The sequence below is a fragment of the Mangifera indica genome, chromosome 4, assembly GCF_011075055.1.
Source record: "Mangifera indica cultivar Alphonso chromosome 4, CATAS_Mindica_2.1, whole genome shotgun sequence".
Classification (NCBI taxonomy): Eukaryota; Viridiplantae; Streptophyta; class Magnoliopsida; order Sapindales; family Anacardiaceae; genus Mangifera; species Mangifera indica.
The window spans coordinates 7,218,778-7,290,866 of NC_058140.1; the positions used below are offsets into that span (position 1 = coordinate 7,218,778).

At 33.6% G+C, this 72,089-nt stretch overlaps 1 protein-coding gene across 1 annotated transcript; it reads right to left on the reverse strand.

The window, feature by feature from the left end:
- Nucleotides 1–11,074: 11,074 nt before the first annotated feature.
- Nucleotides 11,075–60,137, reverse strand: LOC123212819 (phosphatidylserine decarboxylase proenzyme 3-like). Its single transcript, XM_044632025.1, has 21 exons — nt 59,877–60,137; nt 59,712–59,791; nt 59,595–59,619; nt 58,480–58,539; nt 57,799–57,867; nt 56,574–56,666; nt 56,455–56,505; nt 54,906–54,989; nt 54,449–54,540; nt 47,547–47,702; nt 46,769–46,853; nt 39,404–39,515; nt 33,819–33,919; nt 33,506–33,553; nt 24,714–24,860; nt 13,957–14,052; nt 13,781–13,855; nt 13,408–13,500; nt 11,855–11,941; nt 11,725–11,775; nt 11,075–11,372 (listed from the first exon to the last, which is right to left on the reverse strand). Exons 1-21 carry the CDS (start codon nt 60,051–60,053, stop codon nt 11,229–11,231), a joined length of 1,926 nt encoding a protein of 641 aa, XP_044487960.1. The 5' UTR covers nt 60,054–60,137; the 3' UTR covers nt 11,075–11,228.
- Between the last annotated feature and the right edge of the window lie 11,952 nt (nt 60,138–72,089).

Consider the following 72,089-nt stretch of genomic DNA (forward strand, 5'->3'; position numbering starts at 1 on the left):
CAGAATATCCAGCTATCTGTGTATGACCCTTATTCTCATAGAGTAGACCTTTTCCTAGTACTCCTTTGATATACTGTAGAATCTGAACAACAACATCCCAATGATGGGTACATGGTGACTGAAGAAACTGACTAATAACACTCACTAAAAATGAAATGTCAGGTCGTGTTATAGTGAGATAATTGAGCTTACCAACCAATCTACGATACCTCCCAGGATCATTAAGAGGTTCCCCCTGTCTAGGTAAAAGTTTAGTATTAGGATCCATGGGAGTCTATGGGTTTATAGTCTAACATCCCTGTTTCTTCCAGAATATCCAAAACGTACTTTCTTTATGAGATAACAATTTCAGATTTAGATTGTGCCACTTCTATGTCGAGAAAATACTTGAGTGGCCCCAAATCTTTAGTCTGAAAATGTCTAAACAGATGTTACTTTAATTGCATAATGTCATCTTGATCATTTCCTATTATAACAATATCATCCACATAAACAACCAAATAAATACTTTGTCCTTGTGAGGTATGTCTATAGAACACCGAATGATCAGACTCGCTTCTACTCATCCCAAATTCCTAAATTACTATACTAAAATGCCCAAACCAAGCACGAGGAGATTATTTTAAACCATATAAAGAGCGTCGAAGTTTACAAACCAATCTAGACTCCCCCTGAGCAACAAAACCAGATGGTTGCTCCATATAAATCTCCTCTTGAAGTTTACCATGAAGAAAAGCATTCTTGATATCCAACTGATGTAGAGGCCAATGCCTAATGGCAGCCATAGAAAGAAACAGACGAACAGATGACATTTTAGCCAGTGAAGAGAATGTTTCATAATAGTCTAGGCCATATGTTTGGGTGTACCCTTTTATAACCAACCGAGCTTTCAATCTATCAACCTTGCCATCCGGACCAACCTTAACAGTATAGATCCACCGACAACCAACAGTGGTGTGTCTAGAAGATAATGGAACTAAATCCCAAGTACCATTGGCATGTAAAGCAGACATCTCATCCAGCATTGTTTGTCATCATCCAAGGTCAGAAAGGGCCTCATGAATATTGTTAGGAATAGAAATAGAGGACAAAGTAGACATAAATGCATAATATGGTGATGATAAGCGATGATAACTAAGGAAATTATAAATAGGATAAGAATAACAATGGGAAACTGATCAGCAGGAGACAAGACCTCAGTATTAGAGGAGATTGGTGTAGTAAGTGGAGGCACAGGAATCTCAAGAGTTACCTCATGAACATCTTCACCTGTAGGACCAATACTTGGCTGAAGAGACTCTTTAATGAGAGGAGCAGACTCAGACAGAGAATTAGGAAAAGAGATAATAAAAGATAATGGAAGAGTTTCTATGATAGGTAGACCATTGGGAAAAGAAAAATAAGGAGAAGACTCAAAAAAGGTAACATCCGCAGAAATATAATATCGACGTGTTTCAGGAGAATAACACCGATATCCTTTCTGAAGATAAGAGTACCCAAGAAAGACACATTTGAAAGCACGAGCGGTTAACTTATCCTGACCAAGAGATAGGTTATGAATAAAACAAGTGCACCCAAAAATACGAGGAGAAAGGGAATACAAAGGTTGTTCAGGATGCAAAATAGAGTGAGGTACCTGATGCTGTAAAACTGAAGATGGCATTCGATTTATTAGAAAGCAAGCAGTAAAGACTGCATCAGCCCAAAATTGAGAGGAGACATTATTGTGTATAAGAAGAGTACGAGCAGTTTCAAGAAGGTGTCGATTTTTACGTTCAATAACCTTATTTTGCTGAAGGGTATAAACACAAGACGACTTATGTAAAATACCTTGAGAAGACATAAACTTGGTAAAAGGAGCAGAAAAATATTCAGTAGCATTATCACTACGAAGGATACGTATAGTAGTAGAAAATTGTGTTTTTATTTCAGTACAAAAAGTCTCAAAAATAGAGAATAACTCAGATCAATTTTTTATCAAAAACAACCAAGTGCAACGAGAATAATCGTCAATAAAAGTAACAAAGTATTTAAAACCTAAAACAGATGCGACTCTACTGGGACCCCAAACATCTGAATGAACTAACTCAAAAGGGGATGCAGCCCGATTATTGACTCGCTTAGAAAATATTTTTCTAGTATGTTTGCCAAGCTGACACGCCTCACATTAAAGAAACTATAAAGAAGACAAACTAGGTATCATCTTCTATAGTTTAGAGATACTAGGATGTCCGAGGAAGTTGTGAAAAACTGTCGGAGACTTAGTAACTGGGCAGGCTATAGACTCAGATGGTAGATGTAAGCGGTAAAGACCCTATGACTCACGTCTTGTGCCAATCATCTGTATCGTACTGCGGTCCTGTATAACAAAAGAATCTTTAGTAAAAGTAATGACACAGTCTAAAGAATGAGTGAGTTTACTCACAGAGATGAGATTAAAAGGGCATTCAGGTATATGAAGTACAGAGTTTAAAGATAAAGAAGGAAGAGGAAGTGCACGACCTAAGGTCGTTGCTTGAGCTACAGAACCATTGGCCAACGTGACAGCAGGTAGAGACTGAGATTTAGTATAATGAGAAAGTAAATTAAGGTTACCAGAGATGTGGTCAGAAGCACTAGAATCGAGAACCCAAGGTCCAAAAGGAGAGGACTAAGTGAAGCATACGGCTAGGTGACCTGGATGTGTACTAGAAGTAATATTGGATGAGGACTGCTTTGATGTCTGATACTCGAGGTATTCGTCGTAATCAGCACCTATGAAAGTTAATGATGGTTGAGACTGATTATTAGAAGAGTGTAGACCATCCATCTGAATAACATTGGCAACCCGAGGAGGACGACCATATAGTTTATAACATTTGTCTCTAGTATGACCTAATTTATGGCAATAATTGCATCGTGGTCGATTCCCCCCAACCAATACGTTCTCTTTGTTGAGTCTGGGAGGCAAGTGTAGATGAGTTTAGGTTAGAACCTGTTATAATACTTGGAGAGGACACACGGAATAATCGAGCAAAAACCTCATCAAGTGATGGGATAACTGCATTTGCCAAAATTTGATCTCAAACATTATCAAGGTCCGGGCCAAGAGCAGCTAAAGTTAATACCATAAAGAATCTATCTCGTTGTGCCAAGTCTTCTGCAATAGGTTTATGTAATACCCTCAGGTATGTTCCAGGGGTATTTATGTCTTTTGATTCTATTTAGAGATATTTCCCATTTTAAGTACATATATTTGTTTTTGTAATTCAATGTAGGTTGAATTTGTATTTGTAAAGGTTGCTCCATTCAAGCATTTGATGAGATTCGGAAAGAAGAGAAAGCTAGCTCCCAGATTTATTGGTCCATATGAGATACTTGAGAGAGTTGGTAAAGTGGCTTACAGATTAGCCTTACCAGCGAGTATGGACCGGATTTATGATGTATTTCATGTCTCATCGTTAAGAAAATGTCTTGGTGATCATTCCCAGGTTGTGAATATAGAAGATATTAAGTTATCAGAAGACCTTAGTTATGAAGAAAAACCGATTCAGATACTTGACAGAAGAATTAAACAACTAAGGAACTGACAGATTCCTCTAGTAAAAGTCTTGTGGAGAAGCCAGAAGTTAGAGGAGGCTACCTGGGAAATGGAGCAAACCATGAAGGATAAGTATCCAGAGTTGTTTTTGTGAATTCCGAGGACGAAATTCTTGTGAGGGGGAAAGAGTTGTAATACCCTCAGGTATGTTCCAGGGGTATTTATGTCTTTTGATTCTATTTAGAGATATTTCCCATTTTAAGTACATATATTTGTTTTACATGTATATGAGTGTTTATATATATATATATATATATATATATATATATATATATATATATATATATATATATATATATATACCTAAAGAAAAAGAAAAAAAGAAAAGAAAAGAAAAGGAAAAAGACAAAGAGAAAAAGAGAAAGAGATAAGGCTTATTATATAAAGAGAAAGAGAAGACTTTTCCATCATTTTGCATCTTCTTCCGTAAAAAGCTCCAACAGCCAGCCTCCTTTCATGTTCTTTTCTTTTGTTTTGTGAAGCCAAAGGAAGAAATTGAAGAGATATTGGAAGATAAAATAAAAAGAAAAAAAGAGAAGCACCTTGGAAGCTTTGGTAACCAAAGATCTCCTTCCTTCTCCTTTCATCTATGTTTATATGCATGTTATGTGAATATGTTAGTGTGTTTTAGTATTGATTTAAAGTGATTTTGGTGATAAAGGAAGCAAAACAAAGAGGAGGAAGCCAACTTACAATGATTTGGCTTGAAACAAGGTAAGGGATATCATCCTTGATATGTGACATGTTTTAAGCTTTTGGTTCCTTAGATCTAGGTTATAAATGTTGATTTTGATGTTGAGGAATATTGTTTTGCCATTTGGGATGTCTATGTAAGTGATTTTATTTATGGCAGAAAGTTGCATAATATTTACAGTTTTTGCCACTGCGTTCGTCCCATGTTTTGGCTGCCTTATCTGATGAATTATGAGTGCTATTATATCTTGTTGGAAAGCTCTTTGAATCCTCTTTCCAATGATATATAGCTTGTATGAATTAGAGATCATTTGGATTGTTAAAGATTGTATAAACCGAAAGGACTGTTTTACTAAATAAACAGAGGAGGCAGTTTTGTCACTGCGTTTATCTCACGTTTTGACTGCCTTATCTATGGAATTATGAGTGCTATTATATCTTGTTGGAAAGCTCTTTGAATTATCTTTTCAGTGATATATAGTTTGTATGAATTGGGGATCATTTGAATTGTTAAATATTGCATGAACCACAAGGACTGCTTTATCGAATAAACAGGGGAGGCAGTTTTTGCCACTGAATTTATCTGCTGTTTTGACTGCCTGATTGAATGAATTATGAGTGTTATTATAGCTTGTTAGAACGCTATTTGAATCCTATTTTCAACGATATATAGCTTGTATGAATTAGGAACCGTTTGGACTGTGAAATTGTATGAAAACAAAGGCTGCCCTGTCAAATGAACAGGACTGTGAACAGTATTTCACAGTTTGGAAAGGAAAAAGAAAGAAAAGAAAGGAAAGGAAAAGAAAAGAAAGGAAAGGAAAGGAAAGGAAAAAGAAAGAAAGAAGAGAAAAAGAAAAGAAATAAAAGTAAGAAAAGGTTGGGACTCAAGATTCAAGGGTCGTCCCAAGAGTAATGTCTGGTGAGTTATGAATAAATTTAGATGGAAGCGAAATTAGTAAGATATAAGACTCGCATGCATGCTATAAACTATGAGGGGGCACTTTACACTACACCGCCCGTAGTAGGGCACGTCCGCAGTAGGACACGTCTGTAGTAGGACATAGACCCCTAGTAGGGTCCGCTCGTAGTAGAGCATGCTCGCAGCAGAGCTCAATTCAGATTCAGAAACAGTGTAGTGAAAGAAAAAAAGAGCTTGAGCTTAGAAAAGTGTCAAATCCTTATAGTTAGCTTCTAGAAAGTATTAAATAGACACTATATGGGACAAAGTATGACCCAAATAGTAAAGAGTGAACTAAATTACCCCCTCAATCTCTTATAGAGGTTAGGATGTGAGGTTGAGTCCCAAAAGTGAGTTAGAACAGGAAAAAAAAAAAAGGATAGTTTATTTAATTTTTCCCCTTACTGAGTGTTCTTATCACTCACTCCCTTTTCTTTCCTGATTGCAGGTACAGGTGATCGAGGTAGCTGCGAGGCAGGGTCAGGTCAGCGTAGGTAGATCTGGCTGGAGCAGGTTATCTCTGGTTTATATTACATGCATATAGTAGCATGTTCTTATCGACTTTTGACTTTTTGAGGTTATGGTACAGTTGCATATGATTACTCTCTATTTTCAGATACTTTCAGATGAGTCTTCATATGAGTATATACATCTTTTGTTCGCTTTCAGATTTTCAGTTTTCTTGGAATACTTCCTAAACACTTTTAATGAGATGTTTATTTTAAAGTATTTTTAAAAAAAGAAAAAAAATAGACGCTATGAATATTAATTCGTAACATTTCTCCTTCGATGGGTAGTACTTCTAGGGAGGGATGTTACAGTTTACCGATAAGAAGGAGAGAATTAAAGTCAGTTTTCAGTGAAGCCATCCGTCCAAGAAAATCTGACATGCTCAACCCAGGTTGTTTTAAATTAACCGTAGTAGACACCACTGAATATAGTTGTTGGATGTCATTAGTATAGAGAAGTTTAGCCTAAGCCCATAGGTCAAAACATGTCCGATATGCTTTAAAAATTGGTTGAAGTTGGATATCAATCGTATTCCATAACATACTACACAAAACAGCATCAATTCTAATCCAGTTAGACATATCGGTTTGAACATCCTCAACCTTAATCATTAAATAGGCTTCGATTCCTTGTCCCATACACCATAACTTAATAGAAGTAGCCCATGAAGTATAATTACTGCAACTAGTTAATTTTTCAGTTGTAATTATAGGCAAGAAAGTGAAAAAGAATGATGTACCTACTTTGAAGCTTTCAATAGCCATAATAACCAGAATAAAATTGAAAACTTAATCCACCTAGTAGAAGAAGTGTTGAAAAGCTCCCGAAGATGAGGCCGATAGAAGAAGCATAGTCTGAAGAGAAGAGAAAGGCCGACAGAAACTGATTTTCAGTGATAATAGAGGTGGATAGTCACAGAACAACACGTGGATGGTCGGAGAAGGATCATCAGAGCTTTTTGTAACTGACAGTGCTGATGGTGAGACAGCACGCTCTTCAGAGAAACAGATCAGAGATCACAATCAGAGCAAGAACAACGACTAGCGTATGCGAGGTATTTCGATGTCAGATGGCGGCGGTGTTTCCACGGATGGAATCGTCAATGTCGTCTGAGTTCGATAGAGAGGGCAGTGTCATTCCACGGTCATCAAAACAGGAGATCGATGATGGAGATACCGAGAAGACAAGTCGCGCGTATGGGCTCGTGCAGCTACGAATGGCAACGGGACTTGACGGGTTTGACGATGAGACTATTTCGATCCCTCCAGTGTGAGCACAATCATCGAAAAATGATGAAACCACGATGTTCAGAGAAACAGTCGGAATGGGGGTTTTTATTCACTGGAAACTGAATAAAGGATGTCGAAAAAAAAACTTTAAATTCTTATTCTAGGCTCTAATACCATGTGAAATAGTATAATTTTCTGTGTATTTCATATTCAATAGAATTACAATTATATAAGAGGTTAAGATAGCTAATTTAGGAAAACTATTAACTACTCCTATTTAAGTTTAGGAAGGATATTATAGCATTCCTAATCTATATGATTCTCTATGATTCACTATCAATACAAATATCTTAATTCCTAATCTATATGATTCTCTATGATTCACTATCAATACCAATATCTCAACAATATCTCAACAAATCTCAACACTTCCAAAAGATAATCAAAATCATATAATATGTTATATGGGTGCAAAAATAACATTTTAAAAGTTAAGATGTTAGTAAGATAGAATAAGGGTGGCTAAAGTATATGTTTGATATACTAGCTTGGTCATACTTTAAATTGTGAATTTAATGGGACAAAAAAGAATTTCAAAATTGTTTATTGGCCATTAGTATAAAAATAGGCTTTTCATCTGTTTTAACACATGTTAGTTCATTTAAACTAAAATCTCTCTCACATTAAAAAGAAAATCTTGTCCCCCTCTTTCTTCAAAGGTTTGGCCAAGGGGAAGAAAAGCTTGGTGGTGGACTTTATTGGAGGTTCTTTCAAGTGAGAGGCATCTTCTATCATCTTTCATTAACAAAGAAAGCAAAGGAATAAGTATAATGTCTAACCATCTTTAATAGGTGTTAAATATTTAATATTTGTTTACTCCTTTATATTTAGTTTTGTGGTATGTTTTGTGATTAAATGAGTTGATTAATTTATTTTGTGAATTAGGAGTGGATTAGAGGCATCAGATTGAAAGTGGAACATAATACGCAATTTTCAAACTTTAGTAGATTTAACCTCTAGAGGTTTAGTTAAGGTTTTGATGTCCTTAAGCTCTAGAATAAGAAAGAGGCCTTCTTAGCATTTGAAGTAGAACTCCTAAGCTTTCTGAATTTGGCTTACACTTTAGAGTTAGAAGATCCAATCTCATCATTGTTTGGACATGGTTCAGTAATTGGGCCATAACTTGAGTTGTAAAAGTTTGATTAAGATGATTCAAGATGCATTGAAAAGTTCACATCAAGGCTACTACTTTTGTGAAGAGCCCAAACTCAAATTCAGTTTCTATCAGATCTGAAATTTGCTCATAAATTCCAGCAAAAAATCTGTCACCCTAAAAGAGAATAGATTTGAATGCTACAAATTAGGAAGTTGAGTTATGCACAAGAGGAGAGGTTTTTTTCAGGCTTTCATATTTTGAAAAAGAAAAAGGGAGAGATAGAAAAGAATAGTATTTTTTTCTAAGGGTTAGCATGTCTGGCTAAGTTTTTCTCTTTAGCTCGAGGGGATTTCAAACCCAAAACACAAGTTGATAGTTTAGTCAATTCAGTAAAATTATTTCTTCAATCTTCTTAAGAAATTAATTCATGTTATTATGTTTTAATGATATTTGATGTTTGGTTTGTTTGATTTGAATAAGGCCTATTAAATCTATTATAACAACATCAATTGCTAGGATTAGGAAAATGGTTACGTTATTGGTTTTTTTTCCTAATCATTAGGTGGCAAATAGTGATACAAGGTTGTGGACAAGCTTTCTTTTTATTGTTATGAATAATATGATTTAGGTTAAACATCTAAACTTGTAAGATTGTTGCTTAAATCAATCTAATTTCATAGCTGTTATTGGTGCCATTTTATTAAATCTAAAGATTTTGTTTTAGGTTGTCAAGTGGTTAGATTCTAATGAAAGTTTGTTCATTAAAAAATATATTAAAGGGAATTTTGAGTAATAGAGTTTGTTATTGCCTAGAATTGATAATTTCTGAGAAAAGGGAAATAATGCTACTATTGATTTAATCCATGAGTTGTGAGGGCGAGATTGAACTAAGAGCTGAAATTTAATATATTGATTTCATTTTAATTTATTTTTAGTGTTTAAAATTTTTATTAGATCAATTTGGAATTTAAGCCCCTCCCTATTTCAAGACTCTATTCTTAGTCAATTTAGAAGTTAATAACAAGATTAAAATTAACTGCACTTCTCTATGGAATTGACCTCTATTTGCCCTAACTACTGTCTTGTAGGAAATTGAAATAGAGTAATTAATTTTTGGTGTACCTGACAACCATCAATCTCATGTCTTTCTTTCATCACGCCTAGATTCATGTTTTTCTCTACATGCATGTCCTTTTGTATCATTTATCTTCCCAATTTTCTTTCACATTCATACGCCTTTTTCAAGAGAAAAACATCTCTTTTGAAACTCAATGGATACAAATCTCTATCCAACGGTCATATCAACTTTTTCAACCATCCAAACCTATTAATTGAAGCACCTTTGAGTTAGAAAAAGTAAGAAAACATTAATGTATCACAACTCACATTCTTGAGTGAAATATTGTTCTCATTCTTTGTATCAGTCTTAGTAGAGACATTTACAATTATATTTTCTGTATTCAAACATAGTTGGGCGAAATTCTAAATAAACTATTGTATTGGGCGCAATTTTGAATCAAATAGTGTTTGGGTGAAATTCCGGATCAACTAACATGTTTGGATGAAATCATGAAAAGCCATTGTAAAGAGATGTTATCTTTACAAATCGAACTTCAAGTTGATTGCCTGAAGAAATGGACGTAGAAGACTTAGAAGAGAAAACTTCGAACCACTATAAATCCTGAGTCTTTCTTTCCCCCACTCTTTATTTTATGCATTATAGTTGTGTTGTGTGTTTTTGATAAATTCTTGAGTAAATTTTTAATTTGCTTAAAGTTTTCAATAATCCTATTTAGTCCTCTCTAGGATTATTAGCCATTTAGGCTTTTTCAATACGCATGTGCTCCCAAAATTATGTCATCAAACCTTGGAAGGACTACAATGATGCATTAACCAATATATGGAAGGGAAAGGATCTAGGGCACAATCTTGGGAAATTATGGCTAGGAGGCTACTATCTACATGGTTTGGAGGAAAAGGAACAATAGATTATTCACCAATGAAATCAAGGATAGTTCAACAATACACACTATGATCAAATTGGTGGTAAGATACCAAGCGATGGAACTCACCAAGATTAAGAGTACTTAGGAAAATAAAAGCTTGGTAAACATATATGGTTTGTCAAATTGCATTTTCAAAGATTGTTGATAGGGGTGACAAATTTAGGGGAAGGTGGTGTAGAGTAATGGTGTTTATGCTAACTATTTTGTGTTTCATATATAATCCTTGACAAAACAAAAGGGTTGAGGAAGTCTTGATCCATAAGCCAAGGGTTATAAGAAGCTCCTCTAGGTGATTAAAACTATTGAATAAGGGATGCTACGATACAAGCTTTATGAAAAGATTATCTGAAGCTCAATTCAAAATTACATTGCTAAAGAAGATGTTTAATATGAAGACTTTGGAGAGGTTCCCTTGTAGAAAGATACATACATATATGGACTTCCATGCGGTCGGGTTTGTAACCTAGAGGTTGACAATTTTAGTTATAGATTATTTGAACTATTCTCTTGATGATTATAATGATGCATCTATTCAAGATACTTAATCAAGACGAGACTAAGTGCAGAAACATGTTTGATTTAGTAGGTTTGATTTGTTTTGTCCTCGTAACCAAGGGCTTGTCCTACGGTAGACAGCTTTCCTTTAGTCTTGTACATTCTAGTTTCTTTATATAATTATTGCTTTAAAAAAAGTTGCATTAACCCCTTAGTTTGACTAATTTAAGTTAATTACCATTAATTAAAAATATCAAGTTGAATGAGAAATACATCAACGATTAAAATTTAATTTTTTCCTTGATTTACATATAATATATAATATAAAAAAATGTCCCAATTGGTTATCCCAATACATTGTGATTATGGATAATCCTATCCTCGTCCTTAAAACAAAATCAAACATGGGGAATGAAGGATAGACTAACCCAATTACAAAGTGGATAAAATTAATCACTATTTTTCCATAATAAATTATCACGTCTAACTGATATGAAATAGTAATACTAGAGAATCAAATACATCATTTTTCCACAAAGTTCAATTGTCAAAGATAGTATAAATATAAAACTAACCTCATATGAGTTGTATCAAACTCCTATAACACAATTTTCTCTAAGTTTGGTAAGGCAGGTTCGGCTATTTCCTTGATACAGACGCCCAAACTCATTCCAACACTAACTAATGTCTCAAGTGATCTGCCACTGTTTGCTAGGAGGTCTTCATCTATCTTTATAGCATCCTGAAATGATAACATAACTTATTTTCAATTGCAAATCTCAATAAAAACGTTGACATAAATTACACCAGAAACTGGTTTCCCTCAGTCACAAAACACATCCAAAAATGAATATCATATTTGATGGGAACATAGATTCAAGCATGGAAAGTGAACATGTAAGAAAATGGTGAATTACATTTTTGCATGCTTTTCAAATACCTCACTGGCTCCTGAAGCTGAAGTTTTATTTTAGAATAATAGAGATTATAGAACCGAAAACAGTTTATGAAGTACCCTGTATCTATAATGAGAACAAGAAAAAAAACACCAATATAAGTCGTACTTCTAGACCAACTGTATTTTTAATACCAACCTTTTCAAAGACGCAAATTACTGTACTTCCACCAAAAGAGAAGTATCCAAACTGATAGTTGAATGAATCAAAAACCAGTTAGAAGCAAAGACAAAATAGGACAAGCAACATTAAAATATTAACTTCTGACCTCATCTCCTTTCTTGGCAAAATCACCTTCCTTTTTCAAAAAAGTGACACTACCAACCATTGTTGCTCCAATTGCAATGAAAGCCACCTGCAGTCAAATGCCAAGGGTAAAAAAGATATTGCATGTAAATTGATCATGCATTTCACAAACACCAAAGACTGTAACAAAGGAATACTAAAAAGGTTCAACGTAAGTAATTGATACAAAGCAAAGCAACTTTATTTTCAAATAATAACAAAAAACATGAAATATAGTTATTCCTTCAAATCTAGACAGAATTGTTATCATGTATACACAGCATTACTGGCTGTCCAAGAGAATAGTCTAAGGCTTAGGGGGTTGAGACAAGAGGAGCCTTTATCTCCTTTTATATTTGTTGTAGTTGTTGACAGCTTAAATAGAATGATGGATAGAGCTTTGAAAGTTAATTTGTCTGAGGGTATTTCAGTTGGGAGGGATCAAGTTATGGTGTCACATCTGCAACTTGCAGATGACACCAGACGAAATACTGTTCTAAAAGTTTTGTTATGTTCATATCATTAGGAGTAGAAGAGTCCTAATTAGTCAGATGTCAATACATCTCCCTATTGAAATCTTTTGACTTTACAATCTAGTAATGGTTGTTAATATTGATAGGAGCTGAGAAGGGAAATTATTGAAGTTGGCAGATTATTGATGTAGTCGATGCAATATCACTTGCTGGTTTCTTTAAAGATTGTGGTACAGGCACAGAGAGCTTAATTATTTATTGTATTGCTTGGTTATGCCTTCAAACATATAGTTAAAACTATCTCCTTCAAATCATACTTGTTCAAGTGTCTCACTCCAAGTCAAAGATATTTTTCCGGGTAGTAAGAATTTGATAATAAGGCCAGCATATGTTGACTGAGTTAGAAAAGCAGAAGACAGTGGAATTCTCAAACAGGTAATCTTCAAGATGTTGACATAGGCTGGTTAGTGAACATACCCTGATAAATTATTTGTGTTTGCTTTCTTGCTCCCACAGTCATTTATTTCTATTTGTTTGTTTTGCGATTTCACACTCACTTTACCATAAACTTGATTTAATTTGTAAAAATTAGTAAAATTGGCATTAATAGCATCTTACTCAATACATGTACCTCATAGGTTAGTTTAGAATCTAATATATTATAATTATGAATTTTTTCAATAGATTACGTTCAATTTGTAAGATTGAACAAGTAAATTAACAAAAATAATGCAATAGTATAACAGAAATAATGGTCAATAGCATGAATATCAAGGAAATCATATTTCAAGAGGGCAATAGCTCATGTATTACCTCTTTGACAACAAACTATAATGAATGATATCGAAAACATAAGACTGTACCCACCCAATAACTAGCATTATTGAAAATTTTACATTTGGGTAGAGATTAAAAGGAACAGGCTAAAAAAATTGTTTGCCAATGTGATAGTCTAGCATTAGTATAAACCTTATATCACCAATTATGAGGACAAGCATATACATAATCTAAAACAAGGAAAAAAAATTAAATAAAAAATTGTCAAATGAGGGTAATGACAAACCTTTCCAAAATTTGCAGTAGAAATGATTGATACAACTCGCTTGTTCTCCGTGAAAACATTACAATACTTGCTATTAACAGCAATGGGATTAACCTAGGCAGTACAAGATATTGCAGAGATTAAGACAGAATCTCAATATAAAAAATGAAGCAAATCCAACGTATCTTTTTAATGAAATAAAAAAATATTATTATAGTTATCATTGTTATTTTATTACTACTTAGATATAAGGATAGCTATGGAATATAACCTTTTTATATTCTAATTTCAGTCAAACTTTTAAATGTACTATAACACATGAAGAGAAAAAAGGCTTAAATGTTACAAAGATTTGAGATTAAGGGTAAAGACAAGTATGGCCTTAGTGACGTACCGTGTACAGGCATCCAGGTATATCTACCATTCGCTCAATGACTCCAGAGACTGGAAAATGGAAACGATGATAATCCTACCACAGAAAAGACAGTAAAGTTAGCCTCTGACATTGGATTCAAATCATATTCAGGAACACTATGATGCAAATTACTTAAGTGAACTTATACAGCCTACCTGGGGTGCCAACCGAAATATCACCAAACTTCCATTAATGAAGGCATCAGAACAAATTTCTTTTCCCAAGAGGCCATGAATTGAAAACTTTCGACCCTAAGAAACCAACAAAAATCCCCAAAAAGGAAAACAAATATAATATTATTACATTAGCATCTGAAACATAGAATGGAAAGACAGAAAAAGAGAAAATGTAAATATGTGATTCGGATGAGTTATATGCTCCATTGATCAATGCGGTTCCTCACAATTTAGGATAACTCAGTCAATCACTAACATTGTTGTTCTAGGTCTCTGCCCTTCTTATTTATAAGATAGTAAAGCCAGAACCAAGATCATCTCATGTTAAATTTGAACATAAAGATTTTTTTCCAGAAGCATATAAATATCATTGATTGAAATAATTACGAAAGAGTAAACAAGATGTCCATAAAGTTTAAGATTTATTTGAAAGATCACAAAACTATATACAACAAAAAATGGCCAACAAAAATAACAATGAAAACTCAAAATGCGTACACAAATGCCCTGACTCCTTGAATTGTCCAGAATGGGAGGTTTCAAACTCATCAAATTGTACAGTTTATCTTGTAACTCTTTTATTAATGAAATAATTTTTAGTTTGTTATGTTTTTGTGTTTTAATTTTCTGTTTTAGTTGAATAAGAATTGGATTCCTAACAACACCTCTCCTAAATATGATGAAATTGAAATTCTTGATCTAAATGATTTATATCTTCCTATTGCCACTAGAAGAGGTATTAGAATATGGACCAAACATCATTTACACTTTTTCTTGACCTGCAAATACTTGTTCCCTAACCACAAAGCTCTACTCACTAACCTAAACACAGTTCTCATTCCTTAGACTTTATCTAAAGCACTAGGTGACAACAATTGGAAAACTATCATGAAGGTGGAGATAGAGGCTGTAGATAAAAACATGACCTAACAGTTGGTGAAATTGTTGAGTGGAAAAAAACTTGTAAGGTGCAAATGAGTGTTCACCATGAAATTTAAGTCAAATGGCTCACTAAAACAATACAAGACAAGGCTAGTGGCAAAAAAGTATGCTCAAACATATGGAAAAGATTTCCTTGAAACATTCATTCCAATGGCTAAGATACTATATGAGTGTTATTGTCTTTAGCTGTCAATCTGGATTGGAAACTACAACAATTTGATGTGAAAAATGCATTCTTGCATGGTGATCTAAAGGAGGAAATTTACATGGATTCAAAGTAAATAATAGACAAGAACGTAGTGTGCAAAGAAAAGCCTTGTATAGGCTAAAGTAATCTCTTAGAGTTTGGTTTAGGAGATTTACCAAAGTTATGTTTGGTGTGGAATATAAATAAAGTCAGAGTGATCATACCCTATTTATGAAACACTCACCTTCAAGGGGTGTAACAACATTATTGGCACGTGTGTATAATATTATATTGACAAGGGATGATGTAGATGGAATAGAAGAGTTGAAGAAGTGTTTGGTGAAAGAGTTCAAAATTAAGGAATTAAGGAGATTGAAGTAATTTTTAGGGATTGAAATTGCATATTCTCAGCAAGTGATTTTTATATCCAAACAAAAATATGCTTAGATTTGTTGACCAAATTGGAAAGCTTGGAAGCTAGGTGGTTGATACATTCATAGAGCATAATCTTCGACCTTGAGATGCATTATATGATACTCTAGTAGATAAAAGCTCCTACTAAAGACTTGTTGGAAAACTCATTTATTTATCACATACTAGATCAAATATAACTTACGTAATGAATGTTGTAAGCTAGTTGATGCGTAATTCTAAAGAACCACATCTCAAGGAAATTAACCAAATTCTAAAGTATCTTAAAAGATCACCAAGTAGAGGAATTTTATTCAAGAAGAGAGAGGAATTGTCACTTAAAGCATATACTAATATAGACTATGTAAGATTTGTTATCGATTAGAGATCAATCTCTGTGTATTGTACTTTTTTGGGAGGAAATCTCATAACATGGAGGAGTAAAAGCAAAACGTTGTGGTTTGATCAAGCACAGAAACCAAGTTTAGATCAATGACATTGGAAATATATGTGCTATTATGACTTAAAATAATCTTGGATGCTTCTCTTTGCGGTCTACCAACTTGCATCTTCAAAGAGCTTCGACAAAAGGTTTAAGAACAGAATGGAGTCGGGTGGGGTTTTATCAACTAACAGTTTGCTTTCTTGCAGGTGGTGGCTTACTAAGGTTTCTTCTAACCTAAGTGATTATACAACTTATGGTAAAGGTGGAGAGTGCCTGGGTGTTCCTGTGGAGGTTCCTTGATGAGAGGTCCTTGATGTTTCTTTGAGGCTAGTAGTCAGTGGGACATGGAGTTACCTCATGAGGTCTTTGACAGTTATGCTTTTGATAGGCACCTGAATTACTCTTCTAACAACAAGACTTTGTGGCCATTCAACAATCTCCACTTGCAGAAATATTCACAAAAACGCAACCAAAGCACCACAACTTCCAGCAAAGCAAGTACTCCTACCACAACTCAAGACAATCTCATAACAATCCATCCAATCACAAAACAATAAGAGAATTTAGAAAGTAAACACAGATTCTAGAATTGTAACTTTGTATTGAATCTTTATGTAAGCACACAATATTGATATCAATTAATTGGTTTTATTTCTGGAAATCAAAAGATGTCTCACACTTTGCTACTACATTAACTAAGAAACTCTAAGAAAAATAACCAATATGCAGGGCATTCGAGAGGCCTACACTCTCCCTCAATTTTTCCCATTATCTTTGAAATTTTCTCATCTCCCCTTGTTTCTTGTTCCTTCTTTTTAAAATAATGCTTTTGTGCTCCTTCCTTTGTTGTCTCCCCTGTTGTCTACATGTCACTCCTTGCCACAGATTGCTCCACCTCATCACAAAACTTTAACCTTATACCATTGCCCTTATATTTCTTCTCGTACACCCTAAGTCCTATCATTTCCCGCCCCTTCGAGAGCCACTTTGTCCTCAAGGTGAAAATAAAGAAGTCATATAGTAATTGGTTCAAGAAATAATTTTTAGGTACAATATCAAGTAGAATAATATCACAGTGAAAATTAAGGCTAGGATCAACATCCTTTACCCAAGTTCCTGGAGAATGTACATTAAAGGCTAATAATAGCATTGTTACAAACAATATTCGAATCTTTTTTCTTGATTGCGTCCATGATTGAAAATGAACAAAAGAAAGTAAGTGTTTTAGAGTACCCATCACCAAGAGGCTACATAATTTTCGAATTGAGTTTCCAATGTTGTTGACACAGACCTTAAGTTCATATATGCTCCCAAAAGAACCACAACAGGTGTGTAAAAAGGTTGTATGCCCTTTCATCTCTACTGCATAGTCTACCCACTCTTTTAAGTTTTTGTGATTTCATCAAAATGGGTTGCCCACCTTCTACTTCATCTTCAAAAATCTCTTCATGGCATGTTCTCATTGAAGTACCTTTTAGAATGGTATTAAAATGGTTTAAGTTACAAGGCAGTGTACAATCATCACCAAATGCACCAAAAGTATTTGGACTCACACCTCCATGGTTTGATCGGCAGAATGCAAAGACAAATTGAGGTTTTTGAGCCTATTCCAAAGAATTTTTGGCTTGGCTTGCAACACTCTTATATCTCGTTCTATGCAATTGCTTAAAGGCGGTAGCAAGTTTCATCCACCCAATGCTGCGTTCTCGAGAATTAAAAGAAATTCTTGAAACTCCGCTAAGGATAAGTTCAATTCTAGATCTATGGGAAACACTTTTTCAAACCAATCCTTCATAAATCTTGTTGCAGCCCCTTTGTAGGGAAGTGTATTGGTGATTAAACTCGATAGTTTGTAGGTCTTAATGTGGTAGGCAATGGTTTTGGCATCCTTTATTGTCCCAAAGAAAAAATAATCATAATAAAAAGGCAGGAAAGTGATTGATCAATGGAAGATTGTTTGCTCATGGAAAGAATGTAAAGCTAAGTCACCGAAAGTTTCGCTGGTTGAAATAGAAGGAATCTCTAGAAATGTCTTCATCTGGCTGAAATCAAGTGGCTAACTAGAGATAGTGGCCCAGTTTTGAATGGCTGAATTTTGGGTGCTGTGGAACATATTGGAGGTTGATGAGTCATACTAGTTTAATGAATTTAAGAGAGCTCTACTTAGGTTAAGTGAAGAAAAATGGATTTGGGTTTCTTGGATTACTAGGTCAAAGGTTGAGAGTATGGTGTGTTTAGAAGGGTTGTATGTGAGTTAGGTTGGGTTCAATTGAAATGCAATATTTGGGTTAGGTTAGTGTGATATTTGGGTTTAAGGTTTGGTCTGGTTTTTCAGTCAATCAAATTAGATGGATTTAATTGAAATCAGATTAGACTGATTTGATTTGGGGTGTTTGACTTGTAATTGAGAATTTGGGTCAGATTGTTGGATTGAGTTTCATTTGAATGAGGTGGATTGTATGAAAGAGTTTGGGTTTGCGTGTATATTTTAGATTGTTTGAGATTTTGGTGTGGGTCATATGTTATAATTAGGTTAGTGGGGTAATTAATAGAAAAAGAGAATTGCGTTGGATTTAAGCTAAGTTTTGGGTGTATGTGGGTTGGGTTTATCTTTTGAAAATTTAGGTCGAGAGATATAGTTTTTGAACCGAGTTGGGTTTTGGGTTGAGTGAAAATTATTATCACTAACCTTTTCTTTATTTTTCAACCGCCCTTCATCTTCTTCTTCTACAAAATGAACAACCTCCATCTCCATTTCCAACCATCCTTGAACACCCAAACAATTGGATTTAGACACTGATTCTCTTTGTCGCCGATAAAAAGTTGCCAATTTCTCTTTCCAATCACTTGAATCATTTATTTTATCGTCGAAAATTTCCAACTCACCTAAATCTGGTTTGTTACTCTCTGGTTGTTCACCATCTAAGATTCACATGGCATCTTCATCTAAATCATCCTATTCTACCATAAGAACTGCCCAAGACTTACATTCACATTTATGATTTGGTTTCTCAACTCTTTCATAGCGAAGACACATTCCAATCGCCAACAATATTGGGATTTCCTATTGCATGAATCACTGGAAAAGTTTCCATCTTCCATTTCATCTTGTTTCATATAAGCTCTTCCCTTTTTCAGAATCATAGGGTTCTAATACCATGTTGATAGGTATATGAACTCCTCTTCTTACAACAAGACTCTTCTTGTTGTTCAACAATCTCCACCTGTAGAAATATTCACAACAACACAGCCAAAACACCACAACTTCCAACAAAGCAAATACTCCTACAATAACTCAAGACAATCTCACAACAGTCCATCCAGTCACAAAGCAATAAGAGAATTTAGAAAGTAAACACAGATTCTGGAATTGTAACTTTATATTGAATCTTCATGTAAGCACACAATATTGATATCAATTGGTTGGTTTTGTTTTTGGAAAACAGAAAATATCTCACACTCCTATTACATAAACAAAGAAGATAACCACAAATTCCTATTTCATAAACTAAGAAAATAGCTTATATACAAAGCATTTAAGAGGACTGCACTCTTCCTCAATTTTTCCTGCTATCTCTGAAATTTTCTCATCTCCTTCTGTTGCTTTTTCCTTCCTTTTTATATATTGCTTTTGCACTCCTTCCTTTGTTGTCTCCCCTGTTGTCCACGTGTCCCTCCTTTCTATAGATTGCTCCACCTCATCACAAAACTTTAATCTTATGCCCTTGCCCTTATATTTCTTCTTCTACACCCTAGGACCTATCAGGTGCTTACCTCAACAATTTTAGAATTAGGACCAAATTCAAGCAATTGAACCTGCTCAGATTAAGAAGTTTGGCATCTTTCCCCTTGAATACATTTGTAGTGGATAAGTGATATCTGATTATTTTTCCTTTATCAACTCTTGTGACTTGATGAAAGAAGTTGGCTAACTATGACTATCTATAACCCCTACCAAGCATGACTTTAGTCAATCTCCCAAACCAAGCTCTAGAAGAATGTTTCAACCCATACAAAGCTATTCTCAATCTGCACACTATATTCTTTTATGTTTTTACTCAAAACCTAATGGCACTTCTATGTAAATTTCCTCCATTAGATCACCATACAAGAATGCATTTTCATATCAAATTGTTATAGTTTCCAATCTAGATTGGCAACTAGAGACAATAACACTCGTACAGTATACATCTTAGCCATTGAAGCAAATGTTTCAAGATAATCTACTTCACATGTCTAAGTATACCCCCTTGCCACTAGTTGTCATGTATTGTTTGAGTGAACCATTTGATTTATACTTCACAATGAAGACCCATTTGCACCCTGCAGGTTTTTTTCGACTCGACAATTTTACCAACTCTCATGTCATGTTTTTCTCTAAAGCCATGGTCTCCACCTTTATGGTAGTTTTCCACTTCTCTTCACCTTGTGCCTTAGATAAAGTCTTGGGTATGGGAATTGTGTTTAGGTTGGTGAGGAGAGTTTTGTGGCTAGGGAACAAGTGCTTGTAGTCAAGAACAAGTGTAAAGGATGTTTGGTGTGTGTTCAAAATCATTTGGATCAAGAATTTCAATTTAATCATATTTAGGAGAGGTGCTTACTTCAACAATTTCAAATTTGGGAACAGATTCAAGTAATTAAACCTGCCCAAACTGAGTATCTAGCGTCTTTCTCCTTAAATACACCTGAAGTAGACGAATCATATCTAATTGTTTTTCCATTATCAACTCTTGTGATTCGATGTGAAAAGTTGACTTAGAGGAATTCAATGCATTAAGAGACTTAGAATCGGGTAGGTTAGGAGATTCAGACTCAAGTAGAGTAAGTGCATGGAATACAATGAGAGTAGAGATTGGAATCAAAGACTTCTGGAATTTCAAATAAAAAAACATGAATTGTCCTTCTCTTCCAAGGGTAATATGCCCCTTGAATAGAAGGAATGGCAAACAAAGGTTTATTTTCAATAAATGTGACATTGATAGAAACACTAAATTTCTTCGTTTAAGGGTGATAATATTTACAACCTTTTTTAATAGAAAAGTAACTAACAAAGAGTCATCTAAGGGCCCACAAATCAAGTTTGCCTCTGCTTAGAGACATTGAAGGTGGGAAAGAATTTTTTGAGGAGTTGCTCTAGACGTTGTTAATCAAGGGTCTTTGAGGATAATCTATTTATAAGATGGTTGGTTGTCAAAACAGCTTCTTTCCAATATTGTTTTAGAACATTATTCTGAAATAAAAGTGTTTTTGTAATTGCTAAAGGATGTCCTTTTTTCCTTTTAGCAACCCCATTTTATTATGGTGTATTAACATGAGGACTCATGAATTATACCTTTTTTTCTAAAAACAAAAAGGTAAAGACTAATTGAAATAATCACTTTCATTATCTAAACGAAAATTTTCAATTACAACATTCAATTGTATTTGGATCATACTGTAAAAGACTAAAAAAATGGAGCTCACTTTAGATTTATTTTCAGAAGAAATAATCATGTCATATGAATATAATCGTTAATAAAGAAAACAAACATCAAGTCTTAAAAATATTAGGAACGTGGAAAATTCCCAAATGTTCCTATAAACAAATGTAAAAAGATATAGACTTCTTTTATAACTAATTGAGAATTAAACTCACCTATATTTTGCAAGTTCACAAACATCACAATGAAAATCATCACAATTGTAAAATTAGTTTATCACCCACCTTCACATCTTCAATGAAACCATCATAATTGACTAATTTATTACCTTTGGGGCAATTCACATCAAAAGCATGAACAATGACAGTCCAAAATTCACCATCTATAGCTTTAACTAATGCAACACCACTCAGATCTCCCATGTGGATATCACTCCCTTGAGTTTCCAATATTTTCACAACAGCAAACTCTTTCTCCACCTTTAATCGCTGCATGTCAAAATAATCCTAGAAAGAAAAAGGGCTCGTGGAAAAATGAAGAAGCCCAAAATAAATCTAACATAACATTAGTTTCAACAAGTTGGAAAAGAGGCCGCCATTACAAGTTGGTAGCTACAAACTGTTCACCTAGGAGAAGAGTTTCAGTGATTAGAAACTTTCCTCCATTGTGTGTTCTCATTGTCGTTGCGGATGGACTTAAAATCAGAAAAGCATCAATGTGCATGTTTTGGGACAAATTTTCGTACATTGACCATGAGAACAAGGTTGTTACTAAGAGGGAAAGAATTGATAGGACTCTGGATTGTAATGAATCTGTTGTAACGAAATCAACTGATTTTTGCATTAGATGTATTAAATTTTATTGAATACAGAATCAAGATTTCAATTAAAAACACAATATCTCTGACACTACATCAAGAGATCCCTAGTGATGCTACACCCCTCAAATACAAAACTGCTCTAAAATTGGATTCTTAGAAGTTTATTTTAAATCCCCCTAAAGCCTACTATTTATTCATTCATTCAAATTCTAACCCTAATTAGACTCTTAATTAAATCATAACCCTAGTTTGACTCCTAATCCTACTTGGTAATTACTGATCTAATTGATTATTATTTAAATCTTATTCCTACAAATATTTATTAAATTCCTAAATCAATTACAAATAATTAATAATTTTTAAACTAAGACTGTGATGGGGCCTAACGCATAAACTATAAAGAAACTTTTGCACACATAGCAAAATTAAACTCCTACAGAGTTCTTTTGTCACTTGTTACCATCCCCAATTGGAAACTATATCAAATAGACGTAAAACATATCCTCTTGAATGGGAACAATATGAAAAAACTCATTTTAAAAAAGATCCACCTAATAGATCAGGAAAGGTATTAGCATGTGATTAGAAAACTCATATACCTATCTCTCATAAGGCCAACTTAGTGTAAGTGTGGTAACTCAATTCATGCACTCACCCATAAGGCATCTTGAAGTTGTACACCAAATCCTTTTGTATCTAAAGGGAACTCAAAGTAAAGGGCTATAATTATAAAAAATTTATAAAAAGAAAGTTTAAGGCTTTGTCAATGAAGATTGGACAGGTTCAGTTGAAGGCAGCAAGTCTACCACTGGATATTGCACTAAATTGTGGGGAAATTTAGTGACATGGAGGGGTAAGAAGCAAACCAAGGTTGCCTGGGGTAATGCAAAAGAAAAATATAAAGCAATTGCTCAAGGAATTTTTGAGTCAATTTGGCTGGAAAGGCTACTGAAATACTTAAATGTACCTCTACCAAGACTTATGAAGTTATACAGTAAAAATTAATTTGCCACCAGCATTGTCCATAACCCCATCCAGCATGATTGGATGAAACAACTGAGAATTGCAAGAACATCATCAAAGTTGAGATCAAAAAATGAACAATTAGGTCCTCTTATATACCAAGTCACAAGAAGTTGATGTTCTCACACAAGCATTGTTGAAATCAAGATTTGACTCATTTGTAAGCTAGCTGGGAATGACTGATATCTATCCACCAACTTAAGGGAGAGTATTAGAAAGTCCACAATCAACTTTTGTTTTCTCTATTTTTTATGGTTTTTTGTTTTTAATTCCTAGGATTATGGTATGTATTTTAGGTAGTTATCCTCCTATATATTGTATTGCCTATTGTCTGAATTTTTTTTAAAAAAAAAAAAAGCAAAATTTTTCGCTAAAAATTATTGTTTCACATCGAAATATATGATTAGTGTCAAATAACAAATATTTCAAAAATTCTCATAATACTGTACAATTTAAGATATTTTATTTATATTTCTCACTATAAAAGTATTAACTAAAATTCATGACCAACTTCCCCATGCAAACCCCATCAATCATACACCATGAATTTGCAAGAAAAACAGATAGAAAATTAAATCATATGATAAGAAGCGTACAATTAGTGCAGGCCATATTTCCAGTTTATCACTTGTGAGTAGCATAAATCATGAATAGCAAAGACAACAATATATTTTGCGAGATGAAAAAGATATACCAAAAGGCTCACAAAATAAAAATTGCCACAATCTTTATAAAATAAAACTATTCAATACAAAGATATTCAACAAAATAAGTCAATCCTAAAATTAATGTTAACAATTTCTTTGCAAAAATTGAAACTCATGTGGCAACATCAAATAGTTTGTTCTTTCTAAATTAATACAAAAAAAGAAAATAATCTGAAAGAGCTCATATGGTCTAAAAGAATAGCAACATTCCTAAAGACTTGTAAGAATACATCATCCTTATTTTTAAGAACATGCTCTACAGATACCACACCTTCTTAACAATAATTTAAAGGTCAGTAAGTTATGCACATGTATTGGACTATTAAATGGCCCGGACTAGTTCACTGCCATTAAGAAAGCCTTCAATGGGACAGTTAAATCATGTCATCTATACTACCATTTAATTGAATTCAACCACTTTCTCACTACTTCCAAATTAACAAATCATTAGTGCTTAGGTGAAAGAAAAGATAAAATAAATGTGTAGGTGATGGGATGTCATTGATAGATGTATGGATGATGTGGTATGCTTGTCTAACTCAAGCCTTTTCCACTGCCACAAACTGCATAAAGACTCTAATCAGAACTTAAGAGGGACTCCAATAGGAAGCTAGGTTGCAAAACACAACAGAGGTAATCTATATGTTGCAGGCAAAAGTGCTTTATATTCAATGATATGTGAGTCAACTGCGATAAAAAAATAACAATAGAATACTGTCAGCTGATGTTAAAAAGAAAAGAAATTTTCTTCTCACAGATACTAAAAGTTCAAGTGATATACCTTAATCCAAAATCGTAAACTATCTTCCGCCGATTTAAAAGCCATTAGACGACTGTCAGCAGCACATACAGCAACTTCATCATTTTCCAGAGAGGCAATTGTTCTTGCACCCGGCTTTAACTCTCTTATGAAGAATTCATTAAATGTCTGTACACAGGAAGAACGAAATGCATTTTATTATAAGCTGTCACATACCAATAACTCATCTACTATTCTAACAATGTAAGAGGATATTGCCATTAATAACCCCGCATAAAGCGAACACAAGAAATAGAAAATTGCAAGTTACTTGTCGAGTTGGATTGTTCAAGTTAAAAATTAATAACTTACACTACTTAGATAAAGGTCAATCTCAGGTTGTTTGGAAAATGAACTAGACCAAAGAAAACCTTTTTTTATCAAACAGAGATGATTACATGACAAAGTAACTCAAGAAATCTTAAAAATTGAACCTCTAATTTAAATTTTGCAGAAAAATAAAGAACTCATTGTTCATTTAAATGGGTAGTGTTGGGTTCATAAGAAAATAATTATAGTAACTAACTCACTGGACAAATAAGAGATACTGAGAATAATAATTGTTAACAGAGATGAAGAAAGGCTTGGCAGTTTGTTAGGAACCCAGCACTGTTCCAATTCCCAATAAAATTCAACCAAGCATTTGACAACAAAAACAAAGATGAAAATTGCAGTATGTGTCTGTTACAGAATACGTAAATCATGTATTACCATATAGGAGTAGATTATAAGCATTTAAATATAGCAGGACTTAATTATAGAATCATAATCATAGGAAATCAAATATTCTGCTTTCTTAATATAGGATTCCTAATTTGTATATATACATGTATCGTTATAACATTGAATATGAACGAAATTATTTTCCATTCAATTTTGCACAAGGTATTAGAGCTAGGTTTGCCCTAGTGTGCAACCTTGCGAATTTCATCTTGCCCTAGTGAGCAAACTCCTTGAGTCACCCTTGTAAAATGACATTTTCACCTCACCACCGACATAGGAAGAAGAGTCGTCTGATGACCGATCAGTTCCCAGAATCCGTTCATCGAAAGACTAGCGCGTGATAGGTACCCCTACTGTCGTTAGCCGAGTACACGACTCGAACTAGCTTCGTCGGGAGTATTCGGATGCTACTGCAATAGGACGATATAGGATATAGACAATGTAACCGAAATGGCTGTATGAGATTTGATAGTAACAGGAGACAAGTAATTGTTTCAGAATGTATTCTTGATAGTAAATAAAATATCAGCCAAGATTCAAGTGCTCTGTTTGCTTACAACTTGTTCTAATAACATAACAAAGATAGTAAATCAGAAAAACAATTAGTAAAGAAACTATGCACTGAACTGAAGGAACTCCAGCTCAGGCCGCCTGCTCCAGCATTCGAGAGGCTGGTCTCTCCTCTTCCTTTTCTCTTCTGTTTTCTCTCCCCCCCTCCTCTTCTCTTGCTTCCTCTCTTATATTCTGCATTCCAACCGCTTCTGCCTTTTTCCCAGTTGCCCTTGCAGCCTTGTCAGTTATAGTGGTCCCTGATTGTGGTTATGTGCAAATTGGTAATCCTTGTTTGTCTGCTGCTTGTCTCTCCTCTGGAATTTTGCCACGTGCCATTTCTTTTGCGTCTCTCTTCTTCCTCTTTTTCCTAACATAAACTCTCTCCCTAACATTACCCTCCCCATCAAGTGGCACCTTGCCCTCAAGGTGCAATCTTGGAAAAAGTGGCCTGATTTTTGTATAAAGCTCCCAAGAATTTTCATGAGCAGGCAGCTTTCTCCACTTAATTAACAGCTCCAATTCTCCTTGCCGATTGTATCTGTGAACCATTATTCCTTCAGGCTGGGTTTCCATTTCACCTTGTTCATTCAGGCAATCTAGTAAATTCTAGCAGTGTTTCAGATCCCAATTGCTTTTTAAGCTGCGAAATATGGAAAACAGGGTGGATTCGAGCGGTTTCAGGCAGCTTCAACTTATATGCTACTTTCCCGATTCTTTCTATTATTTCGTAAGGTCCGTAATATCGAGGACTCAGTTTCTCGTTTGGTCACGTCGCCAAGGAACGAAAACGGTACGGGTGGAACCTAAGGAATACGTAATCCCCCACACTGAATTTTATATCTCTGCGATGCTTATCTGTCTGCTTCTTCATTCGGGATTGCACTTTACTCAAATTTTCCTTCAACTAATCTAGCACCAAGTTTCTTTCCTTTATCAGATTGTTCACTTCTTCCACCTTCGAATGTTGTCGTGAGGCGTTCTTGCTTGGTTAGGTGGTTAACGTCAAAATACCGCTCACATCGAAAAATCCATTCCAGGGCTTCGTCGCCACTAAAAACAGGAAGGTCAAGTCATCGGTATGGGTTGTCTCTTCGTTCACGAATTGAGTCACTTGTTGTTCCCTTAAAGAGGTCTCCTCTCCCCGTAGCTCGTCTCTCAGTGGTGGAGAAGTATTTGCCTCTTTAGGAGGTGGTGCAGAGGAAGGGGACGCTTCCTGCTCCGTTGATGCTTTTCCCTTGTCTCCATTCTCCTTCCCAATAATGATATCCCTCAGTTCTCGAAGATAACCATGAAGGGATTCCATGTTAGCCTCCATGCCTCCCATCCTATTGTTCATCTCTTCCATCTTTTCTTTCATTCTAGTTAACTCAGTCTCAATTCCTTCCACCCGGTTTTCCATTCTAGTCATGCTCTGATACCCAAATGATAGGTACCTGCTGTCGTTAGCCGAGTATACGACTCGAACTAGCTTCATCGAGAGTATTCGAATGCTACTGCAATAGGACGATATCGGATATAGACAATGTAACCGAAATGGCTGTATGAGATTTGATAGTAACAGGAGACAAGTAATTGTTTCAAAATGTATTCTTGATAGTAAATAAAATATCAGCCAAGATTCAAGTGTTTTGTTTGCTTACAACTTGTTCTAATAACATAAAAAAGATAGTAAATCAGAAAAACAATTAGTAAAGAAACTATGCACTGAACTGAAGGAACTCCAGCTCAGGCCCCCTGCTCCAGCATTCGAGAGGCTGGTCTCTCCTCTTCCTTTTCTCTTCTGTTTTCTCTCCCCCCCTCCTCTTCTCTTGCTTCCTCTCTTATATTCTGCATTCTAACCACTTCTGCCTTTTTCCCAGCTGCCCTTGCAGCCTTGTCAGTTATAGTGGTCTTTGATTGTGGTTGTGTGCAAATTGGTAATCTTTGTTTGTCTGCTGCTTTGTTTGCTGCTTGTCTCTTCTCTGGAATTCTGCCACGTGCCATTTCTTCTGCGTCTCTCTTCTTCCTCTTTTTCCTAACATAAACTCTCTCCCTAACAGCGCGCAAGCCACACATGCCGCTTCTTTTCTCGACAATGTCAGCCACCAATCTCCTTCTCCGGTGAGCTTGAAGTCGACACCGTTGCACTCAAAAGCCGTCAGCGATCATAACCTCAAAAGCCCGTCACATGCACCATCACCATTGTTGGAATAGTCATCGTCATCGTCGGCGGATTTTCTCCTTGCTCAGGATTCATTCGCCTTTTTTCGGTATCGTCTCTCTTTGTACAACACATCTTGATCATCTATTACTACAAAAATCATTCGATCAGGCACTTTCTTGCTAGATTTGACTTCCGGTTGTTTTGAATACATGTTATGGCTAATAATAAGCCTATAACTATAAGGGATATGGTTCCTGTAATGTCAAAAATCACAGAACATAAGCTTAATGAATCTAATTACCTGGAATTGAGTAAGACAGTTCGATTTTATCTGCTAAGCCTGAGAAAGATTATCATCATATGGAAACCCCTTTGAATGGTACTAGACAGACATGACTGAGAGATGTTGCCCGATTATTCCTACAGATACAAAATTCCATCAAAAGTGAGGTAATTAGCTTGATTAATCATTATGAATTGGTTAAATAATTAATAAAGTATCTAGATTTCCTGTATTCTGGAAGACGGAATATTTATCGTATATATGAGGTATGCAAAGTCTTATCGTACAAAAAAAACAAGAAAAGGCAATTACTTCTTACTTTATGGACTTTAAAAGAACTTATGAAGAACTCAATTATTGTTACCATTCAGTCCAGATGTGAAAGTTCAACAAGCTCAACGAGAAACGGTCATTATGAGTTTCTTAGTTAGTCTGCCTCCTGAGTTTGAGATTGTTAAGTCTCAGATTCTTGCTAGTCCTAAGATTTCATCGTTGCATGACACATTTACTAGGGTACATCACATAGAAAGTACCTCATCGTTTTAGAATAATAGTGCTTTCATTGGTCGAAGTAGTGCATCTGACACTGGACGTTCATATAACAGAAGAAGTAATAGAGGAGGGGGAACCAGCAATCTTGAAAGAGGTGTTGATAATCGGAGTCAAGATTCAGGAGGGATTGTTTGTTATCACCGTCATGAACCTGGACATACAAAGCGTACCTGTAGAAAATTGCAAAATCAAACTCAAAAATCTCAGTCAACACAAATTCCAGCCACCAATTCTACAACTAAAGAGACTATTATAATTTTTACAGATGAATTTGTCAAATTCTCTCAGTACCAGAAATCACTAAAGTCTTCATCTACTCCTATCACTGTTATTGCTGAGTCAGGCAAACTAAACACGTCTTGTTTCCTCATCATCCAAATGGGTTATTGATTCTAGTGTCAAAGATCATATGACAGGTAACCCTAGTTTATTTTTTACTTTCCAGTCTCATGCATCTCCTTCTAGTGTTACTTTAATAGATGGATCAAGATCACATATTCTTGGTTCTGGCACTATTGATCCAACTCTATTAATTTCCTTGTCATTTGTCTTAAGCTCACCAAAATTTTCTTTCAATTTAATTTCTGTAAGTAAGCTCACTTGTGCCCCTAATTGTTGTCTCATTTTTTCGATCATTGTCTATTTCAGGATCTTATCACAAAGCAGATTATTGGTAAATGACAAGAATCTAGGAATCTATACATCCTTGACATGCAAATACCAAGACCCATTGTTTGTTCCAATGTCTTTCAAAGCACATTGTTGGTTGGGACATTCTTCTCTACCTTTGTTCAACATGCTATACCCTAAATTTTATCATGTATCTTCATTAGAATGTGAATCGTGTCAGTTTGCCAAACATCATTGTCTGTCTTCAGGTTCTAGAGTTAACAAACAAACTAGTTTTCCTTTTGAATTAGTTTATTTTGATGTTTGTGGTCCGTGTCCTGTTGTGTTTAAGATTGGATTTAAGTATTTTATAACTTTCATTGATGACTATTCTCATATGACTTGGTTTTATTTAATAAAAAATCGTTCTGAAGTGTTTTTTCATTGTCGTGTCTTTTGTGCTGAAATAAAAAACACAATTTAATGTTTGTGTAAAAACGTTATAAAGTGATAATAATAAGGAATATTTTTCTGAATCCTTCCAGTCATACATGGTTCAAAATGGCATGTTTCATCAATCATTTTGTGCTACCACACCATCTCAAAATGGTGTAGCTAATAGGAAAAATAGACATCTCCTTAAACAGCTCAAGCTCTCTTACTCCAAATGCACATTCCCAAACAGTTTTGGACTGATGCAGTCTCTACATCCTGTTTTCTGATTAATCACATATCTTCATCTGTTCTTTAAGGTCAAACTCCTTATAGTATTCTTTTTCCAAACAAAGCTTTGTTTCCTATTGAACCTAGAATATTTGGTAATACTTGTTTTATCCGTGATATTCGTCCCTATGTCACAAAGTTAGATCCAAAATCGTTAAAATGTGTATTTCTTATATACTCTCGTCTTCAAAAAGGTTATAGGTGTTTTTATCCTACTCTTAACCGATATCTTATGTCAACTAACGGAACCTTCTTGGAAACCAGTCCTTTCTTTTCCACCTCTCCTACCTATTTAGTTCAAAGGGCGGTTGATGATTTACTGATATACACTGTTACACCATCTAGTTCACCAAAAGTGTTTCCACCTAATCCTAGTGGTTCTTTAAAGGTTTCTCCACATGATGATTTTACACCTTCTAGGCCACCTATTACCCAGATATATTCCAAATGTCAACAACCTTCAGATACATGTCCTGAACCGATCTCTTCGTCAGTAGATCCAGTCTCAAGTGATCATGATCTTCCTATTGCTCTCCGAAAAGGTAAACGTCAGTGCACTTATCCTATTTTATCTTTTGTTTCTTATGATCACTTGTCTTCTTCTACTTGTTCATCTATTGCCTCTCTCGACAATATTTCTACTCCCAAAAGTATTCAGGAAGCCTTATCTCATCCTGAGTGGCGAAGCTATGGTAAAAGAGATGAATGTTTAGATGCTAACGGTACTTGAGACGTCGTAAACCTATTTGCAAGAAAGAAAGCTATTTGATGCAAATAGGTGTTTGTAGTTAAGGTTCAACCTAATGGATCAGTGGCTCGTCTTAAGGCATGTCTTGTCACTAAGGGATATGTCTAAACTTATAGAGTGGATTACTCCAATACTTTCTTCCATGTTGCTAAGTTGACTTCTACCCGTTTATTCATCTCTATGGCAGCTACATATGATTGGCTATTACATCAATTGGATATCAAAAATGCATTTTTACATGGTGACCTTCAAGAAGAAGTTTATATGGAGCAACCACCTAGGTTTGTTGCTTAAGGAGTGAATGAAAAGGTTTGTTGACTTCACAAATCCCTGTATGATTTAAAACGAAGTCCTCATGTTTGGTTGGAAAATTTAGTCAGGCAATTCAAAGTTTGGCATGGTAAAAAGCAAGTGTGATTACTCAATTTTCTACAAATAGTCTAAAACTGGTAGTATTATTCTAGTTGTGTATGTTGATGACATTGTTATTACTGGGAGTTATACTATAGGAATTTCATCTCTTAAATCATTTCTTCATACCCAGTTTCAAACAAAAGATTTGAGAGTATTGAAATATTTTCTAAGGATTAAGGTCACGAGAAGCAAGAAAGACATTTTCTTATCTCAAAGAAAATATGTACTTGACTTATTAACTGAGACAGGAAAATTGGGAGCTAAACCATATAGTGCTCCTATGATTTCTAATTTGCAACATACAAAAGATGGTGAATTGTTTAATGATCCTGAAAAATATAGAAGACTAGTGGGAAAATTGAACTATTTTACAATGACTCGTCCTAATATTGCATATTCTATCAGTGTTATAAGTCAATTCATGTCTTTTTTAACAGTCGATCATTGGGCAACTTTAGAACAGATCCTATGCTATTTAAAGGGAGTCCCTGGACATAGCACACTCTATGGTAATCACAGGCATACGCACACTGAATGTTTTTCAGATGCAGACTGGGCAGGTTCCAATGACCTACTACCGGTTACTGTGTCTTTGTTGGAGGGAATTTGGTATCTTAAAAGAGTAAGAAACAAGGCGCGGTATCCCGATCTAGTGCGGAATCAGAATATAAGGCTATAGCACAATCTGTGTGTGAAAAATAATATGGATATATCAACTGTTGACTCAAGTTGGTTTCCAGATTTCATTACTAGCACGATTGTGATGTGAAGCGGTTATTCACATTGCTTCTAATCCTCTGTTTCATAAACAAACAAAAATATCGAAATTGATTGTCATTTCGTTTGTGAGAAAATTCAGCAAAATTTGATTCTACAAAACATGTGAAGACAAGAAAAAAATTGGGGGACATTTTTACTAAGCCTGTGAATGGTGTTTGGATTGATTATATTTGTAACAAGTTGCGTATAATTAACATTTATGTCTTAGCTTTAGGGGGAGTGTTACAGAATATGTAAATTATGTATTACCATGCAAGAGTAGATTATAAGGATTTAAACATAGTAGGATTTGATTATAGGATCGCAATCATAAAAAATCAAATATTTTTTTTTCCTAATATAGATTTCTTAATTTGTATATATATGTGTATCGTTATAGCAATGAATATGAACAAAAATAATTTTCCATTCAAACTTGTTCAATAATATTGTGTCATCACCCCACCACCATCAACTCCTAACCCTCATTAGTGTCTTGCAATAAAATTGAAATTTGCACAGCCAAGACTAACCAAACACCCAAGAATATCTATTCCCAGACAAGCCTAACACGTCTATCTGGGAAGGTCCATTTTGAAATTCCTGGTTTAAGCCAAATGTCCAATTCATACCATTCGATGTCACCCACAAATTTGCTGCTAAGCTTGGGTTGAAAATCTTTTTATCAACCAATCACAAAATAACTTAGTTTCTTTCAAATTCTTGTTCAATCTTTCAATTTGTCATATTAGTCCTCCCTTCCTACGGCTCCCTTCTCTCTCTTGACAGAATTACAATACAATCAAACAGGGTCACAGTGTTTCATAGATGGAACTAGTATTTTCTTATGGAGATTAGTAAAGCACAGACATAAAACAAAATAAAAGGAAATCAGGGTTGGACATTTCAATCAGCATTGACAACAACTACAGGTAATGCACTCTTAAAGAAGAAAGGGTCAAGATTGATCATTTAAAGTGATCAGAAACTTCTCATGTAAAATTACACATGACCACTCAGTTAAGGTACTAGGTAAAAAGGGCTGTAGAGTAATAATTTTGTCAAAAATAAATAAAAGCATAAATGAAATAACCAAATAGCAAGTAAATTAGAGTGCCCATAATTATAGAAGTCATAGGCACACTTCCCATAAAACGTTGTTAGATCATAGTAGCAGAAAGACCAAGTATGCTATGAAACCAAAAAAAATTGCAGCAACAGTGAATCCATTAAAGTTGAAATTCAAATTAATTACGATGTGAACATACCTTAAAATGTTCCAAAGGGTACTTCAGTTCAGCCAAATTAATTTGATCCTGCAAACCAAAGTGGTTATATTTTTTAATTTGCCATTTGATCTAAAATATTAAACTTATAGATAATAGCCCAACATTAGTGTTCAAACTCAGATATGTCTAATTAACCAGACATCCATATTAAATGTCTTACACCACCATCCAATTTAAACTGTTGAAATCTTGAAAATTCATATAAACAAATATTAATTGATAGACAGCATTTCAATCAAGTCCAGAAAATAATAGCATAGCTTCGATGTTGTATCACCGAGCAACAACATACCTTGAAAAATTCAATAAACTTCAGTATGTCTTTAGAAGATTCGACTGAATTCATTTTTTTCCCCTGCTTTTCAGAGATGCTCTTTAACAGTTCTTTTGTTCCTGCATCCATATGATAAAAATTAAGCAAAGACAACTATATGCAAAACAAAAACAACCCAAATCTTTAACTTAACTGTACATTAACTACAAGATATATCTTGTAAATATAGGAAGGTTCTATACTGTAAAAATACTTAACTATAGATAAAAAATTCATTACTGCATCTTCTCTTCATTTATTTTTTTTTTTTTTTTTTATCCTAGATAGTAAAAGCAAATTCATAAAAGTTGAATGGTAAATTAATCTTATTACTCTTGAATTGAAAATAGGAAACAAAATAAATGAATCTAAACTAAATAATAAAATTGTAACTAAATCCCTAATAAAATAGTTACAATCTACAATTTCCTAAAAAAGAGGAAAAATTCTATTTCTCAACACAAATATATTAATAATAACAACTGCAACATAATTCTAAATCAGACGGACATAAGGAACCTTACCTCTCACAGAACTCACTCTTCATCCTAATTCATGAAAATTCATATATACATTGAAAAGAAACCAGAAAATGGGAGACTACAAACTTTGAAAAATACAAAACTAGCTATGATTCCACCTTAATTAATGTAGACTACAATTAAAGTATCAACTAAGGTCAAAGAATATTGAAGAACATGAATCAGAATATATGAAACAGACTATTTTTCAATTTTAACATAATCAAAGATTCTTTTTTTGCTTGTAGAATAGAAAAAGAACAAACTTTGAATAGGTAAGACATGCCAGGCAGCCCATTGATGTAAAATGTTGACTAATCTCAATAGGCAAACACCAAAAAGATAAAAAGACAGAGAGAATTTCAACATTGAAAAAATAGCTATTGCTGAGTTGAGGCAAGAGGAAAAAGACACAGAATGAGTTACAACAAGGACAACATAGCTACATGAGAAAAGATAGAGAGAAAGAAACAGAAAGAATGAACAGTGATAATTTGATAAAACAATCCTAGTAAGCCATCCAGACTAGATGCACTATGAATTTCCCCATTAAACACCATAAATTTAATATCATCAGCTGCGGGAATGAACGAGGTACAAAGCCAAAAGTTGAAAGGAAAGAGAAAAACAAGGCTAGAAAGAAAAAGATAAGAAGAAACTTGAAAACATTAACAGTTTGCTAAAAAGATGATAAGAAGAATGACTTATGGTTTCTATTTATATATGATTGTGTTACAAGGAAAACAGTTAGGGCGAAAATTTTATAAACAGTAGATGGGCAAAATTTCTTAAATTAGAAAGAAAAAAGAACACTAATGCTCAGGTACAATCCCATACAATCCAGGTTCATAGTTTGTCAGTATTATAATATCTAATAGCAATAGGATGCAAGGTAGGACAAAAAAAAACTTCGTTAATTCAGATAATGACCAAGATAATAAAAAATTTAAAAGAAAAAAAAAATGCACATGTTGATTCTTAAAACCACTAAGATATCTCCAAATAAGCAAGACAATGAACTAAAAAAAGTCGGTAACTTATAAACAGCAGGAAGTAATTCAAAAGAATGACAATGACATAGGAATAAAATCAGAACAAATCAGTCTTTATAAATTGATAATTCTAATTAATAAAGACTCAACTTCATGAGGCCACAAAGAACCTTATAATAAGAGCCAAAAATGAACTAGGGAATGAAACTAAACTGTTACAGCTCCTACATTTAAGGTGTACAGTAGGAGACATGGAACTGTGTTAGAATATGGGAACACTTGTCCTATTTTAAGATTTTGGATTTTACTATATTATATAAAGTGGTTGTTAGGGCTCACAAGGAAGGGGCAGAAAGAAGAATTAGAATTTTTGGGAAACTGTAGAGTTGTGAGTAGCCTTAAAGTTGATTGATAAGTCCATAGCACCTTGAATGGCTAGAAATGAGAGACCCTCTTCAAATAGTCCAGTTTATCCATGTAAATGTCTTTTATGAATAAACTATTTTTTTGTATTCTTTATTTGTTGGTTTGTTTGTTGTTTTAGGTGAAAATGTGGCTAGATAAGTAACAAAACGGTATCAGAGTAGTGAGATCTAGTTGGGGAGGTGACTAGAAAAGGGAGTTTGACAACAAGTTGCGAGGATAGACCACACCCCCCAAAGGGAAGTCGAATCAACTTGGGTGGAAGCTAAGGTAGACAAAAAGGCGGTAGAATAGGTGTAGAGATGACAATTTTGGCCTGAAATTAGGGTTCCCAACCCTCCCCAACCTTAACGAGAGGGGGATTCCTTCTATCGGGCGCAGGTACCTCACCGCCAACACCATTAATTCAAACGGCACCGGCAAGTCAAACTCTTGAGCACCGTCGCCATTCGCTGCCATCTGTGTCACTGTCGCCATCACTAGAAAACCTATTATCACCAAATTTTCCTCTTATTCAACTCCCAGTCTTCTCTAAGTCAAACAAAGCCTTTTTCAAACCTATTTAGCCCCTGCCAACACAAATTTTCTAGAGTTTTTCTATTCTCGGGACTCAATCATGCCATTTGACGCATTCGACTCTAAATCAGGTCCTTTTCCTTTTCTATCTCTTCCTCCAATTACAACTGATAAGTTGATAAGAAGTGTCAACTATATCTCATGGGCTACCTCTGTCAAATTATGGTGTATGGGACAAGACCTAGAAGATCACTTAATTACTAAGGCTGAGGATGTAACAACTGATAGAGCCACCTGGATAAAGACCGATGTTTTGTTATGTAGTTTACAATGGCAAACAATTGACTGGTTTAAATGCTTCAACACTGTCATCTAAGAATTTGGTATGGTTTGGTATGAGTCTGATCATTCAGTTTTCTATAAACTTATATCGCCAGGGAAATACGTTTACCTAATTGTCTATGTCGATGATATTACCATTACAGGGCATGATCAAGATGGTATTGCATAGTTGAAGAAACATTTATTAGCCATTTTCAGATCAAAGATTTGGGATTACTGATGTATTTTTTGGTATAGAGGTTGCTCAATCCAGTTTTAGTATTGCCATTTTACAAAGAAAGTATGCATTGGATATTCTGAAAGAAACAGGGATGTCAGACTGCAAACCAGTGGACTCTCCTATGGATCCTAATTCCAAGCTCTTACCTAAACAGGGGAAGTCTCTTGCAAACCCTAGAAGATACTAAAAAGTGGTTGGTAAGCTTAATTAACTTACCATCACATTACCTAATATCTCTTTCTCTGTCAATGTCGTTAGTCAGTTTCTATAGTCTTCGTGTGATAGTCATTGGGATGCAGTGATTCAAATTTTGATGTATATCAAAGGTGCAATAGACAAAGGGTCGTTATATGAAAACCGAGGTTATACACAGATTGTTGGATACTCTGATGTTGATTAGGGAAGCGCTCCATCTAACAGATGTTCCACTTCAGGTTTTTGTGTTCTTGTTGGAGGAAACTTAATATCTTGGAAAAGTAAGAAGCAAGATATCGTTGCTAGATCAAGTGCAAAGGCAGAGTATCGTGCAATGGCCTTAGCAACTTATGAACTTCTTTGGTTAAAGCAACTAATCCAAGAGTTGCAATTTGTAGAAGTATCACAGATGAAGTTACTCTATGATAATCAAATTGCCCTTCATATTGCCTCTAACCCTATGTTTCACGAGAGGACTAAGCCTATAAAAATTGATTCACTTTATTCGAGAAAAAGTTCAATCTAGTTGTATTACTACTAGCCACATCAACTCAAACAACCAACTAACAGATATTCTCATTAAATCTCTCAAGGGTCCTCGTATTGGTTTTATTTGTAGTAAAGTTGGTGCATATGATCTAGATGCTCTAGTTTGAAAGGAGTGTTGAGTTGTATATGAGTTGTACAAACCATATTAGGATCAGAATCAAAGTTATATTAAGATTAAAATCTATAAAATAGGAAGATAGTTTATTGTATTTTCAATTACAGTTGATTGTAACAGTATACATAGGTGTATCCTATTCATTATAAAATATACAAAAATTATTCAAACTCATATTTCATAAGTGAGATGAAAGTCCACAAGTTGTCAACATAGCTTGAAGGTTGCCAAAAACCTAAAACAACATAGCTTGAAGTGAGATCGATGACCAAAAATGAAGCCAAAAGATAAATCGGCATTGAGAAAGAGAAAGGTCAAGACGATGGCTAAAAGGTGAAAATCGCTGAAAATGGTGGTTAGTTAGGTTTTTTGACAACCTAAAAGATAGTTGGCAGATAAGAAGGAAAAAACGAAAAAAAAAAAGGAAAAGTTGACTACTAAAGATAAGAGGAGAGAAAATAAGATAACAACTTGCCCAAAGAAGAGAAGATAAGATATTACAACTGTCATGAGAAGATGTGATTAATTGTTTTGGTGTTATCTCTTGTGGGTCGAACCAAATTTTGTTAGCTTATGGTTTGAAATTCCAATTTTATATTGTAAAAAAATGAGAAAAAAGAAAAAAAATATAATATTACAAACAAAATAAATATATCAAAAAATAAATCCAATTATCCCACCTTGAGGACAAAGTAATTTTTAAAATGATGGGTAATATTAAAATTGGGGGAACTTGTCCTGTTTTTACAGGATGGATAGTCAGGGTTCTCAAGGAGGGGCTAAGAAAAGAAGAATTAGGGATTTTGGGCAACCTCAGGGTTATGACTAGTCTTAAGGTTAATTGGGAGATCTCTAACACCTCGAATAGTTAGAAATAAGAGGTCTCGACTCTTTGAATTGTTCAATTTACCCATATAAATACCTTTTTACGAATAAAATGAATTTAGTTTTTTTTATTTGTTGATTTGTTTATTGTTTTGGGTGAAAATATGACTAGATTCCCATCAAAATGCCATTAGGGGAGTAAATCAAGAAACAATTATGGCGCCTACTGAGATTTTTTAGGATTCCAAATGCTGGGGTGAAGAGCACATGTGCTGCTTGGAATGGAGGTTGGAAAATTAGTTAGAAGGTTGAAATAAAAAAGGGGTAAGGGAGAAAGAAAAGCAGAGAAGAAATCAAGACAATGGTATGGGTAGCCTCTGACTAAGGGAGGTCCCCACTCCTCAAACTGCCGGTTATCCAATTTCATTTTTGTTGTTTTGCTTATAATAACTATAAGAAAGAACCCTTGTAATTATTGTTACTCTCTTGTGAATTTAATCCAGAAGAAAGTTTTCCAATTCATTTCTTAAACTGTGTCAAATTTTGGCCATTTGCATTTTGAGTGTTTGTGTGTTGTTTGTGAGTGTTTCTTGGCTGGGTGCTAAGAAGTTGCCTGACTGCGCAGCTAAGATAAAATAACCCTAAAGCATTGATAAAGCAAAGATAAAGACAAAGATGAATTGCATGCTCTTGGTCAAATAGTCAAGAATGATGTTATCTATGTCCACAATCATAAATTAAACTCACTCTCCAGCAAAATATTGAGCTAATAAATAGATCATTGAAGTTTATTGGGGGAGGGCAAGAAAAAAAATATTCTTTCAGCAGAAGAAAAACATAGTTCTTAATTAAAAACAAACACATACCTATATCCATAAGGCCAAGCCCTACTTTTGATTGATAAATTGCTCTCATTGACAGAATGATCTTTCCATCAATTAATTCTTCTACCAGCCTCTTTGTCCTCCGATCAAATACCTAAATGAATAACATATTGACTTTAAACAAACTTGAATGAGATCTGATTTCTAAATATGAAATATTGTTATCTAATTATTAGATAGATGATGACATTTTTCTCCCTGCAAAAGAATAATGTATAAGGTAAACTTCACATTTTATCATTATATTACAAGGATGTGAACAAGTGGTCCACTGTAGACGTCAGTGGGCCTAGGGGCTGGGTCAGACCTAAGGCTTACACAGTTGTAGGCCTTCAGGCCGGCCCTACCCGAAAAATAATAAAGCCCATGGCCCGTCCTTTTGTATATAGGATCGGACCATGTCGGGGTTTGAACGGGCCACTCGTTAATTTAAATAAAAAAAATTAATTTTTTATATTATAAATATTATTTAATTGATTATTTTTTTAAATAATATCAGACCGGGCCATTTTCTCATGCTTTGAGCCAGGCTGGCATGTCTAGTCCACTGTGTAAACAAGATATTCAAAATCTCATAAATAACAAAAACCATTCAACAGAAATTTTGGATATACTTGATGATTTATTGGGTGGGGACACAATCCACCCATATTGATGAAAAATTATTATGTTTCAAATTAAAACAATATGGAAATATTAGATGTGAAAACTGTGAAATATTTTAGAGTATGGAAATATTTGAGGAATCACACAGATTTTATGGTATTTTAGTTCTTACTCTTTAGTTTAGAATAGAACAATTGAAATAATCATAAGGCTTTTCTGGTATTTAATTCTCAGTTCCTGGTTTAGCTATGGATAATTCTCCCATTCCTATAATGTCCATATTTTCCCTTCTCTTTTTTTTTTCTATTGGCGATTCCTGTTAAGGGACTTTGTATCTTTTTTTAAAAAATTTTGGTAAGTAAATTCATTCAAAGAGAAAAACTATACAAAGCATTAAATACCATAAAACCTTCAAAGCATCTCCCTCCCAATCCCTACTAAGGCCTCAATGTAATCTCCCCACGGTTGGACCATATATGATTGATTGAACTTATCAAGGGTACTTATCTCTACTTGCTTGCTTAAGTCACAAAGAAACAAAAAGTGGTCCAATGTTTTAACCTCATTGTTGTACAAGGAACATGTAGCTTAGGACACTACCCGTACCTCATGAGTTTATCCTTTCTGGCAAGTTTACCCTTGATGGCCATCAAAGTGATTATCGCATGCCTAAAATTGTGCTTAGACACGTCAATTAAGTCAAGCTAAATGGAGACATAGCCCATGGGCCTTCTGAGTCAGGTTGTAGGCCTATATATTAAGCCCATGGACCAACCTAACCCGGGAAAATATTAAAAAATAAAAAACATTTATATGACAATTGACTTTTGCTTGCTGTAGGAGCCAATTGCCTTCTGCAGTTGCTTCTACCCATGGATTGAAAACCCAGATCGAACCGGCCGGTTCAACCGGTCCGACCGTGAACCGACACTATAGATGAATATTGTAGAAGACAAAACCGTTTTAAATTTGAAATCAGATTGGACCACAATCGAACCGCTGGTTCACACCTAAACTGCAATCTAACCTGGTTTGCTAGGTTCCCGGTTCAGGGTTTCATACAAAATAAATCTTTAATGTTTTTTCTTCTTCCTTGCTCCAGACTTAGAGGGAGAGTTGCTACAGGCAACAATTTACTTTGCTACTTAGAAATTCAAAGTCCATTCACTGGTCTTTTGCCGACGCCGAGGGTGTCAGTTTCAATCGCAGGCTCACAATTCGCACCAATAAAAAACCCAATTCGCAATGAAATGAAAAGGTATATATACACAGAGAGAGAGTAACTTCTGTGAAAATTTTGAAATAGAATTATATGGCGTCAAAGAAGAAGTTTAATTGGTAGCAAGTCTTAGAGTGGATGTGATGGTCTGATCACATTAATTTTGATAGAATTCTCAGAACTCTAACTTTACCGGTTTAACCTTTTAAATTAACAACAATTACAACAATAACCATGGATTGAAAACCTAATTATATAATATAATAAACATATACATATTTATTTGCATAACATAAAATTTAGTATGTAAAACACATGTAATTAGATATAATTTTTTTTAGATTATTACATAAAACTAGATTTCTAGTTGTATCAACCAATCCAAACAATCCAACCAGAACCAGTACTTAAAGAGGTTTTTACTCCAATCCGGTTTTAAAAACCTTGCTTCTACCACAAGCAAAAGCCATTTGACTTCTCCTTGTGCCAGAAGCCAGAACGGCTACTGACTTAATTTTTTTTTTTTAACTTTAAATTTTTTAATTTTTTAATTTTTTTCCTCCTATATAAACAACTTAAATCTTCTCCATTTTTTAATTTCTATTTACAAATCTCTTAATCTCTCAACCTCAATTCTTTCATTATATTTTCAATCTCATTTTCTCTCATCAACTCTCTTCCAAAAACTGTCTGAATTCTCAAATAATAATTCTCTATGTTTATAATTTCATTTTCATTTTAATTTTATTATTACAAATGGAGACAAAGTCAAATGAATTCAGTCTATTGGAATATTATTTATGTAGATAATTGATATAGTATATATATTTTATTTATATTTATAATTATATAGTCTGTAAATTAATTTATTTGAATTATGTTATAATTTTTTTCATCATGTAATCACGGCATTTCTCTGCCACAAGAGATTATAAATAAAATGTTCCAGATACTATCGGCAGTTTTAATAATTAAAAAATAATTTGTGCTTAATTTTTTCAATTAAATTTTTATTTTTACAATTTGTTTAAATGGGTCTAGCCCAACCCTATATTCATCAGGTTGGGTCGGGTCGGGTCGGCCCAAAAGGCAATCACTACGCAGGCCTAAGGCCTAACCTGGCCCTATATATATAGGGCCAAGACTTGAGCCTTAAAAATTCCATGGGTCGGCTCAGCCCAAAAACCTATCACTATGTAAGCCTCAGGCCTGGCCTATGGACACCTCTAATCATGCTTCTTAAACCACACTAGCCCATTCCACTTCACTTTCTCTTTTCTTAAACAAAATTCCTCCCAAGCTGTCTTGATATTGAAACATCTAGCCAGGTTTGCCAACCATATCACCTTATCTTCTCCCATTGTTGGCCTTTCCCTAACCATATCCTTTATCTCAATAAGTTCCCTTGAGCTAGCCGCTGGTCATTTCCACTCTTCCTCATCTACAACCTCACACACTCTAGCCCTTTTACTAAGCCAATTCAAATCCCATTGAAAACTCTCAATTTGAAGACTAAGTAAGAGACAAGCAAAGAATTGATTGTTTACTAAGGAAGCAAAAAACTTAAAAAGATACAAATGGTCACACATTCCAAGTTAAATTCAAGAATCTAAACCAAGTCTGAAGGCATCTAAAACTAACACAAGTAATACCATTTCTGAACTTGAACCTAAACCTAAAACTAAGATCCTTGAACACTCAAATTGAATTTGACATACAAATTTCCTTGAGAAAAAGAGTGCAATCATGCACTTGATATCACATCAGCAACTCTCTTATGAAGGATTGTTCCCTAGCTTTGGTGCAGATTCTTAACAATATATAGGAAGCAAAATGGAAGGAAGCGGTCCTAAAGAAATTAAGGCCTTAGAGAATAATAGAACATGGATAAGTACAGATTTACTAAAAGGAAAAAGACATATTCTATGTAAATGGATTTTCACAATCAAACACAATGCATATAGTAACATAAAAAAGTTCAAAGCCCATCTTGTTGTGAAAGGATTTAACAATCCTACAACCTTGACTATGAAGAGAGTTTGCTCTAATAATCAAACTCAACTCAATTCGAGTATCATTATCCTCTGCAAAAGATTCATCAGCTAGGCATCAAGAATATTTTTCTAAACGATGACCTAGAGGAAGATGTCTACATGTAAACCCCCTAAGATTTGAAAATAATGACAATTATGACAAATTCTATAAACTCCAAAAGTCTTTAGTGGACTCAAACAATCTCCTTATGTATTGTTTGATCAACCAACCAAAGAAAAAAAAATTATGGTTTCCAACAATGCAAATCAAACCATACAATGTTTGCCAAGTACTCAACCGAAGGGAAAAGGGCCATCATTATTGTATACAAGACAATATCATTATCATCGGTGATCATAGAGAATAGATTGACAATTTAAAGAAGTTTTCGCCAAAGAGTTTTAAATGGACCTTGGATTCCTTAAATAGTTTCTTGGAATGTATGTAGCTCAATCAAGAGGCAAAAATTAAGTTTTCTAACGCATATCCTTAACTTAGTAAGAAAATATGGTATGCTTGGATGCAAACCAGTCAACATCCTTATGGATTCTACAAAGTGGGAATGGCTGAAGAAAAAAAACTATTACAGACAAGGGGAAATATCAATGACTTATTGGGAAACTCATTTATAATTCCTACACAAGAACAAACTTGGTGTTGTTGTAGGAATGGAGAGCAGATCCCTGAACAATCCTACCAAGGAAAATCTAAAGGTTGATTACCATATCCTTCACAACCTAAAGAAGAGTTGAAACAACAGACAATTTTTAAGGAAAACCATGAGCCAAGAAATTGAAGTGTTCACCAATGCCAACCAGGATGGATTAGCAACTGACCAGAGATCAACTACTAGGTACTACACTTATGTTTAGGGATTCAATCACATGGTGAAACAAGATATAGGTTGTCATAGCTAAAAGCAGTGTTTATAGTTGTCTCATGGAACAGCAAGGGAATCTGGCTAACAAGACTGCTTGCGGAGTTAAAAATGTTAGGGTAATGTCATAAAGCCAATCATCACTATTGCAATTTGTAATCATTATTATTTTAATTAATAAAAGATGGCATTTTCTTTATCTTATTTTTGTAATTAGATAGAAGGACTGAACCATGAAGAGGGGCCCATTGCATAGCAACTGATTGTGAGGATCTTGTATAGATATTAGGTTATCGTTCTTTAAACCGTTCATAATTCTAATATTACCGTGACCAAGGGCATGGGTAATAGTGAGAGAACTATTATACTATTGTATGACTCCATCAGAAGTGATGACGGATCTCACATGTCAAACTTGTTTGTTGACAATTTGATGCAACATATAGACACACATTATAGACATATCCACCGAACAAACCCACCAATAGAATTTCATATGAATGGTTGTTCTAGTATCTATAAAATATATCCTCCTAATGAATGGAGGTACATGTGATCCTTAGACTTAAGATCATCAAACCATCTTTTATAAAGATCGGTGCGATTTGACACTAGCCTAACGTAGTTCTTATAAAGTATTGTTAGAAAGGTAGTGATTGGTCATATCGAAATATGTACAAAAGCTATAATGGACCAACAAAATATTCGTCACTCCCAGATACGAGAGTTGATATCTCAGATAAGTCCATTGATGGATAACAATGACCAATTAAATATGTAGGCACAGTGGGATTAAGTTGGTACTCAATCCGATCTCGTTTAGTCATTAACAAAAGTAAGTCCATGTAAATCAAGGATCCCTGAGACAAACACTTAATCTATACCTCAATCTTGAAAAAATATCACATGATGAAGAGATCGAATTGTACGAGCAACTGTATCACTAACAGGTTAAGAAATTAAATGTTGACACTCCATTAATTAGGCGGCTATGACGTCTTGCTAGAGGCTAATCTCAGTTTATGTCCAAACGAATGTCAGGTTGAAAGCTCGATACAAATCCAATCACTAACGACCTAACGGAGAGTCTATGGATCACACACAAAAACAGTTAATCAAACTCTAAAGGCATAGAATTATCTTAGTTGAATCCGATCTGAAACCCAAATGAAGGATTTTGAGTCTTCAGATTTTGAAGATGTCCAATTGGCAATGGATTTGTGTCGGACTCAAAAGTTGTCCCAAAAGGATTTGAAATGTTATCAGAGATTTCTGACATTCTTTTAAGGAGTTGGTTGGCAATGAAAGCTCAGATATAGATACTGAGTTATAAGAACCAACAACTTATGTTGGCAATGAAAGCCAAAGAAATTGATTAGAATTTTCAACAATGAACGCTAGAATAAGACAGCCCTAAGATAGCTGCTTTGATACCATGAAGAAAGAATAATTGGAAGAATAATACGATTAAGCTATATATTTCATACAATGATTATGCACACAAAATGGGTGACCAAATTGGAAGGTCAAACCTCTAAAATAGAAAAAATCACTACATTAGCGATTATAGGGATTATACATAATCACCCTATAATCTACCCTATAATTAAGCTATAATTAATGAGAAAATTTCATTTTCAATCACCCTATAATCAAAGAAAATATCACACCCTATAATCAAGGAGAAGATCATCCTATTACAACAAAATTTTAAATGATGATTCTACTGCCCACGAAGGCTATAAAACCATACAAATAATTCACATTGCAAAGAGTCCATTTCACCATGATTTTCAAACACAAAACTAAACTGACATTTCATAAAAGAGAAGATTGAGAAGGGATTGGTTAAGCTAGTACAACAAGCCTTCCAACTGTCGTAATAAAGGTTCTTCCTCAAAATGTCTTTGAAAATTTGAAGTCCAAGTTGGGCATGATTGACATACATAACCTAGCTAGAAGATTGAGGACGGATTGGTTAAGCTAGTACAACAAGCCTTCCAACTGTTGTAAAAAAGGTTCTTCCTCAAAATGTCTTTGAAAATTTGAAGTCCAAGTTGGGCATGATTGACATACATAACCTAGCTTGAGGAAGAATGTGGAAATATTCTTCATTAGGCAATTATTAGGAAATCATAAAGATTTTCTAGCAATTAATTCTTAGTCCTTATTTTAGAATAGAATAATTAATAGAATTGTAAGGATTTTCTGGTATTTAATTCTCAGTTCATATTTTAGCATAGGTTAATTCACCCTTCAAATAATTGTTAATATTTTCCTTTTTTAAGATAGGTGATTCCATATCAAGGGACTTTGTATTTCCTATATATACCCTTGTAATTCTCATTCTTTTAAAAAGATAGACAAATGCGGAGAAGAATTATTCTCTATAGTTCCACATTAGAAGAATTATTCTCTACAATTATACACAAACTTTGTAGAAAATTTGACATAGCACAAACTGAATGAAAAAGTAAAAGTGAAGAAGCTAACTCTTTCAGAAGTGTAAAATGGCATTTTGTTGTCATAATAAGAACCCCGAAGGTTTTAAACCCTAGGAAATAGAAAAAAATAAAAAAGGAAGAAAATAGCATGTTGAAGCAGAACATACCAGAATATGTGAAGCACTTGATCCAGAGTTTAAACCAACATCATAAGATGAAAAATGCCCCCATTCACTTAGTTTAAACATCCACCTGCAAAGTGTAATTAGAATATAGATTTCTGACCATGAAATCAAAATATAAGAACCATGCATACAGAAATTGTTTTTGCTGGAATGTACTCCAAAGGGATGCATTGAAATCGTTCTCCCTTGTTCTTTTACAGGAATTAGTGTAGATTGCATTTAATAATAACAATAAATAAATAAGAGGACTTAGAAATAAATAAATAGGTTGTTTCTGTACTAACAAATCACCGAAGGTCATAAAAAGATTTCATTCTACTTGTAACCATATAGCAACAAGATATTTTTATTTCTTTTTTAAGAAGGTACCTATAAAATGGTTTTTCTTATCAAATAAAAATAAGATGAGTGGAGGCAATTATAAATTAACATCAGCGTAGTTTTGATAGTCTAAAGTTATTTAAAGTAATAAAATAAAATCAAAATGGAGCTTTTCAGACAACTTAAATATTAGATACAAATCAGTATCAACTTTCACTAAGCTCTACCTTTAATTACAACAGAACTACCAAAAATAATAAAAAAGTGCTTTAACATTAAGAAAGCTCTTCCACAATAAATAAGCAATAACATAAATGCACCATCACATAAATTTGTAAACCAAAACATATAAAGGGTTTTCTTAAAACTACAACGACAAATTACAAACATGTTATTCAAGGAAACTATCCCAACCCAAAATTGTTAAAAAAGTTCTCACCCATATGAAGCTTGCTTATCGGTTAAGAATCCTCCGGTCATAACTTGATTTCCGGTTCCTTCATCAAAACATAAAGTCAAATGAATCATTGTGTTCAGCTTATCATCAACTTCCAGAACCTCTCCACAAACAGGGCAACAATTCATAAGTGGTTCCCTGCAATACATATGAATGGAATACAAACAGAATTGTGATTCCTGCATTTAATAGGAATAAAATAATCTGTCATGAAAAAAAAAAGGATGTGAACTTTATATACAAAAGAAACACCACAAATTAAAATAAGAAAAAAATCAAGCAGCTTGAGCCAAAATTAATCAAGCTCCGCCCTTTCAATAGTAATCTTTCTAATAAGATCATAAGAAATACAATGGCACAAGGATTCAATCTCAATGAATCCTATGTTGTCAAAGGATCCTTTCTCAAAGGCCTTCAAACATTTTTCACACCATAACCCAAACTATAAAAAGATGAAAAACCTAATTTCACAATGGATAACAGATGGTATGAATAAAGGGCCTATAAAGAAAACAAAGAAGTCTGCTAAGGGTCTATAAACAACTGAAAATGGACAAAAAAGGCACAGATTTAATCATCAAATTTCAACTTAACATGAATTCAAAAAACAAATAATACACTTTTGTCCAAACTTGAATCAGGTTGCAAATGTTGGTTTTAAAGTGATACAAATGTTAAATGGACCATATAGACATGGACAAACAAGTCCTCATTGTTAAGTAATACCATTTTCCTCTTATTTTGGAAACCGTAGATTGTTAACATTTTGTTAGGGATTTAGTTCCAATTTTTTAATTTAGTTAATATTCCTTTATTTTGCTTCCTATTTTTCAATAAGAAAGTCAATCAAATTAGTTCATATTTTCCATAATAGTTTCTAGTTACCAGTGCTATATTCTATTATCAATTGTATATAAACCAGAATTATTTCAAAAAAATAATAAAATTCAAATTTACCATTAAATTTGTATCATGGTATCATAACCCTAGGTTCATTGTTCTAAGAATGCGCTTTTTTTTTCTTAATATTCAACGTACACCCCTCCTAATATCCCCTTTAAGATCACAAAACTATGACAAATGCAAACTTGACTAGCAACATATAAAAACGACAATAATAACAATGTTCATTAGAGGAGATGTCCCAACTTAGTGTAGCAAGTTACAAAACATCAAAACAGTGTATAGGCTAAATAAGAACTATTTGAAGTGGTCTCAATTGGTTTCTCAAAGGGAAGACAAAAAGTGCGTCATAGACTCAGAATTGACCCTAAAAAAGGGGATCAAAAATTTTATGCTTAAGATGAAGAAGACTCTATAATGATGTCAAAGATAAGTGACACCATTATATCCTTCAATACTGCTAGGGAGACCTAGGAGGGCAAAATCACGTATTCAAAAGTTTGTGATGCTACCTAAATTTACAAGATCAAAACTAAAGTGATCGCTACCAAACAAAGAACTCATTCAATCATTAAGTACTCCAATCTCTTGCAAACAATATCTGAGATAGGGGAAAGACGCCTATCAGCCAAGAGCCTTCCCCGTCCTATTCTCCTCCAGAGAGACAGACGACGGGACTGACTATAAGAGAAGAAGGATATGTTAGGGAAGAGGAGGTCACGTACACGGGGAAGAGAGAGGAGGAAACAATGGAGGTCAACAGAAAGGACATTCCATACCGAAGATTGAACCTTCCAGTATTCGACGGTGAAGACACGATCAACTGGTTGTTCAAGGCCGAAAGGTATTTTGACGTTAATAGGTTGACGGAGAGAGAGAAGATGATGGCAGTGAGTTTGTGCATGGAAGGTGAAGCTCTAAGCTGGTATAAATGGAGAATGAAGCGACAAGTTTTTTCGACATGAGCAGAATTTCAAAACGAGGTGCTGAAGCGATTTCCGACCGATTAGGATAAGACGCCATACGAGGAACTGCTTTCGCTCAGACAAACTGACACTGTACGTGACTACCGCTGGCGATTTGAGCTGCTATCAACAGCAATTGATGGTGTGGCAGAGGAGACACTTACTACCCCTTTCATGAATGGGCTGGCCGACGATCTCAGAACAGAGGTGAGCATGTTTTCTCCTCGCACGCTGGAAGAAATGATGGACAGAGCAATTCAGGTGGAGGCAAAAAACTGGGTGATTGATACGAAAATGGGGCTCCGACCCAGCAACCAGGTGAACCAACCCAATCCCAAATTTAATAGCCCCAGCCCAACTTCACCCTACCCTCTCAGCCCAAATTTCCTTATACCTACTACCCAAACATATACCCAAAACTTATCCCACCGAACTCCAAACCCAGCCCAAAATTCAGCCTCTCAAACTCACTCCCTTACTCGAACCAACCAGCCCATCACCCGAGCCAGCCCAACCCGACATTTTAATAATTCCACCCAACAATCTTCCCCTCAGTCTGTTTCTTCTTCAAACACAGTGGAGCACCGTTGGCACAGGGGAGCGATAAACCCATCAGCCACGACAACCCATCCTCCACGGGAAAAGGTTTTCAGGCGACTTTCCGATGACGAGTTTCGTGCAAAATTGGAAAAAGGTCTCTGCTTTCAATGTGATGAAAAGTATTATCCTGGACACATGCAGAAATCGTCAGTTTAGGGTTATGATAGCCTCAGAAGATGAGAGGGAAGAAGAGAATGAAACCGCTATGGAAGAAGAAGGGTTCACTTTGGAAGAAAAGGAGATGGAATTGGTGTTGAATTCATGCCCTGTGGGCGGCTTCAGTAGTCCAAAAACCATGAAATTCTTGGGGAAAATCCGTGATAGACAGGTGATTATTTTGTTGGATTGTAGGGCCACGCATAATTTTATTTCTAGAACTATAGTGGAAGAACTGAAGTTACCCATGGCTCCAGCCAAATTTTAAGTGACTCTAGGAGATGATAGAAAAGTGAAGGGAGGAGGGAGATGCAACCGAGTCAAGCTGGAGTTCCAGGGGATTTCCATTGTACAGAATTTCTTTCCCTTTGAATTAGGTAGTGTGGACATAATTTTGGGAGTGGATTGGTTACATAAACTAAGGGAGATCAACTTGAATTGGAAGCGACAAACGATGAAATTTGATTGGAACGGGCATCGAGTGGAATTGAAAGGGGATGTAACACTATGTAGAACCGAAGCAATGTTGAAGGCTCTAGCAAACTCACTTACTGTAGGGGGAGAAGGGTATTTAATTGAGTATAATGGGATGATGTCTGAAAGAGATCCCAAAGAATTAATTGTAGAGCCGAGGTTGAAAGCACTACTGAGAGAATATGGGTATCTTTTTAAGGAGCCGACTGAACTTCCGCCCAAGAGAAAACAAGATCTTGCAATTCGCCTTCTACCGAATGCGCAGCCACTAAAAATTCGATCGTATCGGCACCCACACTTCTAGAAGAATGAAATTGAGAGAATCGTACAAGAGATGTTGACGGCAGGAATTGTAAGGCCAAGTGTCAGCCCTTTTTCGAGCCCAGTTCTACTTATGAGAAAAAAGGATGGGGGATGGCGCTTTTGTGTAGATTATCGTGCTCTTAATAAGGTGACAATTCCGGACAAGTTTCCCATACCAGCCATCGAAGAATTATTGGACGAGATAGCAGGGGCCACTATATTCAGCAAATTGGACTTGAAGTCAGGGTATCATCAGATCCGTGTTAGGGAGGAAGATGTGGAGAAGACGGCGTTTCAAACCCATGAAGGGCACTAAGAGTTCTTAGTGATGCCTTTTGGCCTCACCAATGCACTGGCGACTTTTCAAAGAGTCATGAATGAGATATTTCGTCCCTATCTCCGAAGGTTTGTGTTAGTGTTTTTCGATGACATATTAATATATAGCAAACACTTTGAAGATCACTAACGGCATTTACAACTGGTCTTGGAGTTGATGGGGAATCACCAGTTGGTAGTTAATCTAAAGAAATGTGTTTTTGGGCAGCCAAAGATTAATTACTTGGGGCATTTTGTTTCAGCAGCAGGTGTGGAAGCAGATCCTAGGAAAGTGCAAGCAATGAAAGAATGGCGAACACCCAAGTACATACGAGAGCTTCGAGGGTTTTTGGGGTTGACTGGATATTATTGGAGATTCGTATGTGGATACGGAAAAATAGCTGAGCCTCTCACCCGACTTCTCAAAAAAGATGCCTTCTCTTGGAACGTTGAAGCAGCAGCCGCTTTTGAAAAATTGAAAAATGCTATGGCCACTGTCCCTGTGTTAGCCCTTCCAGATTTTTCTAAGGAGTTTATTATTGAGACTGATGCTTCTGGAATAGGACTCAAGGTTGTTCTGATGCAAGAAGGGAGACTGTTGTATCATGGCAGGTTAGTATTATCCAAAAACTCATCTTTCATCCCCAAATTCCTAAGGGAATTTCATTCTTCTCCCTATGGAGGTCATTCTGGATTCTTCAGAACCTACAAGAGAACATCTGCAGTCTTGTTCTGGGAGGGTATGAAGGCTGATATAAAAAAATTTGTGTCTGAATGTGACACGTGTCAAAGGATAAAAAACCAGTCTCTTTCCCCAGCTAGGCTTCTGCAGCCCCTACAGATACCTACTTGAGTGTGGGAAGATATCTCGATGGACTTTATTGATGGACTTCCGAAAGCAGCTTTTGTAGACACCATCTTGGTCGTTGTGGATCGATTAACTAAATACGCACACTTCTTAACACTAAGGCACCCGTTTTCAGCTGCCGAGGTGGCTCGAAAATTCATCCAAGAGGTAGTTAAATTACATGGGTTTCCCCGCTCCATAGTTTCTGATAGAGATCGGGTGTTTTTGAGCAAATTTTGGGGGGAGATTTTTAAGGCAGCCGGCACTCAACTTAAGTTCAATTCTTCGTATCACCTCCAAACGGATGGCCAAACAGGAGTTTGGAGGATTACTTGCGTAGCTTCTGTTTTCAACAGCCTCGACAATGGCCGAAATGGATCCCATGGGCCGAATACTGGTTCAATACCACCTATAACAGCTCCACGGGCATGACTCCCTTTAAGGAGCTATATGGACGCGACCCACCTACCTTGTTAAGATGGACAGAAGAATCACTCAAAATTGAAGAGGTTGACAAAATGATAAGGGAAAGGAATGTTATTTTAGATGAGTTAAAGGAGAATCTTACCAAGGCACAAGAGAGGATGCGAAAGTATGCCAACCAAAAAAGAAGAGAATTGTGTTTTGAAGTGGGAGATCAGGTATTTTTAAAGATGCAGCCTTATAGATTTCGATCTCTAGCTTCGAGACCAAATGAAAAATTGAGCCCGCGTTACTATGGTCCCTATGAGATATTAGAAAGAATTGGGGCAATAGCATATCTTTTATCGCTGCCCCCAATAGTGAAGATGCACCCTGTTTTTCATATGTCCCAACTTAAGAAACATGTGGGACCAGCAGTAACCATTCAATAGCTACCGGATTGTATGGCAGATAATGGCGAATTACAGACCCATCCATAGGAAATTCTGCAGCATCGATATTCCCATCGTGGTGAATTGGAGATTTTAGTTAAATGGCAAGATCTTTCAGACTGCGAAAATTCATGGGAGTCGTTTGTCTCTTTCCATCGTCTCTTTCCCCGATTTCACCTTGAGGGCAAGGCACCTCTCGATGGGAGGGGAATGTTAGGACTCATCCATATTTTTCTCGTAAGAAAGAAGAAAAGAAAAGAAATAGAGCAAGTGGCAGCAAGAGATTGGAGCAAGTAGAACAATCAGCTTTTATTTTATTGCAAGGTCAATTTGGAGAAAAAAGGAAACTTGGCAGAGGCTTGGTGGCAAAGCAGTTGGCAACAGAGGAAAAAGGAGAAAAGGCAGCTACAAGACCAGGAAAAAAAGTATGATTGCAAGACAGTAGGAATGTAGGGAGAGTGCAGCCCTCTCGAAAGCTTGACGTGAACAGTGCAACAAAGTACTTTGCTATGTAATTGTTGTTTGTTCTTAGTTTTGCTTTTGGGTTGTAATCTCTTGATTGAGTGCGGGAATCACATGTAATATGTTAACTTTTGTAATCTTCCTGAATTTGAATGAATATTACCAGTGACTAGCTCTGTTCCATTCACATTAATATTTAGTGCATCTTTATTTTGGGTTGTGTTTGTGGAGTTAGGGAACTTGATATTGGTTGTTGGGTGATCTGCGTAGAAAGGAGGAGCAGCTACTGGGGAAATAGTGACATAGGTACCTATCAGATGCATGTTTACATGTAAAGTGTAATGCATACTAAGCTTAAGTGTAAAATTAGAACATTAAATGTATGTTAGAGTGAACGATCCCTACTGAGTGATTAGCACTCACTCCTTATTCACATCTCTTTGTAGGTAACAGGTAAGGCAATGGATCGCAAGTTGTGGTCGAGTGAATGTATAAGGGGGACCAAGGATGGATTTTATGACTAACATATATGATTATGCTTAAGGATTCCACACATGATTATTGTTTAAAATTCGAGTGTTATATCAAATATTTATGTTCAAAGTTTAGAAAACATATTTGCCTATACGTTTCTATGAATGCAAAAGTTATACTATCATTTTTTTTTTTAAATGAAGTCTTGATTTGTGAATGGGCCCTAAATTGAGCACAAGTCTTGTTTAGGACCTGCGTGATGAATAATTAATTTTGAATTATTTTGTTATGAATGTTTTTGTGTTTCAAAATATAAACTTTTAGGTGTGAAACTACTAAATTCTCCTTTCGGAACACCTAGAGGGTACCCGGCTAGAGAGGAGTGTTTTAATTAACCTCACAACTTCCATGCACAATGTAAAGCAAACATCACATTCCACTAGGACATTTGCATTAATACAAATTTCATAAGCATGACTAGTGACATGAATATATAATTCAAAAAAGCAAATAAATTGAAAGGATCAATACTTTTCTTGTTGAAGAGCAAGAAGGGCAGCCAACTCATCCATGCTCACAACACCATCCCCATTCCGGTCAGCAGTTCTAAAAAGCTCCTCTTTCTATCAAAAGAAAAGGCTAATTTAAGACTAAGTAAAATGCTACAATCCAAATTCTACATTTGCACCATAGACCATGGCATTGGAATATATGTTCAAGTATAGGAATTACAAAAAAGATCCATCCATTTTTATCTTCTCATGATAGGACTAATAAAAGTTTCATCAAATACATCTAACATATAGTATACTGTACACAAGATATAGGCTAGAAACCTATAATACCAACATTTTCAACAATGCATACAACCCCAAAAGGTGTTCATAGAAACCAGATAGTATAAGAAGTTAATATCCATTTTACACATTGCAAAACCATATTCAAGAAATTAAATTGAAAATTAAAAAATATAAAACAATGTTCAAACCTTGCTAGCAGCCACTTGATTGCCAAAAGCACTAATTAAGTCACAGAACTCTGAGAACGAAAGTTTTCCATCTTCATCATAATCCTATAAAGAAGACAAGGGCTCAAATAAGTTAAAAATCACAATAGGTCTACAAAATTTCTAGAATTCAAATTTATAAATTAAGAGAATTCACAAAGGTTGATTTTACCTGCCCTCCAAGAGATTGATAATTCCCAAGGGTTCCAACAATTTCAATTTCAATTTCAATTTAAATAAACTTTCAATAATTCTAGGTAGGTATTTTATAGTTTTTGAACATCATTGAGAAACTTAAGACTTATCGATTTCTCAAGGGGTGGATAACTTTTACCCTTCTTATAATTACAAAATTTATTTGGTAATTTTTTTCAGTAATTAATTTATTTGGTAATTTAGCAGTACAAAGGTTGAATCATTGTAAGTCAAATCTATTTTCTGTGTGATATATCTTTAAGTTACAAAATGTTACGATATATATCTAGCTTCACTAGCTTCCGAAACTTTATTTGAATACTCCACAGCTGAGTCACATGTTATTGATTGAAATTTATCAAATAATCATGTCATTTATTTAAAAAAACCATAAATGCAGATCCATCTTTTAATCATCCACAATATTACATTTGCAATATAATGCCTAGAAAAGCTAATGACCCAAAAGGACACATATCAATAGTAATAATCAACAGATGACAGTTACAAAAAAAAAGTTTGGCACCTTTTAAATATTTTCAAGGGGTTTATGGAAATTCAAAAAAATTTGGGGTCTTTGGAATATTTTTAAAATCAGTCTACCTCTGTTTGTTTCAAAAATAACAGTTACACCCTAAAGAATTGAATAAAAAGTAATAAATTATGGGTGCAGATGTCCTATTACAACTATTGAAACTATATAATAATTTCAAAATATATGGAGGTTTGAAATGATTTCAAAAATTAATTTGTGAATTTTTAAATTTTTTTAGATTTAAATTATCATGTTTAAAACATTTAAGTCTAGTAGAAAGCTATTGTTTTTTTTATTTATTAAAATTAATAGATGGTTAAATACTATTTCGCCTTTTATGCCATTAGTCTTTTTTTTAAATAGAGGTTGATTTTTGATAGAAAAATGTTATTTATGTCAATCAGAGGTGGAAAATGTTTTTGGGCCAAACCTTGGGTGGGAAAATGTTTAGAAGCTGTGCACTTATGGATAGGGTTAGGAATAATGTTTTTGTGCAAGAAAATTAGCTTAATTATTTGAAGTCAAATTTGGGACATATAACCCTATCCATAAGTGCACAGCTTCTAAAAAAACCTAAACTATATAGACAAACTTATAGTAATTTATAAACTACTAACCTAATCATATCACAACAAGATAGAACTTTCTAATAAGATTAAATCTAACTTTTATTCCTACTAGGTAACCATCTAATCAATGCTCACATAGTATAAATGATTAACTGTCCTGAGATAGAGATGATGATAATGACGATGATAAGCATGCAACTCAGAATATAATTTATGAACATTTGAAACATACCACAATAGATAAGATGCGTCTTGCAAAACTTTTCTCCGTTTCAATTCGATCCTGCCAATAATTTAAAGATGTTAAGAATCATTAATATTGTTTACATCTAACAACAGAATAATACATACCTCAACAGAACACGAAAGAGAAATGTTGCCAACAACTACATCAGGTGATGACGGATTGGAAAGGTCGAATACCTCAAAGTCAGAATCCGAATCCTATAACACAACATTATTACAACAAATACTGTGAATAAAGATAAATATAAATACATCAACTTGCAATGATTATACCAAAAGTACAAAAATTATTAATATCCATTACCAATAAGATAAGCTAGACTTAGCAAGTAGAGAGAAGCTAAGTATATTAATGACATTAATTATACCAAAAGAAACAAGGACAATTTTTTTTCTTGCAAATAATCTTGTATCAAAATGTCAAGTTAAATAAATAATATAAGAAGCATCAACCTATAAAGGATGTATAGAGTGTTCAAGATAAAAAATTAGACACAGAAATCAAATCCAAAAAGGCCCAACTTTTATAGATTTTTATGAGGTGATGGATTGTTTACTAGATCCAGAATTTCTAAAATCACTCAAGTTGGATCATTTTGTGAATTACCCCAATAAAAACCGCCAAAATAAGGTTGGACCAACCACTCAAAGGCATCTATGTTTTCAATTACATTAGAAGAAATGGCATATACTCATAGCATTGAAGAAAAAATAACTTTTTTGGATTAGATTGGGTTGAATCCCAGTCTCTTGATATTGAATTTGATCACTTTGGTTTAGATCTCACTTGTATCCAGTTTGGTTTGGCTAGGAGTGGATTTCAATCCAGGATCAGTTAGGATTACATTCAAAGTTCCCCCACAGATTATACTTGGCCACTTTGGTTACTGACAAATTGCATTGGATTTGAAACAGTCAAAACTCTAATACAATAGTTGCATCAGAGAGATAGAATGAAAGCAAAATATAAATTACTGGTATAGTAAATATGATGAAATGTTCAATAAATGAAAAAATAAAATAAACCACTGTGAGCAACTGTAAATTTGATAACCAAGAATATAAGTCCTTGAAATATTAATTTTACATAGCAAATATCATATGCATAATTCTTTATAATGCCCTTCCATTAACAATAACTTAAGCAGCACGAAAGAACATTTCAAACTCTTAAAACTCATATCACTGACATCACATAAATGCACACACACACAAAAAAATGGTAAGACTACCATTACCCTACCTCTTTATTGCGAGTACACACATGTACAAGCATGTAAAAAATGATTTGCAAAAAGTGCTTCGAGATTTGAATAAGAAAATCACTCACCCGTGTAAGAAATTCAAGTAGATCAATCTCACAATATCCTATGAGATTGTTCTTTGACACTCTATTCGTCTGCAGCATTTCAAAAATTTGATGAAGTGATCAGAATGACTAAGAAATTATTATACAAGGACCATAAAATTCCTGCAGTTTAATAATTTTATCAAATTTGCTTGCTTGTATAATTCCTGCAGTTTCACCCATCAAATTTGCTTGTATAATTTTATCACTATAGACTCATGAAAGAGAAAGTAAGAATGAAAAATGATATAAAACTAATGAAAGTCCACAAACTCAGTGCATTGCAATCCCTCGAAGGTTTACATGTTTTTTTTTTTAAATAATCACAAATCAGGGGTTTGAGTTCACTTGACAAAGTCCACAAAGCCATTTTTGTAATTGATGCTAAAAGCTTCTGTTATCAAAATACTAGGATTGAAATCTAATCTTATACCAAGAAATATAATTCCTAACCCAATTTCTGTTGCACCAAACAAGACAGGAGAATTATATGAAGCAATGGAATAGCTTTTATATAAGAAAGAGACAGTACATCAGAAAAAGAAGACTGACAATTGAACCTTAAAATTTGCCTACAGCACTCAGATTATTACATACAAGGAAGCATATAAAAATGAAATATCAAAGCACTTTGGAAAAAACAAGTTAAAGTTTATTTGATACCTCAAATACTGATATCCTAGCAATGTGAGGCCCATTTCGTTCCAGAAGAAGTTTTTTTTCCTGTAGAACGTCAAAAAAAGGGTATAATAATGGCCACATGGGCAAATAGAAAATCTGACAACTTATATGACACAAGACATTAAGAAAAGAATAAAAATAAGATTCCAAACTTGAAAACACGTCCAAAAATAATGATATTAGACCAACAAATATAGTATCAACATAATGGCACAAGACCAAAAGCAGTTTCATAGCTGCAAGTTCGTAGGCTCGCAACAGAAGCAGAAAAGCCAAAGCAGTTGTCGAGAAATGCATGGTAAAGAATGTTAAAGCTACATATACTTCAATCAAACGGTACTTACAATACATTTTGCCAAAAAAGAAATTCAAGACAGCAGGGAGTCACAAGTAGTTATGTTTTGATCATCCTGAGGAATCTATGAAAGGTTGCCACACAAATTAACTAGACAAACGCGATCCAAATTTATTATTATATAGCTCATAGTAAGATGAGTTTGGTACAAAAGTAGAAAATCTGCAAATAAATTACCCAACTATGATGTCAATGAAATTCAAGAGCTCTTCATATATTTAATTATAACAAAGTTAACATCAATTATGTAGAAAAAGCATAATGGATTTTTTATGCACTAAATTTTATCCCAAAATTTATATGTTAGACTTCTGTTGCCACTACTCATTCCCCCTTTTTATTCTAGCAAGAACTTGCACATTTACAAAAGCAATCTATCCCATACAAGGCTATCCCAAGCCTGCCATCTCCTGCACTCCAGCTCAAATATGTCATAAAGCACTCCATCCTCTTCTCCTGTCCCAGATATCTAATATTAAATGGTTGGGTGCATCACAGAAAAGCGCCTCATTTTCCCTACCTCAGCCATCTTAAACTTTCCCTAAAATCCTACATCAAAAACATATTGATACATCTAGTACCTACCCAGCAGAAAAAAGAAAAAAATCAATGGCACCATCGTAAGAAAAATGCAATTAAGAGAGAAAATGCTAATTGCCAAAAACGAAAACTTTATGACATTGATGCACTGACTAGAATTGTCAAATTGGAAAGCAAAATCAAAGCGTTAGAGAGAACTCACAGAATTCCAAATAGGTTTATCCGTGCTGCACAAACAAAAATGAAAAATCAACAAAAACCTAGTAAAAAAATTAAACACAAAATTAGAAACAAGTAATTTAAGATGCAGTCGCTCAACTTTTCAGATTTCTCAGTGCGAAACGTCTGCTCTCCAAAAGAAACACATCCAAGCCACCTGTCCTTGAACTTCATTTCAGCCTAATTTATTTAAGAAGAAAAGTAAATATGAAAATTTCCGTCAATATAATAAAAAAGTCAAAAAATGATAGAAGTTTATAATTACGCCGATGAGAGTGAGTATAGCAATTCCTGCGAAGTCGTCCGCAGTAAACAACTTATGATGAGATAAAGAAGTGGAGCCACTGTTACGTGGCCGACGGAAGTGAAGCTTCTGCTTGAATCGAGACAAGCGCGAGGGCCTTTCATTTGTAGAAGAACCTTTAGAGTTTTCGTTCCCCATTGACCTTCAGAGAGAACTGAAATGCGCTGAATATGCTTTTGCTGAAGATTATTTTCAGGAGTTATCACGACCTCAGGTTTGATAAAATAATAATACCTCTCTTATCTTTTAAAATATAATGTTTTAATATAAACTTATTTAAATTAAATAGTTAATTATAATGTATTTTAGAATAACCTAAATAATTTATTGTGGATTATTATAATCCGTCTTTTAATTTATTTGTTAAACAATGACTTAAATCCTAATTTATAATAAACATATGCTAATTGATTATTACTGTTATTATAACATAATCACAATCTAATTTTCATAATTTATATCCAACAATTATATAATATATTAATAATTATTTAATAAATTCCCTTATATTATTAATTTTATTATTACTTCATAATAATTATAAAGAGATATTTTTGCCTATTTATACTCTGGGAATAGTTGTTAGTCTTTTTACATTTGTGTGTATAAAAAAGCATAAAAGGAGGAACGCGCATATGCGCTGACATTCCTTCACACCTTTTTGTCAGTCTTCGCCATTTATTGGATATTCCAACGGTACCCCATCGTGTGGTTTCTGTAGGCTGTGACTGGCGGCAATTGTAAAGCCCGGTTTCCACTAAAACTTTGAATTTCTAGTTCCTAATTGGGCCAAAAGAATTTGTTCCCCCAAGGTTTAGTCTGCTCCTGTTTTTACCCATAGAATTTAAAAAATTCAAAGTATTTCTCATAAATCAATTTCTACTAAAATTTTTAGTTATGATTAAGAGTAAAATAATTATTTAACTATTAATATTTAAAAAGTATACAAAGTTTGTATTATTTTACTCATTTGGTTTGGAAAACTAATCATTTCCTCCTAATATTAAGTTTTAAAAAATTACATTTTCTCTTCCTAAGGTTTTAAAATTGTCCATCCATTTATCGGCAACCATACATCTCTGTCAAACTTCTTTCTTTGCCATCAACGATAAATGATAGCATCTCTCTTTCTCTCCCCAACGATGAAGGCAGTAGATAGATGACAATAAAGACAAATTGTCTTCATTGATGTCAAAGTCTGGATAATGAATCTTTCATCATCCAACCCAAACGATGACGATGACGAATCGTCTTTGTAATCCTCTGGAGATGATTCATTTGGGTTATCCTTCTCCATTTCACAATGATGGATTGAGAAGAGACAACAAAGGCCAGAAAGAGAAGGCAACCAAAGACAAATTGCACTAGTCATGGAAAGAGAAGGTAGTTAGATGGAGATGGATGGTCACCAGTAAATAGATGGATGATTTTGAAACCCTAAAGGAGAAATATAATTCGTCAAAACTTAATATAGAGAGAAATAGTTAATTTTTCAAATTAAGGGAGTAAAATGATACAAATTTTTATATTTTTTAATATTAATAGTTAAATTATTATTTTACCCTCGACTCTAACAAAAAATTTTAACATAAATTAGCTTATGAATGGGATCTTTGGTTTTTTAAACCTTATGGGTGGGTATTGGTTATGGACTAAACCTTGGGTGGGAAAGTTTTTGGGCCCCTAATTATTTTGTGTTGACCCTTTTGCGATGTTTGTTGAATCTGTAGCCATCAGATTTGTTTAATCCCATCCAACCCTTCAAAGTTGAATGGACAGAAAAGCATCACATCCGTTAAGACTCAACATTTTTTTGCGCCGCCATAATGCGTGACACCACGCACCACATTTTATTGTATAGTAATAATTTAGGCCAAAAGACTTATTCGCGCACAAGGTTTACTGCAAACTTAAACTAACACCTGTTAATTTTTTAAAATTTAAATATTTACTTATTTATTAATTTTACTTATTATTATCAAGAACAAAATTATTATTTAGAGAATTTATTTAAAAAATATAAAAATTATTTTTTTCCTCTTTTTGTTTTGAAAACTAACAATTTCCCCTAGTTTAGTTTTAAAAATTATTTTTTCAGGTTTATAAAATTCATATTTGCCCCTCATTTGTAGGTTTCATATTTATATTTTCGAAACCTTCCTAACCTTAGAGATATTTAGTTTGGGTAATGTTTTATTACAAAAATTAAAATATTACCTTCCAGATAGATTATCTTAGAGATAGATTACCTTAAATATTATTATGTATAAATTACTACTATGTTTAATAAAATTAGGTAGGTATAAATAATTATTGCTTTTGATTAGAGATAATAAAAGAATACTAGTATATTATTTTATTTAAATTTTTTTGATATAATTATTCTAAAATATTTTTTATGTTATTTGTTATATTAATTGAAAATAAGATTATTTTTACCCTAAAAAAATTAATAAATGAGAATATAACTATAATAAAATCAAGATTATCTTTGTAATTTTTCAATATCTAAGGTGGAGGTGATAATTAGATTATCTTTTATATTACCTCTCACATCACCAATGGGATTAGAAGATTAACAAAATTTTGTATTACTTATAAACCAAACAAAGTAATATAAGTAATAAAATATAAATTATGAAACTCTAACCAAACTTCCCCTTAGGGTTTTGGCTTTGTCTTGGATTTGTCAATAAATTCATGTCGTTGTCGACCTCTCCTTCGATGGTCCATCATAGCACGACATCTCCCTCCTCTAAGTCATCAAATTGAAGAGAAATAGAGTATTGATTTGATCGAATCAAAGCATCAATCGCTAAAATTTTGCATAAAACAGGATACAAATGGGGAAAAGGTGAAAGGGATGTCACGATGACTCAGTCTCAGATGTCAAAGACAGAGAGAAAGACGTTGATGGTGATTTGAAAGTTGAGGTTAAAGAAGAGATGAAATTGAAATTTTTTAGAAGGTTGGAGACGACTTTAAATAGGAAAAATATAAGAGGCTAAAACCTTACACTAGGCGAAAGGGGGTGGAAGGTTAGTTTTTAAACTTAAAAAAGAAATTAGGGGGAACTATTAGATTTCAAAACTAAGGTGGGAAAAAAGAGATAATTTTTTTATTTTTTAAATAAAATCTTTAAATAATGATTTTACCATTAACAGTAACACTCAAAATTAATAGACATGTGAGTATTTGAATTTTTGAAAGTTAACGAGTGTGAAGTTGGGTTTACATTAAACCTTTGGTAAAAATAAATCTTTTAGCTTATAATTTATTTATCTTTAATGTCATTTATTATTGTCAATCATAATTTTATTTTATTATAAAATATAATTTAGGCCTGCACAATAATGGGCCTTGGGTCAGGCCAGCCTATGAAATTTTGAAGGCCCAAGGCTCGACCCCATATATATAGGGACGGGTCTTAACCGGGTTAGCCCATTTAAATAATTTTTTAATTTTAATTAAAAAAATTAAAAATAAATTAATTTTCAATTATTAAAATCAATGATAGTATTCTGAACATTTTATTTATAATCTTTCAGGGAATACCATGGTTATATGATGAAAAATATTATAAGTTTATAACATAGTACAAATAAATTAATTTACATATTGTATAATTACAAATATAAATAAAATATATAACCATACCATTTATCTACTCATCCTCAAAGTCCAAATTTCTAAATTCTTCAAAGACATCTTTTGCCACCTGATTCTGTAATTTGAAATCAGTTTTGATCTAATTCTTCATACACATTATTATTTCAACCATATTTAGGTGTAAATTAGATTGACACCAAAAGTGTTAGTAGTTCTTGGGTTATGACAGCAAAAGCAGAAAAAGTTTTTGCATTATCTTTCTACCATGCTAAAATACCTAGTTTTTTAGTATTATATTTTTGAATAATTTCTGGATAATGGTCAGTATTGATATAATTATAAAATTAACCATAATCTGTACTTTAACTAGCAGACTACTTACCTTTGCATAAAAGAGACCATATATGCGATTTTTTTTGCCTAAACTACCAAAACTTACCTCTGATATAGAACTTTATCTAGTTTTTTCATATTTTTGTTCATAAATACTATACATTTCAAGTAAAAAATCTTGAACATATTTAACATAATTAATATTGATATTAATTGACAATTTTTCATTAATAACATCAAATAAATTTTGTAGTACATTAATTTTTGCTCTAGGATAAAAAACAATAGCTGCATAATAAAATAAAAGAATTTCACTCCAAAATTTTCAAAAATTTTTGTTCTACTTATCTAGATATATTCTAGAAAGTATGATGAGACTCATGAGAATCATATTCTTTAAAAATATCACTTATTTCTACCATACTATATATTATTGAATAAGAGTTGAATAATACACACCTAAACAATGGTTATTGGTTATCTTTAATGGCTCTAATATGTTCATTAGAGTCATAGCTATCACCCAATCTTGATCTATAAAAAAAATATATTTGTTGAATCTTTTAGTTAGATATTGAAGTACTTGTTATAAGAACTTTATACCCTTCGTACGCTTTCAACATGAGGTATGTTAAATTCCACCCAATTTTAATATCTACTTTTAATTTTTGTCTTCTCAAGTCTATTGATTTACATAATTAATTATATGTTTGTACCCATAATGGGGGATGATGAAATGTATGCAATGGTATGTCTAACTACTTATATATGTTTTTTAGTCGAGCTCAAGTCTTCTTAAGCTATTAAAGTAAAAACATGACATACACACTAATATGAAATAATTTTTTATTAAATGAAGGAGATAAATAATTATACATATATTCAATAACTTTATTACTATTTTTGACATTATCAAAGATAATTGAAAAAAATAGAATTATCAATTTTATATTTCTTAAAAATATTTGCTAATGCATGATAAATTGTAAGATTATCATGCGAATATTCCAAATTTCTAAATGTAATAATTTTTTTGCATAATTATCAGTAATAATCAATATAAGATCTCATATATCTTAATTTGTAGCAGTTCATAAATTAGAAGTTATTAAAATAACACCATTAAAATTACTTAATTCTCCAATAACTTTTAATTTCATTAATTCATAATTTCTTAGGATATATGGCCTAAGAGTTGACCTAAAATTTTTTCTAAATGCCAGTTGAATACTATTTTGCATTATCTATTCTAAAATTTTATCTTCTGTATAATTAAAAGGTTAATAAAAAACAACTACATACCTACTCATGTAGTCTCACATCTTCATTTGATCGTACATGAAAGTTGACATTTCTTCTATGTGTTTGGAACCGTTTGGACCTCTTGCTAAACTAGCGCAAGGACGAACATATCATGATTGGGTGAATGTAGTTTGTTTTTGTCCTCTGAGCTCGTATGAAATTTTTTTATAGTAATCGGTAATGTGCCGATGAAGATGTTTTATGTCACTTGTACTTCCACATGCCAAAGAAAAACCACAATGTTTACATACTACTGGGCGAATTAATTTTCCTTCAATCATTTCCTCTATTCAATCAAAGTGCTTCCACACCATTGACGTTTATTTTATTTTTCTCTCTATCGAATACGAATCTGTACTTATACTACTTTCACCTGTTGGTGTTCCACCTATTCCATTTTATGCATCAGTAATAATATAATCAGCGCCAATATGATAATATTCAAATGAATTGAATTTATTTGACATTGGAGTTATTTGTAATATTTTATAATAATAAAATTAAAATGAAAACAAAATTATAAACACAAAAAATTATTATTTGTGAATTTAGACAATTTCTAAAAAGAAAATTAATGAGAGAAAATGATATTGAGAATATAATAAAAGAATTGACTCTGAGTGATTTTTTTAATTTTTAAAATTATTTATTATTTTAATTAAAAATTACAGATATTTTTGTTTTAAAAATTTCAAAAGTAAAGATAAAATAGTCATAACACTAAAGTTACCTTGATAATCCTTACATGCCTAAAATTGATATAGTAATCAAATTATTTTATATATTAACAATCACATTACTATTAGTATCATATTAATAAAATATTATTAAAATTTTTTATCATTCATCAAATCAGACAAGATAATGATGTTAATAAAATATAAATTATGAAAGTAGTTAAAAATTATCTCAAACTAAATATCTCTAATTATTTTATTTTTAATTTAATCGGTATAATTGACATATATTAATAAATCAGTTTAATTAAATGAAACATTGGGTAGAAAAAGACTAAAAGAATTTTCCCGGTAAGAACAATTATTTTAAAAGCTTTGACTAGACTTTCTTCTGCGTGTAAAAAACTTGTGGTTGGACTTTTCTTACGCACCAAAAAAAAAGTCATTAGAAAGTGGTGGAAAGCACCAAACATGACCGTGGTGGGCTCTTGGAAAAGATGTGACGGAAAGAGTCTTGCCTTTTTAACCACTCCATCTCTCATAAAGTAGCGAAACAAAATGCCACAAAAAAATGTGGTAGTTGTGAATTAGTTACTTTTAATGGGGTGGAAAAAAAAAAAATCAATAACCCAAGGCCAAGGGTAATATTCCATATGTTGTGAGGAATGATTTTCCACACTGTTGAAGAAAGTTATATCATATTTGATCAAAAAGATCCTTCACTTTTACTGGGGCGGATAAAAATAATCAGTGACCCACCAACAAGCATCAACATACCTTGAAAAATTCAATAAAATGGGTATATCTTTAAAAGATTCAACTGAATTCACTGTTTTCCCCCTTCTTTTCAGAGATGCTTTTCCTGCATCCACATGCCCATTAACCAAGTACAAATGATAAAAATTAATCAAAGAAGTAACTAGAATCTTTAACTTAATTGTACATTAACTACTAGTAAATATAGGAAGGTTCTATACAGTAAAAATACTTAACTATAGACAACAAATTCATTACTGCATTTCTCTTTATTTATATATTTATTTTTTATCCTAGATGGTACCGTATAAGCAAATATATTAAAAAAAAGGCAATAATAAAAACCATTGTAAGATAATTCTAAGTCATAGAAAAAATAATGTCCATGTAGCCACTAAGTCAAAGAGAAAATTATGTATAATTGAAAGATGTTTATTCTTCCAATAACCAATACAATGAATTAAAAAAAAAAAAAGTCAATAACTTATAAATTGTGGGAAGTAGTAATTCAAAAGAATGCCGATGATACAGAAACACGAGCGGAACAAGTCGGTCTTTATAAATTCATTATTCCAAGTAATAAAGGCTCAACTTCATGAGGCCACAAAGAACCTTAATTGTACCACTCAATAATGGGCCCAGAAGAGGAACCTTAGTTGCAGCTTCTACATTTAAGGCGTACGGTAGGAGACGTGGGACTGAGTTAGAATGACGGAACAATTGTCCTATTTTCTGAGGTTGGATTTTATTGTATAAACTATAAAGGGGGCTGTTAGCAGTGGCGGAATGAGGATTTTGCCAAGGAGAGGTCTATCTGATTTTGTCATTGTTCATTAATTAACATAACACTTAATTAAATACTAGATTTTATACATAAATGATAATTTTCTAATTACAATTATAATTATATTTAAATTAAGTTTATTTAAAATAAAAAATAAGTTCAATTCAAATGAACTCAAAACTTGAGCTCGATCATGAGTCATATATTTTTTAGCTCAAACTGGAGATGTGTTCGATTCGCTAAATTTGTAATTAATACATATTAAAACAATATCATTTTAATCTTTTTTTTGGCTCGGTTATAATATGAAGTCAAACTCGAATAAATTTGAGAAGAGCTCAATGAGTTTGAGCTCAACTCAACTTAAATCAAACTCTAATTATAATACAAAACACTAACAAACAAAACTAATTAAACTATGGTATATAAGTGTAAATTTTTAATTTTCTATTCTACTTAAGTTTAAATTATAAAAGTCGGAATATTGAAATACAACTAAAACATACTTCATCCATAAAATCATAATTTTTTTTTTTTGAGTTTACAACATTATATTCATCGTGAATACTCAATATTAGTTAATAATTAATTTTATTATTAATATTATTAGCATCTAATAAACATACATATATGCATTAATTTTTTAAGGTTTCATTCCTCTTAATTTTATTTTACTTAAATTACAAATTGAATAGATAAAAAAAATTAGATTAATTTACATACCTTAACTTAAAAAGCAAGATGAACAAATTTCTCCCAAATGTTCGTAGTCCATATGTCTTAAAAGTTGAAAACTAAATAAGTGAATTTCATATTTACATTCAATCCATATGCATAAAGGCTTAAAGAGTTTTTTTTTTTTAAATTTTCATAAAAAAAGTTCAAATGAGAAGTGCGCTTGGCTTTTATAATTATTGGGCCTGACAAGCATGGCCCTAACAAGTATGCAACAATTATTCAAGCCTAAAGTAAGAGTGAGTCTGACAAATTTTTTTTAAAAATTTATCAAATTTAAAAGGAGCCCAAACCCACTCTCAAAGGGCTTGATCCGCCCCGGTTGTTAGAGTTCACAAGAAAGCGGGAGAAAAAAAGAATTAGGGATTGTGAGAAATCTTAAGATTGTGGGTAGCCTTAGAGTTGATTGAGAGATTTCATGTAATACCTGCAAATTTGTCCAAAGTTATTATTTTCTTTTGACTTTGATTATGATTAAGTACGCATAATTGATATTATGTGTGTAGAATTGGATTTGCATGGTTGCGTGGGAAAGCCACATGCCTCTATATGTGGTGGCAAAGACAAAATAGTCTTTTCCCATGAGATTGGTGATTTTTCCCATGAGATTGGTGAAAATCGACTAAGTATGGTTGACATAGATGCCCTTGTGTGTTAGTATACATGATTATGTATGCTCAACACATTTGAAATTTGGATAAGAAGCAATTTCACAGTAATTTCAAAAACTGTCGGTATTAGATAACAATATACATGGTCATTTATTCCATTATTTTTTAAAAATAAAGAATCGCAAACGTGGATTGATATGGATCGTTTGGTTTTATGATTAATAAATATATTAGTTACGAAGTCCTGTTGGAAGGATCTGTAATGGGTAGCAATATCTTGAATATCTGTAGTTAAGTTTAAATGATCAGAAAATGCATGTTTAGTTGAATTGGAACTCTAGAAATTCTACACTACATGCCCATGTGTCTCTTGACACACGCCCATATACTTTTGGGTGAATTTCTGCCTATGTAGAATTGGGAATGGACATACGTCCATTGATGAGGGACCAAAACATTCCAATCGTGAAGGAAAAATAAAACTAAATTATAGAAGAAAAAGAAGTCGACAAAAGATTTGAGGAAAGATAGAGGTTAGGTAGAAAAGGCGAATAAGGACATTGAAGAAATGAGCCAAAGACAAAAGGGATAACATGGACGGTAGAGCTTGCACGACATGGCAAGATGTAGCATGACATGGTAAAGTGATATGGCGTGATGATGTGTCAATTTGTGCATGTGGAATTCCTAAATTATGCAAGCCAATTTTAGTAGGATTTTAATTCAAGATTTCTATTGTTTTTGAGTAATTTATTTAAAAGTCATTTTCCTATTATTATATGGTTGATTATTAAGTCTTTAGAAAGTCATATTTTGATTTAGGAAATACAGAGCTTTTTAAGAATTATTATTTAGGAAAGTTCAATTTAGTTGGAAGTCTATTAATATTATTTCCTAAAAGTCTTAATTTCCTAGAATTTGAAATTAATTAATATTCCTAATTTTAGTTAAACTAATATTCTAATTTAATAAGTTTTCTATTCTAATAGACTTAGAATTTTTATTTTAATTGGGAGAGTCATTAACTTATATAAAGAGCTTAAGTATTATAATTCTGAATCAATCAATTATCAAATTATTAATAAGATCTAGTTTGAGTTTTTTCTTAAAAATTGCTTTGCAAATTGCATTAAATTCTTGTTATCCTTTTGCATATGTTAAACAATATTAACCTCAAACTTCCTTGTGAATGATATCACAACCCCAATAGTGCTTGTCCTACTTCACTTGTGTGGTATAGGACATACGACCGTATGCTTTACGCCAATGATGCACACTTGTGTGCCTAGGTTGCATGCCTATGTGGGTAAGTGATACAACCCCATGTATAGAAGATATACCCCTATGTATAATTAGGGAAAAGGAGAATAAATGAGCGTAAGTGGGTAATGTTTTGGTATGGTCATGGAAATGACTAGTTTACACCTATAAGAGATGAATGAGAGGAAAATATGGACTAAGGCCTCAACGAAGGCAATATGAGGTTAATATTGGATAAATGTATTAAATTATATGGAAGATGACACAAACGGAATTTGGGTGTGCTCGACTGTATATACAACATTGACCCTAATCGAAGTGGTTTTAAGTTAAAAATTAAAAATGATGTATTATAATATTATAACTTACCATCGAGTTGTGTGTAGTGTGATGTATCAACAAGCTATATGCAGTGTGATTGTGCCACCAAACTATATGCAATGTGGTTGTGAAAGCAACAAGGTTAGTTTATGTGACCTTGATACTTTTGCATGGCAATGCACCGACATAAGGCGCCTTAGCATTTAAGATGCTTGTGCATGCACCAATGTTGAACGTTTGAACATCTAAGATATTTGTGTGATTATAGAAAAGGCTCGAGGTCTTGTTGCCTTATGATATGATATTTGTAACCAAAAACTTGGCTAACATATGTGTAGGGTACACATTATGATTGACATCTATGATGTCTCACACTTTCATTAGGTGTTTAGGATATTGACATACATCATTTGACATTAGTCATTCGAGATGACACTGTCATTGAAGATTAGATGCAGGGTATCGAGATAATTTGGATATGTATCTAAGATGCTAGAGAAACATTCATGATACCACAAGATGATTGATCAAAGTTGAGGGAGACAAAAATATGCCAAAATTGGTGTAGGGAGACAAATTGGTGTCAGAAAATGGTAAAACAATCAAAGAGTCAATGAAAAAAAGGAAGAATATGAAATGATACCAAGAATATAGAAAGACGAGGCAACTTTACATTTATAGCACATATCAACAACAAAGGCGAATGATGGATAAGTGAGATGGAGGTCTAAAACTCATAGATAAAAGTTGAAAGGCCATCAAAACCTAAAATGTCATAATTGGAAGCAAGTCGGCGACATGTTGGATGATGTCAAATTGTATTAATCCTTATACAAGACGATTCGGTGATCTCCAATCTAAGGATCATATATACCTATGAGTCAGAGGATGTATTCCATAGACATTGAAACAACCATTCATATGAGAATTCTTTTCTTGGGTCAGTCTAGTTAACATGTTTACAACGTGCATTTATATGTTGCATCAATCTATCAGCTAATAGTTTTGACACGTGAGAATTGTCGTCTCCTTTTAGTGGGATGCTTAATATTATAATAATTTTAACTCTATTACTTGTGTCATTGGTCAAAGTGATATCAAGATTATGAATGTTTCTAGAATGGTCATCTGGTGTGTTTATAGGGTTTTCACGATCAATCTTTTGATCTCTTCGTCACGATTCCACTATTCTAAGAGCATATTATTTTTATGAACATATTATGTAGACATTAATATGAATGAATAATAGATATATCTTTTATTAATAAATAAATATATTACAATATACATAAGTACAAATTGATTGGCTTTGAGATGTTACCTTAATAATCTCCAACTTGCATTATAACCAATCCCTTATATGTTAATGTCATATGTGACTATCATGCTTCTACTATGATAAAGGCTTTGTTAACGGATCTGTTAAATTGTTATTTGTGTCAATCCTTACAATTTGTATGTTTCTACAATAAATGATCTCTCCAATCAGATGGTATCATCTAAGTATGTGTTTAAATCTTTGGTGAGATTGCGATTCCTTTGTTTGGGCAATGGACCTTGATTAAATTGACAATGTTAGGAACCATTCCAAGTTTTGTGATGAACTTCTTGATTCAAACAACTTCTTTTGTCACTTTAGAGAAAGCAATATACTAAGACTTTGTTGTAGAATTAACAATTGTACTTTGTTGGCCTTTTTAGCTAACCACACCACTATTCAAACAAAACACAAATTTTGATTGGGATTTGAAGTCATCTTGATCAGTTTAAAAACTAGAATCAATTT

Bases quoted from the DNA above. Each gene is read 5' to 3' on its own strand.
- LOC123212819 (XM_044632025.1), bottom strand. From the start codon at position 60,053: ATGGGGAACGAAAACTCTAAAGGTTCTTCTACAAATGAAAGGCCCTCG. The intron at 14,053-24,713 runs GTATATCACTTG...TTGGTTTCTTAG, and splicing joins GTTTACGATTTTGGATTAAG to GGTCGAAAGTTTTCAATTCA. The intron at 13,856-13,956 runs GTAGGCTGTATA...TTTCTGTGGTAG, and splicing joins TATTTCGGTTGGCACCCCAG to GATTATCATCGTTTCCATTT.